Raw genomic sequence first — 72,089 nt, 5'->3', positions numbered from 1 at the left:
AGGGCGCTCTCCCTTGGCAGTCAGCGCTGACCCCAGTGCACAAGGATGACACTAGGGGGCGCTGTGCTGCAGGGAGCAGGGTGGGAGCTCGGCAGGGGCCCTATGGAATCAGTCCTGAACCTAGCGCCCCAAGGCCTGTGTGTTAGCCCTAATGTCCTCCAAATGCAGACTCTTATTCCCTGCTAAATTCCCCCTGCCGCTGCAACTTGATTGCAGGACTCTTCTTTGCTTCCTATCCTAAAGTGATGGGCAGTGTTACTGTGTTAATCAGCTGCCACGTTTCACCCCAGAGGGGGCTGCATTTCATTGCTGGGTGAACCGATCCACATCCCTCCTTGGCAAACACGTTGGGATCCTTCGAGAGGCCTGTGGGAATGTTTGATGCCATGGAGGGGGTCTCTACATGGGGTGAGAGAGGGATCCACTCGCCCGGCGAGAATCCTGCACCACGTCTCTGAAGCACCTCTTACCCACAATAACTCCACGCCCCTGCCCGGTGCCAAGCAGCTTTCCCCTTCAGCTCTGCACCACACCAGGCTCCCTTGGCATCCCTCTCTCCCCACTCACTGACTCAACCGCCCCTCTGCTCCGAGGAGAAGGCGGGAGGGGCATCGGCAGTCTCTTGCCGCCCGCTGCCTTCTTGGCGCCTGGCAGGCTGGGAATGGGCGGCCCAGCCTTAGCTATAAGGGATGGGCAGGGAGGCCTAGCGGGCACCTCCCTTTGAAGGCTGAGTCAGAGGGGTGGGACCGGTGCTAGCTGACCCCACCCCGAGCAGGTAGCTCTGGGCACTCAGTCAGGTTTCCATGGCGCCCTGGATCCACATCGAGGCTTCCCCAGACCGGGGGGCAGTGAGGGGGGGAAGATGTGGAGTTGGAGGGCGGGGTGACTGGAAGTAAAGAGGGGACTAGACGGGTGGGGAAAAGGGGGAGGGGGCACTTAGGAAGGGGTCGGGTCTGAATAGGGAAATGGGGGGGAGATTGGGATGGGGAGTTCTAACAGGGAATGGCAGAGGGGTGGAGGGGACTGAGTAGAGGGTGGGTTCGGAAGTGAAGCTGGAAGGGGAAGAGAAGGAAGGAGAATGGGGACATTGCAAGGGGCAGGAGTTAAGCGGGAGCTGGGCAGAGTAGGATGAGGGGGACTGGGGAGGCTTGAGGGCTGAGGATGCATGAAGGGGAACCAGGGATGGGGTACTGGGGCGGGGTCTGAGAATTGGAGAAGAGGGATCTAGGATAGGGGACATGGGAGACTGGGAGGGGGTTGTGGATGAGTGAGGGACAGGAGAGTGGGAGTCTGGGGTGGTTAATGATGGACAAAGGGGGAACCAGGGATGGGGAGTTTTGGGGGAGCAATTGGATTCCCCCATGCCACCCCTCCTAATCAGTGTATTCTCCCCAGCCTGCCTGGGCAGCGCAGCCCATGCCTGTCCATGGGCTGGCGTTCCCTGCCTGGAGAAGGTGGCGGGACGGGGAGCTCCCCAGGTGCCCCTCCTTGCTGCACACAATAGCGCTGTTTCCGGTGGAAAAAGCCCGGCCACTTGTTATTGTTGCCCAGCGCTTTTCCTGATGCACAAACACCTCACCAGTGAGTACAGGACAGCCTGGGGGCGGGGGGGCACAGCCCCCCAGGGACCCCGCTGCTGCCTGCATTGTGCCCTCATCCGGCTCAGTCAGCACTGTGTGTGTGCGGGGGTGTCTGTCCAGTTCACTCCCCCAGAGGCCCAGCAGAGGCTGGGAAAAGCCATTGGCTCTGGGGACGAGCCCTGGCCCGTGGGAACTGGATAGGCCCAACGGTCTCTGGGACATCTCCTGGGTGGGTAGGACTGGGGTGGAGGATGGCAGCCCATTTCCCAGGCATCTCTTCGGCACAGCCACTGCCCAGTCTCCGAGGCACTGCAGGTTAGACCAGGAGCTCTTTAAATGCAGGGGCCAGGACCACAAGGTGCGAACTGAGGATCTCCATGCGCCTGTGCAGCGGTAATGACTAGAGCCAGCAGCTCTCCTATGGATCAGCCACTAAAGGGGGCCAAAGACCCACACGCACCTAGTGGGCCCTGCATGGGCAGCCACCCAGCTCTCGCTAAGCCCAGGCCCAACGTGCACTGGGCTGAGACGTGGCCTGGACACCAGCACTCAGACTCTTGGCCTTGGTCCCACTGATTCCCTCCCCGCATGTGGGTCAGGGATCTGGAAGGGGACGGTTTAAGCTTCCGTCCCACTCCCCATAATCTAGGCCCGTGCCTGGTCCCCAGTGTAACTCAAAGCTGTCTTGGGGCTGCTCTAACACCCCGGGCTCTGGGAGGCAGAGAAAAGCCTGAGTATAGCACACTCCTTACAGGGGGAGCAGGCTGGGGACAGAGTGTTTATACACCAGCCCCCTATGCAGGGTGGGATACTCAGAGGGCTGTTTTCACCCCCTTTGCCCTATCAGAGTGCCCTGCCTGGGCGGATCCCTAGTGAGCCCATGTGCTTGGGGAGGAGATAATGGGGAGAGGGTCAGTGACCCCCACAGCAGCATGTCGGGGCACTGGTCTAAGGGGCAGAGAACCACTTTGTGAATCACCCGCATGGCTTCCCACAGTGCCTGGGTGTTCCCAGCCCAGCACTGGCCTGGCTTGACCTTGCTGAGCTGGTGAGAAATGACAGCATCGCAGCTCCAGGTGCGAGGAGTGCTGGCAGAGCTCATTCACAAAGCTCCTCACCTCTCCTCCCCACACAGCGCAGGTTGGAGCTGGTGAAAGGTACCTCTGCAGAGCGGGGGCTGGAGAGTGGCTGGTTTCAGTGGAGCTGCTCCAGCTTACACCAATTGGGGATCTGGCCCCTGTGACTCCGCTGGAGGGGCACGTTTACAACACTTGGGGATATGGTCCCATTCCCTCCAGTGGAGCGACGCCCTGGTACACCAGCAGGTGTTCTGGCCCTGAGGGTTTGTGTGTCTTCGCAGAACAAACACAGCCTGAGGAAGCGCGGAGTGAGCTTCCCCTGCCACCCAGCCCTGCACTGCAGGGACCCTCCGTAGGGATGAGCAGCGGGGGCGCCGTGTGCATGGCGTATCCAGTTCTCTGCCTCTCCGCAGACTGCCGAGGAGGGGTGGGGAGTTGGCGGCCAATGTGCAGGCAGCGTCTGTGACCTGGATGCCCGTCCCACTAGGAACAGACTGAGACCTGACAAACTCATCTCATGCCCGTGCCCCCAGACACCCATCGGACAGGAATGGCTTTATGTCGCCAACCGTCTTTTCCCCTCTGGCCCATGCTCCCTCCCGCACCTGCCCGAGTTATAAAACTCTCCTGAGGCCCGGGCCTTTTATCTATCCCTCTTTGTAACTCTCTTTCCTACCGAGAATAAAGCTAGAAGCTGGGGGGGCGGGGAGCGAGGAAGGAAACGATATCCTCCCCTTTGTTAGAAATCAAACAAGAATCCCTCCTGACTGGAGCTCTTGTAAAAATGCCACCGGGCCATAAAGCGGAGGCTTGGAGGGAGCTGGGGTGAGGTCTCGCTGTCTGGGAGGCAGTGGGGAAAGCCTGGCAGACGGAGGAAACGGGGGGTTAATGGGATGGGATATGCCCACCCCGTAGGAGAGCTCGGAAAGGCAGTCCAGTTCTCTGTCCCGGTGTTACCAGAACTCCAGCCAGGCTTCTGGGCCCAGAATCTCCTCTGGTGTAAATCAGAAGTATCCCTATTACAGTCAGTGGAGTCGCCTTGGTGTAAGATGCTGTAAGTGAGAGGAGGCCTTGGCCCAGGCTGCTTTCCAGTGGGCCTGATGCTCATCACTCCAGTCACTTCTAAGGGGATGCTTTACAACAGGGCGAATGAGTGGGGAGTCGGGCCCCAAGGAGTCACTTCGCATCTCCACTAGGCAAAGGAGGAAGGGGGGAGTAGTGGGTTTCTTCCTAGCTCTGCCTACAAAATAAGCTTCACCCACATGAGATACCACTTCCAGGAAATTCTGTAGACTTATGTTCCAAATGTGATAATAGTCCACTGGGCTTGACTTCGCTTTGGGGGGCGCTCATCATCTCTATCGATCTAGCTGACTTCAGTGGGAGTTTTGGATACGCAGGGAGTGCAGGCTCAGGCCTCAACTTGTCTTCTCACCCATCCCAGACACTCACAACGTCGGGAAAGAACGCGCCATGCTCCTACTCTGTCTGTTTGTTCTCAGGGCTGCTCGGAAAGACAGTTACGCAGCTAGAAACTCACTCTGCAAGAGCTTCGGCACCACAGACCTCCCACTTTCATGGGGCTCAAGTCACACGTGCCAAAGTGAGATCAGGATCGGGCCCAAAACACAGCCAGTTTTTGAAGCCTGGAGTTAGATCCCAGAAGCCGGGCGGCTATCCCTAATATGCACAGTGAGGACTCCAGTGCCCAACCGTTTGAGCTTAACAAAGAGAAGGTTAATATCAGTCAATGAGTACCTCCATGGGGAACAAAACTTTGATAATGAGTTCTTCACTCTAGCAGAAAAAGGTCTAACAAGATTCAAAGGCTCGAAGTTGAAACTAGACAAATTCAGACTAGAAATAGGTGCAAATTTTAAACAGGGAGGCTACTTAACCACTGGAACAAATTTGTCCAGGGTTGTGTAGATTCTCCAACACTGGCCATTTGAATCGAAACTGGATATTTTTCTAAAAGAACTGCTCTAGTTCCATCAAGAATTAAATCAGGGACGTGCTACGGCCTGGGTTACACAAGACGAGATGATCACAATGGTCCCTTCTGGCCTTAGAAGCGATGAAGAAACAACCCAATAACCACGGGGAGAAATGTTACACAAAGGCCTGCTGCAAAATGCATTGCAAAGGAAATGCACTGGAAAGAAAAAACGAGGCGAAATGGTGCAGAGGAGAGGAATAGGAGCGGAAAGCAGGTGTTAAACACTCAAGGAATGTTTCCAGTGAAAGTGCCAGACACTTCAAGCAAACACACTTTCCCACCCCCTTATTCTGCAGAGAAGAGGTGGAGATGTTTTTCTAAGGCATACAGGGATATTTTTGTTTCAGGAAAGTCATTCTCCTAATCTCCCAATTCCCCCCCCCCCCCCTTTTTATATTTTCCAGAGTTCTTTTCTAAACATTGATTCTCCGTCTTTTTATTATGGCATCTGACTGGGGGACGCTGGTTTGATTTGGGAATATTGTTATAGGAAAGGAAGAGAAATGATTATCAGTGCAGCTCTGCTGGTATCTCCGGGTTTCATGGACCTTTGCAGCCATCCCATCGATTGGTCTGCTTTTGTGTTATGCCCCTTTCTCCTAAGGGCATGTCTATGCAGCTTAAGCTATGCATGTGCTAGTGTACCCAAGCTAGCTTGAATCCGTCTAGTGTGGGTCACAATAGCAGTGAAGAGAGTCCACCGCAGGCTTCAGCATGGGTAGGAAAGCTTGGCACAGATCTGGGTACAGACTCACCTAGCTAGTCTGCTCTGAAGCCTGCGCTATGCTGTCTTCACTACTATCGTTACTTGCACTAGCTGTAACAATAGCTATTAGACTGTGCGCTCTTTGAGGCAGGGACTGTCTGCTACTCAGTGTTTGTACAGCATCTACCACAGCCCGATATTCATTGGCCCCGAGCCACTACCATAATAAACATGATGAATAATAATTTTCTTAAAGCCCCAGCTCCTGGAATCAGGTGATTACATGAGAGCCTCGTCTTGCTGATAAACAAATAAAGGTTCTAGTCCCTGTGGTTGCAGAGAACAGCTTGAGAACACGAGCCCTACAGGCTCAGAAATCAGAAAGCAAAGGGAAAAGACCCGAATTTGATTATTCTAAACAAAACTCAGGATTTTTAAGCCAATCTCATGATTTTTGAATGTTTTGGGTTGGCAACACTGGCATGCACGCACGCTCTTTCTCTTACACACCCCCCCCATACCCACTGCACATGCTCCTTCCCTAAACGCACAGGCCAATATTTGATCCCAAATCCATAGTCAGGCACCTCCATCTGAGCTTGATTTGGCCTAGTGCTGAGGGTTCTGCAAAGCATTAAGCACCCGTTTAACTTGAAGCACACGAGTGGTGCCAGAGCTGCTGAGAAGACGGCTCATGTACTGGGCTGCTTTGGCAAGTCGGGGCCGGAGGGCTCAGCCCCCTGCAGACCTGAGCCCCACGTGAGCTGATTCTGAAAGGTGCTGAGCTGTGACAGCTCCCTTTGAAGTGAGTGACAGCCCAGGGGGCTCAGCGCCCGTGACAGCCAGGCTACTTACTCAGGTGCCTTGGGGTGGATTCATTACAGGTCCCTCAGCTTGAATGTTCTGACACTCACAAGCGCACATCCATGCAATGAAAGGCACACTCAGCCAGTGTGTTAGACACCAACGCACAATCACTCATAGAGACAATCCCGCTGTCACAAGAACCCACACATAACCACACTCTCTCTTAATCTTCCCCCCTCCCACACACACATAAGAACATAAGAACGGTCATACGGGGTCAGACCGAATGGCCCATCTAGCCCAGTATCCTGTCTTCCAACAGTGGCCAGTGCCAGGTGCTTCAGAGGGAATGAACAAACCAGGGCAATTTATCGAATGATGCATCCCCTGTTGTCCAGTCCCAGCACCTGGCAGTCAGAGGTTTAGGGACACCCAGAGCATGGGGTTATGTGCCTGACCAGCTTGGCTAATAGCCATTGATGGACCATTGATTGGTGTGAGAGAGAGAGAGACAAATATGCCCCCCCTACACTTTAAAAAAGTTAATTTATTAATGATTTTTTTCCTACCAGCAGGAAGGGGAAGTCAGAGGTTACAGTAGAGGCCTCTGGGAGTTACAGGAGGGCAGATGGGGGTTCTAGGAGAGGGATCTGGAGGGTTCTAGGAGAGGGAGATGGGAGTTAAGGAGGGGGAGATGGGACTATATATAACCCCGACGTCTGCATCCATTTTGCGAAGCATGTGGACTTTCCATTGTCGGGAGCTGGGCAGGCTGGCAGCCTGCAGTGGAAATCCGAACGGTTGGCTAGCGAGAGCCGTTGCCTCTCAAAGGTGTCCATTGTGTGTCACTTTGGAGGGGTAGGAAAGAAATGGTGCTTTGAAGAAAAAAATAAACGGGAGTGAGTGCTAATTAGTTTCTCAGCTGGCAGAGTTCGGGCCAAGACTTCTCAGGGAAGCCTTGGTTAAGCGGCATCCAGAGCGAATCGCTGGGCTTTCCAGTCTACTACAGAGGATTCCTTGGGAAGCCAGTGGGGTCCCCCTCCACAAGGGCCTGATCCTGAGACGCCTCAAAGTCCATGAGTGCCGAGGGCGTTGAGTCCCTTTCAGGACCAGCCCCCGTACTTGGCAAAGTTTATTCTCATGGGGCTTTTGCAGGGGCATGACTTCAATGGGAGTTAGCTGCCTAACTTGCTTTGCTGCGTTTGAAAACCCCACGAGGCACCTAGCTGCACCTTTAGGCGCCTGAAGCCCTTTAACATCTGCCCTTAAGTCACTTTTGAAAACAGGACTTCGGCTCCTGAGTCACTTGGGTACTTTTGAAAATGTCACCCCAGTCCCATTCTCTCTTCTTTGCTCCACTGCTGTTGACAACGGATTGAATTCTGCTGCAAATGCTCTCAAACCTTTTACAAAAAATTCTCTCATCCTTCCTCTTATTCTGGGTTTTCTTCCCTTCTTTCTGACTTACTGGTTCCTTTTCCCCCTCATCCCCACATCCCACCCACATTACAAACAGGCCTAAAAGTCAAGAATAAAACATAGAAGACAGATGCTGAGAGCAAACCCCGATTTACATCTGTCTGTCTAGCTATCTACCCAAACCTAGAGCCTGTGTGTAGACCTGGCTTTCTAATCTAAACACATTGAAAAGTTCCCTAAATGGTCTCCTTTTCATGGCTCTTTCGACCCAATCCTACACACAGTACGATTCCTCCTGGCACCGGGTCCCTAGCTGCTCTAAACTGCCACCCTGCCTTTGAAGTCCAATTGACAGGAGTCAATGGGGCCAGATTCCCAACTACTGTAAGTCTGGTGGAGCTACACTGATTTACACACGCTAAGGATTTGACCCAGAATACGGGGGGGGGAGGACCCCCCATAAGTAAGCAGGAGGAGGCAGGTTCTCCCTCATTGCAGGAGTGGGAGCCCACAACTGTAAATCTTCATATTCCCCTGATGACCCGGGCCTCCGCTCCCCTCCACCCCAGGGCTGTGCCTTGGTGCTACCAATCAGCTCTTTACATCAGCTTGTGTATTTTAAGCCCTATGAAAATCCCTCCTAAAGACTCATTTCTCCTGCATTGCTCACAATACGTGAGTCATTAGTAAAACAACAAAAATAGTTCATGTTATTCCTCCTCTGGGCTTCCCGGCACATCCTGCCTTCTCCACGGCCGTCTTTTAAAAGTCCGATTCTGCAAAAGCTAACCACTGGGCGTGGTGCTTACTGAGCCACTGATATCCATGGGACTATTTTCTGAGTGAGGTCCCAGTCAATGGGTACAATGCGCCAGAATAAGGCCTAAGCACCCTTCAGCCCCTCTTTTGAGGTGCACAGACTTCACCGTTTGAAATTCCATCTCTGAGGTTTAAGGATAGCACAGTAGGCCTGTAAGAAATCAATAAGCAAAAAGAGGCCAGAGTCTGATCACAGTTATACTGGTAGAAATCCGGAGTCGCTCTCTTGGCTTCAGTAGAGCAACTGGAGCTTGACACGGAGCATCTGAGCTCAGGTCTGGCTCTATTCGATTTGACGCCCTAGGTCTCCTGTGCCACACCTCTCCAGGTGGTTGAATTTCACCCAGGATTAAAGTTGACGGGTGACTTGATCAGGCACAGCAGAGGAGATCTGATCCGAGAGAACTCTTCATTTAGTAGACGAAGTCTCAACAAGATACAACCGCTGGAAGAATTCAAAGTGGAAAGTCTTTTTAATAGTAGGGCTCATTAACCACTGGGCCATCTTACTGAGTGAGACAGTGCACTCTCTCTCCTGTAGTTACAGGGCCCATATTGCTGCAGTATCCGAGCACTGTAGGGTTTGAATAGTGCATAGGCCTTATGCTGAGCCCCTCACAGCCCCCCATGAGGTCGGGCAGGGCTATTACCTTCCTCGCACAGATGGGGAACTGATCCTTAGAATGAGGTAAGTGACTTGCCCACAGTCACATGAGAGCTTCTAGCAGAGCAGGGACTTGACCCAAGGTCTCCCAAAGTCCCAGGTTAATACAATAAGCACTGGGCGACCCTTCCCCTCTAGCCAGTGTTTGGAGTCTTTAAATCCCAGTGCATTCTGATAACATACTTTGTATCCTCATCTGGGCAAGGCCTGAAACACCTGCTGTAGTTCAACCACAAATTATCAGGCTTACCAGGACTCAATGGCCATGTCTACACTAGGAAACAAGGTTCATACAGCACAGTTTTACCAGTGTAGTGTAGACAGGGCAGTAGTAGTCTTAACACATGCTAACTGATCAGGGTAGCCTCCAGTTTACCTCGACCAGCTAACACATGTTAAAGCTACAACTTGCCTTATCTACACTAGGATTTGAACACATGCTAACAACGGGAAGACAAGACTATTGGGTGAATTCCTGCAACCTGTGTTCTGAAGCAGGACAAACTAGAGGATCATAATGGTCCTTCCTGGCCTGCACATCTATGAATCTTGCAGTGAGGGTGGCAGAATCTTGACTGGAAGTCCCTGGGAGCTCAGACCATCTTGACTGTAAGATCCAACGCTGCACTACTAAGTTCAACATGAGTTTTGCAGTTGACTTTGACGGGCTCATGACGAGGCTTTGCGTGTCTTACCCAGTGCTAAGTGCACTGGTATTAATCCTACTCACACCAGGCTAGCAATGCTTTCCATGCTGCTATGTATAACACACACATGGACAAAAAGGTGGTGATCATTTCTTTCCACTTGGAAAAAGAGCTTTCAAAAACTTTTATTGGGAGGCATAAGTTGAAAGCGGCTGAAGAAACTTTCCACATGCACAAAACACCCCAATAATCTTTGGGGTGAGACCAAGGCTAGAACAGCTCACGCCACAGAAAACAGATGACTCCAAATACTCCTCTTCTCTTCTCCCTCTTGGTGGCCCCATTGTGCTGGGTGCGGCACAGACACATGGTGAGAGACAGTTTCTGCCCTAAAGAGTTTACAATCTCAACAGGCAGGTCAGCTACAGGGAGGAAGATAGGAAGGATTATTACTAGAGTGGGGAAATTTTTTCTTTCATAAAGTTTTTTGTGACAAAAAATGGCTTTTTTAATAGAAATGAATATTTTCATGGAAAATGTCCATTTCCCTCTGAATTTTTCAGGTTTTTGGCCCCAAAAGATGACAACTTTATTTTATTCTTGGTACCCACACAACAGTAAAATTTCAGCTAAAAACTGAAAAATAAAATAAAAATTGGGGGTTGATATTTTTGACTTGTTGACAAAAACCTGAGAAATTTCAGTGAAAAACATTAACGCCTGTTTTCATCAACATTTTTCTTAGGGGAATAAAAAGTTGTTTGACTAGTGCTAATGATCGCCCCCTGGACACAGAGGGGAAACTAAGGCACAGATCAAGGCCTGGTCTAAAGCCATATATGCCAATTTCAGACCCAGGGACTTGCCCAAGGTCACATAGTGTATCCCTGGCAGAGGCAGGAATTGAAGCCAGAGTGTCTACGTCCCAGTGCAGGGTTGTAATCACAAGACCCTCTTTCTTTTCTCCGCTTGTACAAACAGGGGTTGTGATAGAAACTGGGCTGCAGCCCAGTAAAAGGCTGTACTGATGTAGCACCGTCTGAATACACACACAGGTGATTGAGAAGAGCCGTTAACATCAATCAGACTTCTCACGTGAGTACCTGCTCACCAGTGAAATCCATCTCTGTGCAAAGAGCCAGCACCAGGTCTATGCACCACTTCAATCCTAATCAGAAATCTTAAGTAACATGTAGTCATCTTCTGACCCCTCCACACGGTGGTAAAATTCCCCACTTTGAGTAAGGGGCCTGTAAACAGACAAAAAAACTGGTCCAGATTCTGATCACTACGATACTGGTGTATTAGCTTCAGTAGAGTGACTCCGGATTTACACGGCTGCATCTGAGATCATTCATTTTCCACCTCGCTCATTTGTTCCACTGCTTCCTTATTATTTCTGCCCTGCCTTATTATTTATTAGTACTATTAGCAAGAGTTGGAGCTGAGCCAGAAAGTACTGGATCCAGATCTCGGCTTCACCCGAGATTCAGGATTGGTTGGGATTTTGTGATTCGGCCCAATCCAGAGATCAGGGTTAGCTGTGATGTTTGGAATAGGATCAGAAGTTCCCGACATCGTGTTTGTTCAGTTCTGGGGCTTCCGTTCAGGGCCCAACCAGATAGAAACAGTTGTTATGAAACACCATAATATTTGATAGATGTTCTTTCTTCAGACTCTTAATTCAAACCATCCCTCCACAGAGCCTTTTAGCTGTATGTCTGTAGGGGGACCATATAGCTAGTGAGAGGGAGAGCACGCTTCCGTAGAAAAGACAGCTAGGACTGCTGGGTTCTAATTCCATGCTTTGCCACTCACTCACAGTGCGTCCTTGGGCAAGTTGTTTCCCTTTTCTGTGCCTCGGTTTCCCCACTCGTAAGAAGGGGGATCCTAGCACTCACTTATGTGCTTTGATGATTGTTTGGTGTTATCATTATATAACGAAAGAGCAAACTGGCACATGGGAGATGTTCGGTAGCATAGTGCCATGCTATACTTAAGAACAGTTTCTTGTGACTAGATGGAACGGACATCCCGAGCATGCCATGCCCCCTGCTGGAACGTTTTGACATAACCTGCGTCGCATTTCAGCTGTAGACTGTCCACACTGTTTCAAAAGAATGGATAATGTGACAAAGCTAAAGGACACACAGTCTTGTACACCAGTGTAAAGTGTAGGTAAAATGACGGGTGGAGGGCCAGTGATTGGATTTAGCTGATGCATGTTCATATGCTGTTCTGGCACCTCTCTCAAGCAGCTCTTTTGTTCCTCAAAATCTCAGCTGTTGTTTAAAAAAGAAACACCTTCTAGCGCTCATGATTGTGAAAAACAACCTCCGAAATGTGACGCGAAGTGAAGCAACATTGCCTGAGTCTGCAGAGAGCCTGGAAAGATAGCTTGGAGAGGTGTGAACCACCCCATTCACCTTAGGGAGGAGTTAACACGGTGCCCCAGTGCTGATCCGTTACATTTTGACATTAACTATTTCATCTGTCCTGTAAGAGAGAAGGGGATGAGTACGGATTGGCACAGTTCACTGTGAATGACGTCTCATTTTAGTGCCACAACCAGGGCCGGCTCCAGGCACCAGCTTAACAAGCAGGTGCTTGGGGCGGCCAAGGGAGAGGGGCGGCACCTGCGGCAATTCGGGGGCAGCAGGTCCCTCACTCCCTCTAGGAGCGAAGGACCTGCCGCTGAACTGCCGCCGCCGATCACGGCTTTTTTTTTTTCTCCAATTGCCGCTGCCGGTCGCGATTGCGATCGTGGCTTTTTTTTTTTGCTTGGGGCGGCAGAAATGCTGGAGCCGGCCCTGGCCACAAGTGGCTGGTTTATGGGAGATCCCCCCACTCATAGCTCTCCCTGATTAAGAAGCCAAGCCCAGCTGAGCCCCCAACACGTTCAAGCCACATCAAGGGGGAGCCAATTTCAAGCAGACCACTGGAGCACGACCATTTTGAACATCTGCACGTTTTACTGTGAGCAGCATCTCAATCTGGTGACTCAAATGGCAGAGCTTATTTAGTGGGCAGAATTTGGAGGAGACCCCCCACCGCACAGTCTCCCCAATTTGACCCCAGTGCAGGACAAACATGAATTGGTCCCAGTGTTCTCTGTCCTTTTTTACCATCTTCAGATCTCAAGCATCTTACAGACATCCCTGAATTCAATTTCACCATCCCACCAGGAGATAGGTCAATACTATCCCCACTTTGCAGTTAAGGAAACTGAGGCACAGAGCGGGGAAGTGACTTGGCCACGGCCACATGGGGACAACAGGACGGTGAGTATGGGATGGGGCAGGGAACAGAACCAGGAATCCTGCACCTTAACGAAAGGACAACCCTTCATCTCTAATAGCAAATTTCCTTGCCACCACCTGAAAACAAGCACTCAAAAATGTGGAACCAATAAGACGTGAATGAGTATCATGCCTGCTTTGGACATCCCCAGAATCGGTCTCTGTACTGCAGTCCTTGTCGTTTCCATCCCCCTCGTCTTTTGTCCAGCTCTGCTGGCTTCAGTGAGATTAGCTGCATCCCTCACCTGCTGAACCTCTTCAATTAAAGATCATGAGGTGCTAAGATCCTACAGTGGTGGGAGTGAGATAAGTACCTGGGCCCCATCGTCAGAAAAGCCTGAAGGAGGGTAAAAGATCTGCTCCGAATCCTCCAGTTACAGTCTCATTGTCCCCTTTAGGGGCAAGAGGCAGAAAGGGAACAGTTAGGGTGACCAGATGTCCCAATTTTATAGGGTCAGTCCCGATATTTGGGGCTTTTTTTAATATGGGCTCCTATTATCCCCCACCCCCATCCCAATTTTTCACACTTGCTGTCTGGTCACCTGAGGAACAGTTAAGGAAACCAGTGGATTCACTCCAAAACCCCCTGTGTGGTTCTCAGTTTCATATGCCTCCGTATGGAGTGGTTCTGTATCGTACCTACATCTTATTGTGCTCTCCGGGGGCAGTACAGAGCTGTCCACTCCACCAGGAGTGGTTCCTGCACAGACTGCACTCTGCAGAGAATAGTGTGACACATCCCTCAACCACCCTTCACACCCATGGAGCCTCAACCCCACGGATCTTGCATGGAGGGACTTCTGCAGCGTCTCAAGGCTGGGAGAAACACATCTTGCTCGATTCATAGATTCATAGATTCTAGGACTGGAAGGGACCTCGAGAGGTCATCGAGTCCAGTCCCCTGCCCGCATGGCAGGACCAAATTCTGTCTAGATTCAGTGGCCTTTCTGCCCCATTTACTCCCCTCTGCACCTGTGAGGACAGAGAAGCACGTAGCTCCTTAGTAGTTCATCAAATCAAGTGAAAGCCTTATATCCTTATACATACTTTTCACATAAAAGCTCCTTGCAAAGGCATGTCTCAAATTCCAAGGGAAACCTAAATAACCAGTTCCAGCAATTGCCACAAGGGGGCAGCCAGACATTGCAAAGAACACGGCTCGAGTGTAGATCCCAGTTACAAAGATTTCCCATTCCCAATTAATCAGCCCCCATTGATATTGGGAGATCACCTCGCAAGGGATAGGACCTCATCCGGAACTTCCGCCCTGGCTGAACCAAGCCAATGGAATATTTTAGATGGCAAATGGCATCAACAGATCTGAGTTATATGAAGGAATTGACAAGCTTCATTCAGCAGCGGTAGGACGTGCTTGGTTTCAACGGATGAGTCCTGCGAAACCCAGGCCGGTTGGGAGGTGTGTGATGTAGGGGGCTCTGTCCCCTCTGAGTCAGTGCTGGTCCCAGTGCAGTCCTAGGAGGTGGTGTGCTGCAGAAGGGGACTCAGTAGGGGGCACTCTCCCCTCGGAGTCGGTGCTGGCCCAGTGTGGTGCTAAGGGGAGCTATGCTGCAAGGACCAGTGTTGGGAGTTTCAGTAAAGGGGGACTCTCCTTGCAAAGTCAGTTTGAAACTAAATACCCTCCCGGCAGTTTCAAGCAGACATGGGATTCTTCTTCACTTCTGATCCCATGTTGTTGCTCGATGCCGCATTCCACCCAGAGCCAGTGGTTTTTCAGCAGCAAACGAGAACCCTGTACATAATTTATATAGCTTATGTGTTGTCAGTATATTGCCTTAAAACCCTTTGGGACAAAGGCTTCTGCTGTTGATAGAAGCCCTCATTATCGCAGGGCTGCCTTATATCAACCTGGAAAGTCACAACTCTTAATACATCTATTTGACATTTTCAAATAAAACTGTTTTTGGGGGACCCCATGGAAACAGACACCCTATAGAAGGTGGCGGTTTCAACTCCCCACCTTTGCCCTCTGGTAGTAACAACATCCCAAGCTGAGCAGTTTAATAAAGATTCCTCCGAGTGCTCCAGTAACATTGTCAAGCTCCAAGACACACAAACCCTGCGTTTAACTCGGACCGAAACTCACCTGAAGGGGCAGGAAAGTGAGCCCCCATCCTGTCCCAGCCTTGGAATGTCCTGACCTGGATTGGCTGCCCCTTGCCGTGCAGGTATGTCAACAGATTCCCCCGGCCCCTCCAACTCCCTGTTGTCGCTAAGGGCCATCTGCCTCCTGAGGAAGACACCCCACTGTTAGCCCTTATCCCAAAGGGTCCTGTCCAACTGGGCAATGAAGAGGTGGAGGAGCAGGGAGGAATCATCCCTGGTGGTTCCTTAATGAGCTTCCAAAAAATGCACTGTCGGTGCAGGTTGCCCTGAGGAAACGGTTTCACACGGCGGCAGAGACAGCAGAGTCCAATGGTTAGGGGGCTGGACTGAGTTCTAATCCTAACTTTACACAGAGTCGTACCTGATTTCATCAGCAGCCCCATTCATTTCAGTGGGACTTCTCCTGGAGTAAGGTCTTACTGCACATAAGGGGAGTGATGAGAAGCTGGCCCTGTGTGACCCTAAGGCTGTCTACACTACGGGCCTTACAGCGGCACAGCTGTACCGCGGCAGCTGTGCCGCTGTAAGGTCTCCTGTGTAGCCGCTCTGTGCCGACCGAGAGAGCTCTCCTGCTGGCGTAAGTAAACCACCCCCAACGAGCAGTGGTAGCTGTCAGTGGAAGACGCCGTCCCAGCGACCTAGCGCTGTCACACCAGTGCTTTTGTCGGTGAAACTTATGTCAATCAGGGGGGTGGTTTTTTCACAGCCCTCACTGACAAACGTTTTGCTGACAAACGTGCTAATGTAGACAAAGCCTAAGCAACTCACTTCCCCTTCCAGAGCCTCAGCTGTAAAAGGGAATAATGCTCTTGACCCCCCTTTGTAAAGTGCTTTGAGATCTGCTGTTGACAAGTACTGTGTGAGTCAGTGGGACCATTAGTTTAGGATCCTTTATGCCATATTTATACCTAGAGACATACTCAGGAGAGGCACAACAGGTATTGCCTCAATGTTACCGTGTGCTCCCTCATCTTAGACTCACACTGCAAGCTCTTTAGGGCATGGGCTTACCTTGGGTGGCTTCCGGTCAGCAGCGCAGCAGGGGGGCTAAGGCAGGCTTCCTGCCTGTCCTGGCATCGCGGACTGCACTGTGTCCCGGAAGCAGCCAGCAACAGGTCTGGCTCCCAGGCGGAAGCGTGCATGCAGCTCCGCGCAGCTCTCGTCCACAGGCACTGCCCCCACCCCAGCTCCCATTGACCGGGAACCAGACAATGGGAGTGTGGAGCCGGTGCTCAGGGTGGGAGCAACGTGCAGAGCCCCGTGGCCCCCTCACCTGGGAGCCAGACCTGCTCCTCGCCCTTCCGGGGCGCAGCGAGGTGTCAGAACAGGTAGGGACTAGCCTGCCTTAGCTGGGCAGCACTGCCGACGGGATCTTAAATGGCCCGGTCAGCGGTGCTGACCAGAGCCGCCGTGACCCCGTGCCTTAGATTCCGTAACCCAGTACTGGGTCGTGACCCTCAGTTTGAAAACCACTGCACTAGGTAGACCAGCCACTAGATAGCGGGGGAGTCCACAGCCAGTGTGTGGCACTGGCCCTGTGGATAAACAGAGGCCTTCAGTCTCTGGCACATTTTGCCAGTGTGAAATATTATTCCTAATAAACTTGCTCTCACAGCAGCTGATGGCTAGGAGAGGGTCCCTAGTTTTGGTGGTGCAGCGTGTATGTATGTGTGTGGGTATGTGTGTTCTTCCGCTGGTGGGGCAGTGTGTGTGGTGTGTGTGTGTGTAACCTTCCACTACCAGTTCTGATCATAAACAGAGTCCTTTAGTCTCTAGAATTGTCGATCTGGCACCTTTCATCAGTGTAAAAATAACTCACTGTGTGATGATTGAGAGACTTGGCTTCCATTGACAATCTCCTTCCGATCAGCTGGGGTGGAGGTGGTTAAGTCCTGAGCCTGAAGCGTAGTGGTAGTGCTTTGTTCGGCCCATCCCAATGCGTTAATGGGTACTGCACTGCCTCTTTATCGATCTGTTTCCATCTCTCTCTCCTCTGCCCTGACCACAATCTAACGGTTTCCTGCCCGCACCAGGATGCAGCAGCCTGGAGAGAAGGCTTGTTTTTAACATACCTAAGCACAGCTGTGCCATGGGGCTGCTGCTTCTCCCTCCTGACTCTGCAAAGGGTTGTAAGTTCTGGATTGTGTCAGTGTCATTATTATTATTATTTATATCATTGTAGCACCAAGCAGCCCCAGTCATGAACAGGACCCCATTGTGCTAGGGGCTGGACATTATTTATTAAGCGTATAACGGTAGCGCCAAGGACCCCAGCCCTGGATCAGTATCCCATTGTGGTAGGCACTGTACATTGTTTATTAGTTGTATTATGGTAGCACCTAGGAGCCCCGGTCGTAGACCGGGACCCTATTGTGCTAAGTGCGGTACATTTTTATTGGGTGTATTACGGTAGTGCCAAGAAGCCCTCGCTCTGGACCAGGACCAGGATTACACTAGGTGCTGTACAGACACAGAACAAAACACAGTCCCTGCCCCAAAGAGCTTCCAGTCGAATTAGGCTGAAGTTCAGGTTTGCAGGGTTGCCAACTCCCACCGTTTTATTGTAAGCCGCCTTGGAATATTTGGTGTTTTTCTTCAAGTCGCAGGTCCTGGAGGCAGGTGACTAGGTGAGAATTTCACCTTTTATTTAAAAATAAAATATAAGTTTCTCGCCCTCCTGGTTGCAGAGGAAAGTTCGAACTCATGACCCAAGTGTAATCGAAAGACTCAAAAAACAGAAGGCAAATAAAAAGAATTTTTAAAACGATGATGTTTTAAAAATCTCTCTGTTTAATCCAGTCTTGTGATTTTTGCTGGCCTGGCCCGTGATTTTTGAACGCTTAGCATTGGTGATACTGGGTATGAGACAGAATGAGAATGAAGCTTCGGGTTCAATGGTGCAGGAAAATTGTGAGCTGTTGCTGCACCTGGATGGAAAAAGTCTTGTGAGATTAGTTGATATTGTGCAAGATTTCTGCCATCTTGAATCACTGAAATCTGGTCAAATGAGCTGATATTGTGAGATTTCCAGCTGCTTGCATCTAGTGAAATCAGCTGGTGTCACACAAGATTTCCACCATCTTGAATCACTGAAGTCTGGTGAGAGAGTCTCATATGTAACACTGGGAGAAATGACTTGTCCAAGATTGCAAAGAAAGACACATCAGCAGAACCAGGAATAGAACCCATGAATCCTATTTTCCACATCTCAGAGTACTAGATCCACTCCCCATCTGCAGTGCTAGAGCTTAAAGCCAGGAGCCCTGCAGCCAAGACCCCTCCTCTCACCACTAGATTGCACTGATACTATCCTCAAAGAATCTTGACTCCTGGTCCTGGATTTTGTCCAAACCCCCTCTCAGAACTGGGAAGGGAACCCAGAGGTCATGAATCACAGTCACTTGCTCTAAGCCAGAGGTGGGCAAACTGTGGCCCGCAGGACCCTCCTGCTTGGCCCCTGAGCTCCTGGCCCTGGAGGCTAGCTCCCAGCCCTCCCCGCTGTTCCCCCTCCCCTGCAGCCTCAGCTCACTGCGCCGCCAGTACAATGCTCTGGGCAGCCGGGCAGCACAGCTGCAGAGCCGCGGCCTGAGCCGCGGCTATGGGTGGCGCGGCTGTAGCGCTGCCAGCCACCGGTGCTCCAGGCAGCGCAGTAAGGGGGCAGGGAGCAGGGGGGTTGGATAGAGAGCAGGGGAGTTTGGGATGGTGGTCAGGGGGTGGATAGGGGTCGGGGCTGTCAGGGGACAGGGAACAGGAGTGGTTGAATGGGGGCAGGAGTCGCGGGGGGCAGTCAGGAAGGAGAAGAGGGGTTGGATGGGTGGCGGGGGGCAGTCAGGGGTGGGGAGTCCAGGAGTGGTCAGGGACAGGGAGCAGGGGGTGGTGGATGGGGCAGGAGTTCCGGGGGGGCTGTCAGGAGACGGGGAGGGGGGGGGGCGGATGGGGCAGGAGTCCCCGGGGGCACTGTCAGGGGGCGAGAAGCAGGCGGGGATCGGATAGGGGTCAGGGACCAGGCCACGCCTGGCTGTTGGGGAGGTACAACCTCCCCTAACTGGCCCTCCATTCAATTTTGGAAACCCGATGTGACCCTCAGGCCAAAAAGTTGCCCGCCTCTGCTCTAAGCACTTGGCCAGAAATGCCAGTTGTTAGTCACTGGAACAAATGACCAAGGAAGGTTGTGGCGGTTTTTAAGAATGGGTTAGACAAACACCTCTCAGGAGCGGTCTAGAATACTTAGTCCTGCCTCGATGCAGGGGACTGGACTAGACAACCTCTGGAAGTCCTTTCCAGCCCTGCGTTTCTATGATTCATGTGTGCAAATGCTGCATTATTAACCTGACTCTTCTTCACACAATCTGCAGCCTCTTGCAGGGGGAAGCAGTTTCTTGTGACCGATTCTGCCAGGAAGATAACACTGTCCCCTTTAAGAGACAGCCCCGGTTCTTGCAGTGCTCGATGCAACAGTAACAGCTGCTGTCTGCCACCTGCACGGGGTTATGGGAGATCACAGGAGCTGAGCTGGCCCCATGGGCCCTGGAGCTCAGCATCCGGATGCCAGAGCTCTCTCTGCTGCAGCAGGGCGGCCCCTTCCTCTCCCGGCCCAGCTCTTTAGCGAGTCCCCCACACACAACATAAAATCTGCACGCCCACACACTCCCTTACACGTACTCCCTTGTGTGCCCAAACACACACTCGGTCTATGCACACATACTCTACCTTACATGTACACACATGCACAAGCATACACAGACAGGATACATTAGCTATATACACAGGGGGAGTCACACAATCTAGACACATACACACACAAACTGTACACACTCATGCACAATATATGTACACACATATACCTGCACAATCTATGCACACATTTTCTACCCCCCCACACACCTTTTCTTATACATACACACATTAGCTGTTCACACACAAAGTCATATACAATCTATATATGCACATCCTTCCTTACATGTACATACATTAGCTGCACACACATACTCCCATAATAAATTTAGACAAAAGAAGTTTGTAAAAAAACGTCAAAAACAAACATATTGAAACAAAAACATTTCAATTGACCCAAGTTGATTTTTTTTCTAGTTCATCAGTTCACAAATTTTTTTCAGGTTTTGACTTTTCGTCTTGATTCAGGATGGGAACATTTTCTAAATCTCAAAAATTCTTGGGGATGGGAAACATTAAACGTTCAATATCTGTCTATCCCCATTCACCCCATCTATCTATCTATCTATCTATCTATCTATCTATCTATCTATCTATCTATCTATCCCCATACACCCCATCTCTCTCTCTCTCTCTCTATCTATCCCCACATACCCCATCTATCTATCTATCTATCTATCTATCTATCTATCTATCTATCTATCTATCTATCCCCATACACCCCATCTATCTATCTATCTATCTATCTATCTATCTATCTATCTATCTATCTATCTATCCCCATATACCTCATCTATCTATCTATCTATCTATCTATCTATCTATCTATCTATCTATCCCCATACACCCCAACTATCTATCTATCTATCCCCATACACCTCCATCTATCTATCTATCTATCTATCTATCTATCTATCTATCTATCCCCATACACCCCAACTATCTATCTATCCCCATACACCCCATCTATCTATCTATCTATCCCCACACACCCCATCTATCTATTTATCTATCGCTCTATGGATGGCCTTGTACTGCTACCCATAACCCTCTGAGCATCTTCTGTAGAAAACAGATTGGGCAAAAGCAAAGTCATGACTCCCTGGCCCTGAAGAAGCTCATGCCACAAGTTCTGCCCCGCTTGGATCCATCCATCTGCCTGAGGATCCCCCATTCACATTCCCAACAGCCTCAGGGGAAAACAGCTGCTATTTGCTTCAATTCTTTAATAACGTTTAAATCCAAGGCTTCTCTGGCAGGGAACCAAACGACCCAAAGCCCTTTTGAACGTGGTTGGTTCCCACCTCGAAGTGAGACACGCACAGGAGAAACCTCCCTCCCCTTGTCCAAGGAGTGGCTCGGGGCTGTGGTTAGGAGACTCGAGGGAGAGGTGCTGTCGGTTTAACTGATGCACATAGCAACCAGCACGGTCCAGGGCTTTGGTCAGAACGTGTGCAGGCTTTGGGCTCTCTCGAGGCTAACCACACAGTGAATGTTAGAGATGAGGAACTGTTATTGGGCTAAAACGTATTGCAGACATATATAGCATTGCTCTACCCAAGCCTCTCCATTCTGCCTCCTGGGGTTAGTTTGTAACAAGAATAGTTTGATCTTCCTTAGCCCTTTTCACACGAGATCACAAAGCTCTACAGGTGTTAGCTAAACTGAGCCTTATTACTTCCAGGCCAGTGAGTCAATATTGTTCGAATCTATTTTACACATGGGGAAGCTGCGGCACAGAGCGATGAATTGACTGAATGGCACCAAGGCACATACAGAGATGACCAAAAAAACCCCAAACAAAAGTAGACCTAGAACCCAGGAGTCCTGATTTCCAGTTCCCTGCTCTAATCACTCTTACACAAGGCTAAGAACAGAATGCTGGCTTTCAGCTGCCACTGCTCCAACACCTAGACCACACTTCCCTTCTACAGATGTGAACAAAAGAACGCAGAAGCCCTGTACTCTAATCACTACCCTCAAAGCTAGAACCCAAGAGTCCTGATGTCTACTCACCTTCCTTCAGTGCTAGCTCACACTCTCACCTGATGCTAGGAATAGAAACAGGGAGTCTGGATTCCCCGTCCCTTGCCCTAGCTGCCAGAGAACACTCCCCCAAGCGAGGAACAGAATTTAGGATGCTCATTATTCTCCTGCAAGTTACAAGTCACTCCAAGCAGATCTATGCTAGTGCTGTCCAGCTGACCTACAGCATCTGCACTGTTCTTCTGTAATATGAAATAAATCACGACTCCAGAAAAACTGGCTGCTGCTAAAACTTTCCATCCATCCCCAGTGGGGCTCCTGTTCTTTAATGCCAGGCTTACTGGACCAAAGCATTAGTGTCCCAGTTGTTCACTGGTGCATCAAATTCAGCTTTCAGCTGAAATGTGTTTACTGCATACGACTGAAAAGGAGGCAATGTGGCCTGGTGGTTGGGGCTGGCGACTGGTGATCGGTGATCAGAGCTACTGTATTCTAGGCCTACCTCGGGAAGGGAATTCGAGATCTTGGAGCTACAATAGCAGTTTAGGTGTCAACACAGTATACTTTAAGGTTCTTAGATTCTAGACTCACTTGTGGAGGACAGGCCAGAGGAGCTACCAGCGTAGAAGATGAGGATACTGAGTCCCCGTTTTCCCTTCCCTCAGCAGGATATGAAGAGCAACCACTAAAATCAGAGAATAAAAATTACAAACAACAATTTTATTATCTAATGCTTCCATGCTTCTGCTGCTCTCAGTAGCTCCTGCATCCCAGCTGGCTTTGTGGCCGGCAGTGGCCCAAGAAGACAGACACCGAGTCTGCCTGCAGGCATCCGGGAGCTGTCAGGAGTATAAACCCAGCAGAGGGCAGTGTTGGGCAGGACAAGTATGGCTCTGGAGTTGTAGGATGTACCCATCCCTGACATGACTTTTTGTCTGGCTCTCCAGTGGCATTGTCCATGGGGAATCTCCTTCATGGGGGAGGGGGGAATAATCCACTGTATAAAGGTCTAAGAGGGAGAGACCAGAGATGAGCCCTCTGGAGGGATTTGCTTGGTGTTTAAACACAATCACAACCATAGAAAAGATGGAAAAGGCCTAGTCTCTATTACTATGCATATTACAGCAGTGCCCATGGCCTCCCAGCTTAGATCAGAGCTCCATTGTGCTGGGTGCTGTACACAAAGAGAGAGACAGTCCCTGCCCTGAAGAGCTTATTGTCAGGGAAACAATGGGAGAGGAAACTGAGGCATGGAGAGAAGTGACTTGGCCAAGGCCACAGACAGAGCCAAAAACAGGACCTAGGTCTCCTGGGTCCTAGTCCAGTGCTTTATATACTAGACTATGTTAGCCTAACGACTAGATAGCAGCCAGAATAGGGTTATCTATACAATCTACTCCCCATGGCGCTGGTTTGAAATGTCCCAAGCAGTAGAGCTTTCATTCCTTCCCTGAGGGAAGCAGTTCTCACTGATGGGAAATATTTCCTGTCTGTCCGTTCATACTAAATATTCCGTCTAGTTATATCACCACTCAAAATTCCTCACCCTCCATTACCAGAGGGGTAGCCGTGTTAGTCTGGATCTGTAAAAAGCGACAGAGAGTCCTGTGACACCTTATAGACTAACAGACGTATTGGAGAATGAGCTTTCGTGGGTGAATACCCACTTCGTCAGATGCATGTAGTGGAAATTTCCAGTGGCTGCACTACATGCATCTGACGAAGTGGGTATTCACCCACAAAAGCTTATGCTCCAATACATCTCTTAGTCTATAAGGTGTCACAGGACTCTTTGTCGCTTTTCACCCTCCATTGTGTTCGGGGAGAGTCCCGGACTCATGGACTCTATTCCCAGTGGAGGAGTGTAGGTTCTAGTGGTTAGAGCGGGGTCAGGAATTGGAACTCCTGGGTTCTACTGGTAGGTCTGCATGAATTAATGGTTAGAGCACGGGGGGACTCAAGATGGCAGAAATCTTGCATGATAATCTCATGAGATTTCTTTCGCCCATTTCATCCGCTGGGACACAAGAACACTGCTCCACTGTCCCTCATAGACTCTGCCATACTGAGTCAGGACTTGTAGGTTCTGTTCTGAGCTCCAGGTGTGGAGCGGGATCCAATCGTTAAAGCAGTGGAGCTGAGAATCAGAACTCCTGGATGGAGTGTGGTCTAGTAATTAGAGCAGCAGGGACTGGGAATCCTGATGTCTATTCCAAGGTCCTGCACAAACTTTTTGTGGGATCTTAGATAAATTGTTTCCTCTCTCAGTGCCTCAGAGTCAGATAATGATTCTTCACGACTTGATTGTGAAGTTAATTTAATTAATGTTTGTAAAGCCCTTTGAGATCTTTGGATGGAAAGTGCTAGGGAAAGGAAAACGATTATCTTCAATGCATAGCTCAGTCCTGAGCTAATTCAACTTCCCAATGCCCCGATGAACATAGAGAAGTAATTTGCTCCAAAGTTATTGTCCTCTGCTTGGATGTTGGAAGGTAGACAACCAATACACCACATTATAGCTTTGGTCCTAGTACTCAGCCCCACTCTGAGACATTACTGTCAGCACTGACCCCATGGAGAGAGTGCCCCCTACTCAGTCACTTCACAATTCTCCTGGCAGTACAGTGCCCCTAATTTCTTGCTAAGGCTTTTGGGCAATGCTGACTCAGAAGCAGTACTGCTCCTTTCAGGGTCCTGGGTTTTCCTGGCAGTTTTCAATGCAAGAGTTAACCTGATTTGAGTTTGTTCAGTTTTTGAGATCCCAGACTAAGGTGGTATGGAGGCAGGCTGTCTGGCTTGTCAGGAAGTCACAGGGGCCACCAATCCCCTGGGTAGCTGGTAAGATCCCAAGACTGCTTCATTCTCTAGTCCTGCTCCCCAGGAGACCTGACCAGGAAATAAGAGGGTGAGAGGGGGCAGAGTGTGGGGGATAACAGCCTGGAAAGGGTATAATTATTATTTACTCTGTCTTGCTGGCACTGGAGACCCAGGAGGTGGGTCATTAGGTAGTAAATAATTAAAGACTCATGGAATAATGTGCAGGTTTCCAGGTCCAGGGGAGGCTCTATGTAGGGGGGAGGGGATGTAACTGTTTCTATAAACATGCAAGGATTCAGTTGGAACCCTGCCCATCCCATACTCACCAAAGCAGCCTCCTTCATTATAGCTTGTAGGTACCCCTTCCTTCAAGGGCCTCGGCACCCCTCCTTTCTCCCCCTGTATACGTTCACCACACACACATGCTTTTCTCCAGGTCTGGGAAAGGCCGTTGTACCAGTGCAAAGTGGGTTTAGAATGGTAGCAGTTTTCTTTGACTCTGCCCTGGTGTCATGACTGCACAAGGGGCAGGGCAATGGAGAATCAGGCCCCTTGCCTGTGTCCTGTCTGGTTCTAGCAACGCCTGACCCGGCTCTAGGCGGGGAGCAGTAGGCATCTGTCCAGCACCAAGTGCAGACGGTTTCCCATCCTCACTGGGGCATCTATGTGCTGCCATAACACAATGATAAACCATCTTCTATCCCGATTTCATATAAACATATTCATAGACGTTAGAGATGGAAAGCCCCCGACCCCCGCTCCCGTTCCTCTGTTTCAGCTGGTAGAAGATTATTGACTATTGAACATTCACTAGCATTCTTGCCCAGTCTAGTTCTGATGTCGCAAGGGAAGGAGCAGGTCAGGCAGGGCAGGGTACATGGTCTGTCTGTGGTTCGGAAGCACACACCTCCCTTTTCACTACTGGTAGGACCAGATGAACTAGGGAGTGAATTCGGGTGGGGGCTTGATTTTACTGGAGTAGCTGCACCAGTGCAGGGCCAGACTCTGATCTCAGTGACTGCGGTGTAAAGCCGGGCGATCCCATTGACTTTGCTGGAGTTATTCCCAATGTACACTGTCATTGCCACTGACACAGAAGTTGGCCCTTGCTATTGCCGCAGATCCCAGCACAGCAGGGTGAGCCCCGGGAGGGGTGGCAAGCTGCAGACAGGAATTTCCTGATTGTCATCTGCATAGAATCAAGCAGAACAGTCCATCTGCCCAGGGCAGGCTTGTTATTCCCGGGGGCTTTGCCCAGCCTAGGGTTAAACATCCCAGTGGATGGTGGTCCCACCCCTTCCTTTAGGAGCCAGCTCCACTATCCAACGGATTGTTCAATCACTTCTTCTTTTCCAATTCATCCACAAGTTCTCTTTGCTCATTTCACCCCATTACACTTCATTCAACCCCCCGGTTCCACCCTAAACACCCCCCCGCCTTCTTAGGGCCAGATCCTGAGCTGGTGTAAGTCAGTGGAGCTCCATGGGCTCCAGTGGACCTGTGTCCATTTACACCAGCCGAGGCGCTAGCCCAGACAGACCAGTTTGCTCCCATCGTGACAAGGGAGCCAGTGCGGGATCATTCTCTACAGGACATTTTCTAGCCTTTTGTCCAGTTTTGAATTCAAATGCCTGCAGGCAGGGGGGCCTGGCAAGACTACTGCCCAGTAGAGCTGTCACACTCCAGCACCCTGACTCGGACAAGACGGGGTCCCTTTGCACAGAGCCATGTCCCAAATTCATGCACCGCGGGGTCCAGGGGGTGGTGAGGAGAGGGTCCTTGGCAAAGATGGAATAAAATCACACGCCCCGGGGGGGGGAAAGGAAAGAGGAGGGGGGACAAATCGCTCCGCTTTCAGTATCCTCAATGGTTTCTTCTTGCGCGTTGCAGCCTGGCAGGCTGAGGGTTAAAGTCTGCTACTTGGCAGCTTGTCTGCAACCCCCCCTTAGATATCCAAGAAGTGAATGTTCTAAAAAAAATATCAGTCTTTAGGGCCCGTGGCCAATGAGAAAAGCCCTCGGCTTTCCAAGCGGCCAATCCTGTGACACCATCTGCCCTGATATGACCCCCCTCCACCACCACATCCCCCCCCCTTTTCCTGGCTGCCCACATATGGGATGTATGTATATATTTATATATATATAAATATATATTCATATAGAGAGAGAGAGATTTGACTGGGGCTTAGGGGAGGGAAGGCGAGAATGCGAGAGCGACAGAGAGAAGGAGCGTGTGTGTCTGGATGCCCCCAAATAACCTCCCTGAAACTGTAACAGACAAGAAGAGACAACTTCATCTTCAGCCCTCCCCCTCCCAGTCCAATTTACAGTAGGAGCACAATAAGGAGATCTCATTAGAAAGCACTCCATTTCTTTTTCTTCCTTCCTTCTGTGTTACACAGCTGGCTACCACACACACACACACTCCTTTACAACAGCAGCACCCTCAACGCCAGCTGGGGGTATCTTGCGGGGGGGGGGGGGGGAGATGTTGCATGTGGGGTGGTGGAAGGGCAGCTAAGATTTGCCTGCTTTGCTCCTTCAGCTCTACCCAAAGCAGCTCTTTGGGAATCGAGCTCGGGAAGACTCGAAGAGTATTCAAGGATTTTTTTAGCCCCCCCCCCCCTTTTTTCCAAACCCTCCCCCAGATTCCTGCCCCCCCCCCCCTTTGCTCCAATTAACCGAGAAATGCAACAACAACATCAATGAAAAGCGATGGGGGAACTATAGCAAAGAGCGGAGAGAGACAGACAGCATCGGGGGGAGCCCTGGAAATGCACAACAGAAAGATGTTTCCGTCCAGATCCCCACATTCACACACGCACCCCGCCGGGAAAACGGCCCGTGTCCACTCCGCTTTCTTGACTCTTATTGTTATTAATTTTGCAGCTACCGAAATTGCAGCCCGACAGCCGGCGAGCCCCAGGCTCCGAGCAGCTAGACCCGGTAAGTGGCGGGTTTGTTTTACTTTACAAAGCTTTGTGTGGCTGTCCCACCGTGCAGGGAAGAGTGGCTTCAGACTGCAAGGTCCCCAATGCCTCCAACGCCCCCCGGCCTCACCCCACCGCTCCTGAGTCCCTGGCTGATTTGAAGCTGGTAGGAGACATTCCTCTTGCTTTGGGCTCCCCTCAGCGAGCCCTTTCCTACTGATCCGTTCAGACACTCCGATGAGAGCAGAGAGAGCGAGACAGCTCCTCCTTGTCTCTACAGCCATCAGCGCCTCGGAAGTCTCCCTGCGATCTTAGAGAGGTCAAGAGCGATACTCCCCTCTTTGCAGCAGTCCTTGGGCTTCCCTCGCCACTCTTCTTTCCAGCCTGGAGGGTGGGGCAGGAGGGGAAAGCGAAGATCTTTCCCCTCGTCTGGCTCCGGCGGGAGCCGGCCTGTGATGCCGGGAAGGTGCAGGAGCTAGGGGTGGGCACACACCCCCTTGACTGCTGGGGAGAGAGAGCCTTTCCTTTGATCTCACGCTAATATATTGCAGGCTGTGTCTCTCTCATGCTGTGTAGGTATTAACTGATGTTTCTGATGGATGGTAAAGTTGGTGGGAGCCCTTTGGAATGAAAGGGGTGAGACATGGCCGCGGTTTGGTTTTTTTATTTTACTGATCAAATGGGAAGGGGATGCAAAAAGGCAAATCCTTAAAGGGTCTAAACTGCCAGAGCTCCATGGCCTATGCTGCTTTATCCCAACTGAGGGTCTGGGCCAGTCTTTATAGGGAAAATCAAGGGGAAATTGACTGTCTTTGGTCCAGCCTGGTACATTCCAGAAGTCAAATGGGAAAAAACAGGGTTCTTCAGAAGTCGGTTTATGAGGCAGTGATAAAAACCATCCCTGAGCAGAGATGGTTTAGTGCTAGCCACCTCCAGGGGTGGGGGAGGAAAAGGGGAATGAACTCCAGCTAGGGAAGTCCTCTCATCAATTCCACAGCTGATAGCTTGGACCATCAGTCATCTGGAGGGTCCTTTTGCACATCTCAGTTAGAGAGGCTTCACATACAGTGAGGATCAGATATAAAGGGTGGCAGGTCAGTGAACTGGGGAGGATTTCAAGGCATCATTTATTTTTGTCATAGGTAGATACAGGGGTAAGGTTGTAATACTACACTTATGGGGATTGTATATGTAACCTAGACAGATAGACAGGGCCTGGTTCTGACCTCAGTCATGCCAGTGTCAATCAGGAGTAACTCTAGTAACCAATGCAAAACTGGTGTAAGATCAGAACCAGCCCCATAATCTATCATGTAATCAATTTCTATTATGACCATTACTGATAATATTATCTATATTGTGGAACCTCAGTCAGGGACCAGAAACCCAACATGATAGGCACTGTACAAACACAGAACAAAAAGACAAAAAGCCCTGAAAAGTTTACAATCCACAGATAGATCGTAGCGATAGTAATCTATATCATTTCATCTGTAGCTATGTCAGAGACAGCTATGGCCAAATGATGGGTCTGATCCTCAGCTCTTTCTTATACCAGGGTAAATCAGAAGTAACTACAATGAAGTCAGTGTGTAGTTACACCAGCGTAAAATGCCATGAGAGAAGCATCGGACCCTCTGATCTTAGTGACACCAGTATAAAACAGGAGTAACTCTGCTGACTTCAGAGGAGTCACTCTGGATTTGCACTGGTATAAGTGAGATCAGAATCTGGCCTCTAGTCTACTGAACATTTTGGGATCCTGCAGCATGGAAGAGCATACAAGTATGGAGCCTCGTTTATGCATGGAGTAAGGGATAGGTCTCGCCTGTGCTTATTGTGCTACCACCGTTTCAATACCTGTCCCTGCTGATGTAGCTTCCATTGCAGGGTGCTATTTGCCCATACAGACTGGCGCTGCGATGTGCCGGGGTGCTGCTAGGTCTTACGTTTTGCTTGGCTTTGTAAGGAGACATGCTTGAGAGCGGCTGCACTGCCAGGCAGCTGTGGAGAAGAGGGAGGCAGAAGGGAGGGGCGGGAGAGGCTGATCCTGGAGAAAGGGAGGCTCTGAATCTGCAAATGACGTGGGAGTCTAAGGCTACGTCTACACTAGAAACTTCAAAGCGCTCCCATGGCAGCCCTTTGAAGTGTGAGTGTGGTCACGTGCGAGCGCTGGGAGAGAGCTCTCCCAGTGCTCCTGGTAATCCACCTCCACGAGGGGAATAGCTCCGAGCGCTGCCTGGCAGCGCGGCTCCCAGCGCTCGGAGCCTGTCCACACGAGCGCTTTAAAGCGCTCAAACTTGCTGCGCTCCAGGGGGTGATTTATGTATAAAATGTAAGTGTAGACAAGCCTTAATGGTGTTAATGAATGGGAAACAATGAGCACGTTTACAGAGTGAAGGAGAAGATCTGGAAGAGGAAGGACAGAGCGTCTGGAGGAGACCAAGAGCCCATTCTTAATAGATGCCAGCCCCTCATCCCCTTCTCTGGAATCCTTAAGGGCAGGAAGGTCTCATTCTGGATCAATACTGTCTGCCTGTTTCAGTCTGGAGGTCAGGGGTCAAGTCCATTTCTCTGCAAAGGCAGAATATGGCCTCCCCAATAAAGATGTCCTAGCCCTCCCCCGGAGCGTCTCAATGAGCTTCACCAACATTAAACCACTAAGGCTCACCCCACAGCACACATGATGTGGGAATCATTATTCCCCATTTCACAGAAAGGTAAACAGAATCAATTACCTAAGGTAGCACAGCAAGTCAGTGGGCAAGGCAAGAACAGACTGCTAGTCTCTGTTCTCCCTGACCAATAGATCACACTGCCCTCCCAGAACTGGGAATAGAACCCAGTTATCCTGACTTCCAACTCCAATTGCTCTAACCACTGGACTCCATTCCTCTCCAAGAGCTGGGAATAGACCCGAGTCCTAATTCTCAGGCCTAGGATTGACCTGAATTCCATGCTCTCACTAGGTCAAAATGCAGGGCTGTGAAACTAAAAGAGGGATGAATCATACCATCATTAGAGCCACATAGGACCAAAGATTCAAATAGTCTCCTATTTTTATTTCCTGCCTGTTGGATTTCCAAGCATGTCTGTATCCAAACTGGTTAGCTGCAGGTACAGTTGGATAGCTGAGCATGCCCCCATGTGATTAGCATGTGCAAAGGACTGCAGTGGCAAATATATTGCAGGCACCATTAAGAAGGCCCTTTGGGAATGTGGCCCTTAAAACTCAACTAGACAAAGCACTGAGGAACAGACTGTGCAACAGGACATGCTCTATTCATCTGTGTTAATCTCGTTAGCTTGATTTATATCCCTCCCTTCTGAGTCGCTCCCAGCTAGAGAGGTTTCCTTTGTGTGCTGGTGGGGGAACAATCCTCCAACAGACAGGGAGATGGGCCCTAACAGTTCTTTTTTCTATGGGAGGCAGTATGGTCTAGGGACGAGATCTGGGTTCTATTCCGCCGCCTGACCTTGGGCAAGCCACTTCACCCCGTGCACATTGCCCCCATCTATAAAACGGAGATAACGATACTGACCTCCTTTCATGAGCTTTGAGATCTAGGAATGAAAAAGTACTCTGTAAAGAGCTATGTATTGTTATTGTCCGTCTTGAACTCCCATGAGTCTGTCACACCCGCCCAAGGAGCACAGGGCCAAGTTCAGCCCTGGTCTAAGCAGGTGTAACCGCACAGACTCTAGCAGAGTTACAACTGTCGTTAACACCCCACTGGGATTTAGCCAATCATTTCTACAGGCTCCCTCCCTTGGCTGCTACCCGCTAAATGTGTGTTGCTCCCCTAGTCAAAGGCACCATTTCATGCTGAGAGAAGCAGTTTGGCTTAGTGGATACAATACTGGACGGTGACTCAGTAGGCCTGAATTCTCTTTCCTGCTCTGCCAATGGCCTGTTGGGTGACATTGGGCAAGTCACTTCACCTCTCTGTGCCTCAATTCCCCCATCTGTAAAATGGGAATAATGATACTGACCTTTGCCCTGCACAAAGTATATTGATTTACACCAGTGCAAAATGGGTGTCAAAACACCCCTGTTCTGATCTGGACCTTGCACTCACTTTTGCCCTGATGTAAATGACTGCACGAGGTGAAGGGCAAATGGAGACTCAGTCCCAATGCAACTGAGGACACTGCCTTTATCCTTTATTTAAACACAACTTTCTTCCAAGGAGATGACACACTGATGGCGCTTCTCCCCATCAATTACAGCATCGCAACTCCCAACACTATAATTACGGTGGTGTCAGCTTGTCGCCAGACCTTGCTTTAAGGGGATCAGAAAGTTGGCTTGCAAAGTCCTTTCTCCTGGTGTCGGGCTTGTTCATACAGATGAAAGGGGGGATGGGGAGAAAATCTTTTTGGATGTTTATGAAATTGTTTGAGTCAGGCAGGTCTGCCTGCCTCTGGGCTATAGGGCCTTGTATCCTCTTGTATTGCTTTTGTTCCAGCCTAAGTTGGGAGTGACAGAAATCTGAAGGCTGGTTGGCAGCTGGTGTGATGTAGATTTGGTGGCTCTCAGTTCTGCTCGGTGTAGAAAGGTTACAACCCACCATGCAGTTGTCCCTAAGAGGCCCCCACATTGACTGAATTATCCTCTCCCCCAGTAGTATACCCAGCAGTCTATTCCCTAGGAAGCCTCGTGTGCTGATACCAGGCAGTACAGGCTGGGAGCCAGAGAGAACCACAGGGTCTGTCTGTATCCCACAGTCTGAATAAAGAATCTCTTTTATACTCATCCCAGATGACTCTAGTTCTTCTTTACCAGGAGGAACATTACTCCACTGAGAGGTGGGCCCCAGATCAGGCTTGAGGCACCCTCAGGTAGCAGCATGTGATGGGTGCTGCCCAGGCTGTCCCTAAGCCTGCAGGGTGGTAAATCTGGCGCCTTTCGGCAGCTCAAAATTCACACAATTAAAAAGAAACAAGACTGAGTGTTGCAAAAAAAACCCCAAGAACTTTGCCATCAATGACAGATTTGCTTTGCTAATCTATTCAGAGATTCCAAAGCCAGAAGGGACCATTGGGATCATCGTCTGACCTTCTGTATAACACAGACTAGAGACCTGCCCCAAAATAATTCCCAGAACAGATCTTTTAGAAAAAACAAACCATCTTGATTTAATAATTATCAGTGATGAATCCACCATGACCCTTGGTCAATTGTTCCAGTGGTTAATTACCCTCAGTGTTAAAAACGTGCACCTTATTTCCAGTCTGAGTTGGTCTAGCTTCAACTGCCAGCCATAGGCTCGTGTTAGACCTTTGTTTGCTAGACTGAAGAGCCCATCATTAAATATTTGTGCCCCATGTAGATACTTATAGACTGTGATCGAGTCACCCCTTCACCTTCTCCTTGTTAACATGAATAGATTGAGCTCCTGGAGTCTATCACTATCAGGCAGGTTTTCTAACCCTTCAATCATTCTCATGGCTCTTCTCTGACCCCTCTCCAATTTATCAACCCCCTTCTTGAATTGTGGGCAGCAGAACAGGGCACAGGATTCCAGCAGCAGTTGCACCTGTGCCAAATACAGAGGTAAAATATCCTCTCTGCTCCTCCTACTCAAGATTCTCCTGCTTGTGCATCCCAGGATGGCATTAGCTCTTTTGGCCACAGCATTGCACTGGGAGCTCATGTTCAGCTGATGATCTACCCATGACCCCAAATCTTTACCAGAGTCCCAGGATAGAGTCACCCAGCCTTTAAATATGGCCTACCTCCTTCGTTCCTAGATGTATAGATTTACATTTGTCTGTATTAAAACATATATTATTTGCTGGCGCCCAGCTTACCAAGCAATCCAGATCACTGTATCTGTGACTTGTCCTCTTCATTATTTACCACTCCCCAAATTTTTGTGTAACTTCGAAGATTCAATTTAAAAAAACAAAACTGAACTGGCGAGTGATTGCTCATATCATGTAATCTGAGAGGGTGTGGAGTCTAATGGTTAGAGCATATGAGTGGGAGTCAAAACCTCTGTTTTCTATTCCCAGCTCTAAAAGGGAGTGTGGCCTAGTGGTTAGAGGGTCTGCTCCTCGGTATCCCTTTGTTCTATTCCCAGGAATGGGAGAGAATATGGATCTGGGGAAAGGAGGGAAGGCACAAATGGGAGTGAGGTGTCCAGTGACTTTCAGTGAGATATGGGCTCCTAATTGCCTTTTGTGCAATAGAGCTTGTGATTCGGATTCAGGATACCTGGCTATTTCTATTCCTAGTCCCTGGAGGGCGCGTGGATTTAGTGGTTAGCGCATGTACTGGGAGCCAGAACTCTTGCAACCTATTCCAAGCCCTGGGATAGGAGGGGGGGTCTAGTGGTTAGATGAAGAGCCACAGTTTGTTCCTGGCTCCACCACTGACTGGCTTTGTGAACTTGGGCAAGTCACTGCATCCTACACCTTTAGGAGCTCTCCTACGCCTGGGGATGGCAGTGAAGGAGGCACGCAATGTGGCACATAGAGCCTCTGAAGGTCCTCATCACACTGGGGCCAATTAAGGAGACCTGAAAACTGAGGGGCTGCCAGATGTTCTACCTGAGGCTATGCCCAAAGGCCACTTGGAAGCTAGTGCAGAATCATAGACTCCTAGGACTGGAAAGGACCTCAAAAGAGGCGTCTAGTCCAGTCCCCTGCACTCGTGGCAGGACTAAGAACGTGCTGCTCCCTTTCTGCCCATGGGGAATACTTGTATTCCAGGCTCAGCCCATGATCTTCCAGGTGCTATTCAAGGTGGTCTAGACCCTCGTTATCTTAGGGCCACCGAGGCTGCTAGCATTGCTCTGACGGCCTCTAGCGTGGAGCTTGTGGAAGTCTGGCAGGAAGGTTTCCCTAGCCTCTGTTTGCCAGAAGCTGGGAATGGGCAACAGGGGATGGATCACTTGATGATTCCCTGTTCTGTTCATTCCCTCTGGGGCACCTGGCACTGGTCATTGTCAGCAGACAGGATACTGGGCTACATGGACCTTTGGTCTGACCCAGTCTGGGTGGTTCTTATGTTCTTAAGATGTGCTTGGTAGCAGACCCTCGCCTCTGGAATTTGCTCCCATCAGAAGTAAAGTTAAACTGTGACATGGCTGTATTGAAGTGCATGCATTAGCCGAGGCCAGGCTTCCCACTGAGTGCAGGCTGTGAAATCAAGAAGGTTTAGGCTACCGGCTGGTATCTCCTGTCTCTGGACTTTTCAAGGGGAATTGGGTAGGTGTGAAGGATGGATCAGAGAGTACATGCTCCGCATTTGGGGGTGGGGGAATTTCTAAAGGGTCTGTGTTCAGATCTGGTTTGAAATTTTCAAAAGCACCTAAGTGACTTAGGCGCCTAAGTCCCATTTTCAAAAGTCACTTAGGCACCTAAGAGCCTAAGTCTCATTGTGAATCAATAGTGCATAGAGACCACAACTCCATTTTGCTGGACCTGCACAGACATATCGTAAGGGACAATCCCTGCCTCAAAGAGCTTACCACCTATGTAGATGACAGACAACAACAACAAAAGACCATTGTCTCCATTTTACAGATGGGGAAGTGAGGCCCAGAAAGATAAAGTGACTTGCCCAAAGTCACACAGGGTGTCCGTGGTAGATGCAGGAACTGAACACATATCTTCTGAGTCATACTGCAGTGCCTTAACCAGAAGACCATGGTCCCTTTCTAAAAGTCAGCTGTGGGTTTTCTAAGAGTTTATGCTGTGTCCCTGTACAGAGCTTTTTTCCTTAGAGGTTGTTTAGATGGCTGCATGGAATGAGGGTTAATATTGTGATGAACTGACTTCTGTGCCCTTCTCTGGATGGAATCAGAACTGCTCAGCTGTGAGTCATGGACCCTGCACTGCTGACAGCTAGCAGTGATTCTCCTTTCGTTCAAGTGATAGTCCAGCTGTGCTGTTTGGAGCATGATGTCCTGAGATTTACCTCCACTGTTGCTGTGAAGTTCTGAGTAGCCCAGCTGTGCAGCACAGTGGTGACTGTAAAATCCTAGGTGGTCATGGAATTGTTATATTGCTACCGGATCTTCTTCTGATCTTTCAGATAATTATAGGGCTTGCTACTGTTCTTTAAAAACGAGGGTGAAAGTGGCATTTGCAGTGTCAGCAGCAGCAAAATGTTGTGGTTCCACTGATGTGCTTTGCAGGATCTTGTGTTTTCTATCTAAATTAGTGCAGGGGATGGTTATTTTAATAACCCAGGAAACATCCCTGAATAACTCTCCAAATTTATTCATTCCACTGGCTTCACTTGCACCAAAGATGAATTCAGTCCCTTGTGTTTTGAATCAGGCTGGGTGGGAAAGAAAATTCTTCTTCCTTCCCTGTCCTACACACTAAACAAATATGGACATTGCTGTAAAAAACTGCTGCATTTCAGTGAGGTAGTGATCTCTCTGTATGTGTATGTATAAACGCACACACAAACACAGACACACACATGTTAGTGATTAGAAGAGGACTGTGTGAGGATAGACAGATAGATAGGTAGGCAAGCAGTATGTATGGGGATGGACAGCTAGCTAGCTGGCTAGTTGGCGGTATGAGTGGGGATAGACAGATCAATAGAAGGGGGTTTGTATGGGGATGGATGTATGGATAGATAAGATTTTGTAAAGTGCTTTGGGATTCTTTAGAATAAAAAGCACTAGAGAAATTTAATCTATCATTATTACTCTTTTAATGCCATGATGATGTTAATCTAATTCCAGGTTACTTTTAGAACAGTTAAATAGTCTTTCAAATAATGTTCATATTCTGGGGAGGCTAGAGAGCCCCAAATAATGTAGTTAGAGAGTGCTGAGAAAGCCTGGGATTGCCCCAGTATAAATGGAACGAGCCATCAAAATTCAGAATGGGCATCGACTCTATTCCCAACCAAAAAGAAAGAACCAAGCGAGAGTATTCCTTCTGAATTTGGAGGAAAGTTGCTGGATGGTGACAAAGTCTCTATTCTGTCTGAAGATAAAGTGACCCTGTTGCTCCCGCTTTTCTATAGGATACATGTTGATCCAGCGCTTAGGGAAGGAAAGATTCTGTTCACAAATAGAACACAAGACCAGCCTTCTCCCCTGGGGGTTTAAATAAAAGACAACACAAGGAAAGAAAGTTCAGGGTAAAATTTACCCTGTCCACAAAGAATAAACCCAAGAGAAATGGGAAGGAATTGTTGATCCGTTACTTCTGCCTGGCTCAGAAACAATTAGCTGCAGCAGAAAGGGGTAGGGGAGACCAAAGGTCCCATCCATTATCCCACTGCACTATGGGAAATCGCCACAACCTCCAGAATCGGTTTCATCAGCTCTGCGTAGGCTTTGATTTGTTGGGGATGGTTATGATGACCAGAGGAAGTGTCAGTGTGTGTATTCCCATGAGAAACTAAATGGAAGCCAGGGAGGTGACACTATTATTATTTAACCTTTATGCAGTAGTAGCGCCTAGAGGCTAACCAAGTTGGGGCTCCCATCAGGCTACATGCTGTACAAACAGAGAAAATGACAGTCCTTGTCTAGCTAGGTAGGTCTCCATATCTGGGCTGGTTCAGTCAGCTCCCACCCTCTCTGACAGACCCCAGCCCGACTGCAGATCGATGAAGAAATCATTAATTCATTTATCAAGGAACCATGTGGTCCAAATTCATCCCTCCTGTAACTCCACTGACTCTGAGGGAGCGACAGCAGGGATGAATTTTCCCAGCCTGCCTCCAAGCACAAGCAACACCAGAAACTCCTCTGGGTCTTCCCTTTTATGGGGCCCCCTGGGAAGACATGCAGCTCATGGTCAAGCCCATTCTTCTGAAAGTCAGAGACAGTGGGGCGCTCCCAGCCTGATTCCCCGGCCCCTCACATCTTGGGGCTCTGCAAATCATGGATGTCAGCGAGAAAACGTTCTTTTCCCCTCCCAGCAGCAAGGATACTTTGTGTCCTGTTTGCAGAAATTCAGCCAGCGTTTAAAGCAGGAGGGGCCAAGATCCTTTTAGTGTATCAGGGAGACAGGCTGTGCGCCATGTTTGTGCGGGGTCATATATTGTCAGAGAAGTCTCCCTTTTAGCACCTATCTTCCCCCTCCCACACCATCCTGTGCTACCCCCACTCAAGAAAATCAAACCAGGGTTTGTGCCACCAATTTTTGCCTTCTCTAACATGGAGAGGGGTCCCCACCCCCACCCAACCCCACTTACAGGCCAGAAGAGATGAGAAACCTCCTCGTTCAATGTCAAATCCAAGCTGAGCCTGGATTCTTTTGGTAACTTCCAGTAACTGGGAGGAGTCTAATTTGGCGGGGGGGAGGGAGTGGGGGGATGGAGAATTTGGCTGCCTCCAAATTGATTTTTTTGTCTTTTTGGTGCCTTTTAATTGAGCCCCTGCCCAGTGCTCCGGGTTTTATTTTGAGCAGGGAGCCTGCCATGGTGAATTAATCTCAGCGAGGGGAACTGAAATTGGGGTCTGGAGCTCAGCCTCTCCACAGACCTACAATTACTGCTCCTTTGAGTTTTATTTATAGCTCCAAGAGGTTTACTTAAAGGAACACGCCCACTGAAATTCACTATAAAAAGGAAAAATGGCCCCTTATTGGAGGCCCACAGAGCACTGTTAAAGAGACAGGGTTTTCTTTTTTCTGGTGGCTGACTCTGCCAGTTTCAGAAGTTGTCTGATACCTCACACACACTCACACATTCAGGCACTCGACAAGCAGACACACACACATTACATAGTCTCATACACACACAGACATACTCATACAGTCTGACAGGCACACAGTCACCCACCCACATGTACAGACACACGGTAACAGAGATATGCAGGCACACACACACTATCACACCCACACTGATACACTATCATTGACACACAGAAACACAAATACAGTTTGACATATAGACACTTACACAAATACACATACAGGCATGCATGTAGACCCACACTCACTGATAGCACTTGACATAACACGTACACTCAGGAATACACAGTTGCACACACATACACAAATACACATATACAGGGAAACACAGTGGAATCTGAACACAATGGTGGTAACATACAATCATTTTACTTCTGATATTTTTTGACATTGGTTTTGCATTTGAAATGAATTCTTTCAGACTAGATAAGCATAGATTGGCATTTATTTATCCTCCAGCCTGGCTCTGACCATAGATCCTGTATCCCAAGGACTTTTTCACTGCGCAGAGAGTCAGCAATAAGAATGCTGGAATCCAAATGTCTTTCAACACTCCCAAAAGGCTCCCACCTCAGAGTGGAGATTCAGAGTGATTGGTTTGAGTGGGGGGAGGGGGTGACGGCTGAGAGGAGTTGTTTTGGATTTCCAGGTGAAGATTCAGGGGTTCAGGATTTTGGGGTCAAGGTTTAGAAGAAGGTTTCTAACCACCAGAGCAATGGGGGCAAACAACCTAAGTGGTTTGAAGATGGAGCTTGATAAGTTTATGAATGGGATGATATGATGGAGTTGCCGGTGATATAGCCGGGGACTGGACTCAATGACCCAAAAGGCCCCTTCCAGTCCTATGTTCCGAGGATTTGGGTTGAGAGGTCATATGAAGGCCAGAAGGGACCATTATGATTATCTAGGCTGAGCGCCTCCCTAACACAGCCAGAGAACCTCACCCAGTAATTTCTACATCAAACCCATAACGTCTGTTTGAGCTAGAGCATCTCTTGTAGACAGACATCCTGGCTTGATTTTAAAACTTCAAGTGATGGAGAACCCACCACATGATTGTTCAAGATTTGGACCTAAGTTAAGCTTGATCCCTATTGTATCCTCATTAGGTCGCTCCCAAGTTGAAATCTGTTGTTAGTTAATTATTTTATTACAGTAGCCTGCCCAGGGTCCCCAGCTGAAATCTGGGCCTCATCAGACTAGGCACTGTACGTAATATGAGAAAGCCCCTCCCCCCCAGAGTTTGGAAACTAATTAAACAGCATTCTCCTTATGTTGTAGACGTTCTGTGCTGGGGATTTGTTTCCTTGCTGGATGGCTTCACATAAGAGAGGAAATGGGGAAAGAGGCCAAAAAAATCGATGCCTATAAATAACTTTTCATGAGATTAGATGGGGTGGGGGAGAGGCTGAGGCTCACGCTGGAAAGCAGTACATGCCTCCTATTTCACTACTGAAAAAAGCAGAACAATGTGTCTAACAGCCAGGAGGAGAAGAGCCAATAAAACACTCTGCAAAACGTGCAACTGTCCAGAGCACGTCGTAACACGGCCAAGATAAAAAGACCTTGTGCTCCATGAAATACGAGCTGCTTTCTCTTGTGACAAGGAGAGCAAGTGAGTCTGTAGGGTCAGAGCCGTGGAGCGCTCCTCTGTGCTGTATGGAGAGAATGAAGGGAGCTAGTCCAAGACAGGGAAGGGAAGAGAGGCAGAAAAAGAAGGAGGGAATGTGCAGAGAGACAGAGCTAGATAGACACAGAGACCCAGGGAAGAGAGGAGGGAGACACAAGACAGGGAAGAGGCTGACAGTGTGAAGTGCATGTGTGTGACAGACACAGGGATGGAATGTGTGTGACAGAGAAAGAAGGAAAGGGAGTGGAGTGTGGAGGAGACAGAGCAAGACAGGGAGCGGTGCCTGACTGAAGGTGTGTCTGATAGAAAGAGACAGTGTGAGGGGGAGGGAGACTTAGATGGGAGTGTTTGCGATGAGAGAGACAGAAAAAGGGAGGGAGTGTGTGAGGGAAAGAGGAGACAGGGAACACCCTAGAGATGGGTCTGTTCAAAATGCATATAATGATGGCGTTACAGGACAAGGGAGGAGCTGGGATGGGGCTGGAGGGAGAACAGCTATAACAGGTGTCAAAGCAAGGAGATGCATCCCAAAGCTATAATAGCCCGTGACCTCCCTCCCCTCAGTGCAGGTGCTGGGAGCTGACATGTGAGTAGCTCGGGGTGCTAAGAGATGCAAGCAGTACCACTCAATCCCCTGTCACTCCAGCCACAATGGGGGCCTTTGTCTGCCTGGCAGCTCCCAGTGCTGCTAACTAGGCTGGGACACAGAGGGAGAGCAACACAGCTCTGTTTATCCCACAGCTGCAGGGCATGGCTCGTGGGCCTTTCTCCCGCGAAATCCCGCCTCTCTCATTTTTTCCTGGCAATACCTAGCCATGCAAAAGAATGGCCATGTACTCCAAGGAGTGACCATCTGCAACACCCCGAAGTGACCGACTATAGCACCAAAGGGTCACTTGGCCCAGAGGACCAAAGAATTACTTTCCAGATCAACCCGGTGTGAGAGCACCCAGAGCTGCAAAGAATGGCAGCAATCGTCTATGCTAAGAAGATCAATCCAGGACAGGGGGGAACCGACCATGCAAAGCAATGACTATTCACCCTGGGGTAGTGTCTTGCTATTCTGTGCGATGACTCAAGGCTGATCAGCCATGATTGACCCTTGAGAATAACCATCTTCACTGCAGGGGTGGCTTACACACTGGAGAACCTCTTGTCTGTGCCTGGCTATGTATCTAATGCCACCATCATCATGGACTAGGTATCATATATACAAAACTGCATGACGTTCCAGCTACAATCTGACTTAAACTCTCCGCCTCTGTGTCCAAGGGGGATCACACAGATGGTTGTGTTCCTTCCAGCAGACTGTTGCTGAGTTGTGCCGCAGTTCCATTACTGTGAGAAGGCCTGTGCAAAGAGGTGGCCCTTGCACCATAAAAAGACTGGCCTTCCCAGCAATATTCTTTTGTATTGCAATAAAGCCCAGAGACCTAATCGGAGATTACAGCCCCATTGGGCACTGAGAAATACAGAGCAAGAAACTGTGCCCCAAACTGCTTCCAACCTAAGCACTTGTCTACCCAGGAATTTTTTCCAGTAATACGGCTATAGTCAAACTGCTGTAGTACTACCAGTAACACTCCCCATATGGACTCGCTCATTCCAGAATAAGAGTGGCAGGGAGTTTATACTGACAGAACTATAGTGGTTTAAATTCATATCCTATCTTATACCGGTATAACTTTGCTGTGTGGACAAGTCCTAGTTAGACAAAGGTTGGGAGGGGAAACTGAAGCACAGGGAAGCAAGTTTACCCAGCAGGTCTGATACTGGTTCTGACGTGTTTAAACCTCATGCTCTCGCACCATTTGCACTAAAGCCGCCGGAAACGTGCCTGTATCTCTTCAGAACACACCCTTGCTAGCTTCTTTGGAGGAGGCTTCGGTACAAGCTGGCAGATATAGAACCCCACTGCACTAGTCACTGGTCCATGCTAGCCCTCTAGCATGCCCTAAATGTGACAGCACTTGGGCTCCTCCTGATTGCCAGGGGGAGGAGCAAGGAGTGGTTGGGAGCCTAGCACTCCATCCTATGCTTTTGTATTTGATTGACTATTTTAAAAAAAGTGATGGAGGCCGAATGAAGGGAGGGCTACTTTGTGGCACCAGGGAATCTAGGAATTCAAAGTGGGAGGGGCTTGGTGTGGCTCATTTCCATAGGATTACCCAGCAGGCTTGGTTGGCTCAGAGCTGTTTCACAGCAGCCTAAGCCCTGGGAACGAACGGAAAGGTCTGGGCTTTGCTTATGGCTGCACTGAGCTTGTTTCAGTTGTAGGGTTTTTTTTGCATTAAATGACTTTAATTTCTGTTTTCCTAGGAAGGCTTTTTAGCTTCGCAATGGGATATCAATAACTTTTCTGTGGGAGGGGGTGATGCTGCTGTGGTCTCTCCAGCTACTGACAAACAAAGTGGCCATTATTTGCCTTTCTGAGACTTTTTTTCTTGGGGGCCCCTTTAAGGTTTATTGCTTAACTATAAACACCATTATGTCACCATGAGCCAATCAGACGGCAGGGTAAGAGTGGGCTTTGCTGCAGGTCCTGGTAGCTTCAGCTTGCTGAACTCCTGCCTAAAGGCATTAAAAATGAGTTGGTCCCAGAATGGAGTAAGGAGAAACACTGATTTGTAAAACTGGATTAAACGGGGGTGGATCTTGCTTTATACTGTTTGGGGTGAAAGGACGGTGTGGCAGCGGGATCAAGGTTTATTTTCATTAGGGATTGTCATCTAGTGATTGGAGCAGGGGTGGGTGGGAGCTGAGACTCCTCAAATCTATTTTCCTGTTCTTGGAAAACATGTTCCCAAGTGGTTAGAGCAGGGGTTGATGAGTGGGTTCTGTTCCTGGCTCTGGAAAGGAATTTGCTATAGTGGTTAGGGGATGGGGGAGACAGGGCTCCTTGGGTTCCATTCCCAGCTTGAAGCAGCATTGTAGGCTGGTTGTCAGAGCAGAGGAGTGGGAGTCAGAAAACCTGGGCTCTGGTACACCTTGGGCAAGTCACTTTTGTTTCATTGCCCTTAGTTAATTGCACATGGCAGAGTTCTGGCTGGCATAGATGGGGCACTGTTGTGAAGGAGTTCACAACACTGCAGTTGGTTGGCTTCGGCTAGGGACTTCTGTGAAGAAGTCTGCCCTACCTGGAGCTGCTATCGAAAAGCTCACACTGTTGGGTAGAAGCCACCTTTTGCAGAGTAGAGCTGTACAAGGGAGCACGGCCACCACCAGCAGGAGATTGCTGGTGTACCTTCAGCATGGCACTGAGTAGCAGAAACAGACGCCAAGTCCTGGGGAAGAACACACTGGGGGTTGGGGGAGGTCCAGGAGCATGGCTGGAGGTGGGGGGAATGGGGAGAAGGTTACTCATGGAAATTAACAGCATAAAAAGCAGCCAGACCTTGGGACAGGAAACGCAGTGATTTCTGCAGACTCTGTCCTGTTCTGGCCCTACACATCTGAAAAACACAAGAGGTTCAAAAAGCTCGGCATTAATGTTTAAGGAGCTTGGTTTGAAGTACGTGCAGCAGTGAGGCCTGGCGGAATGAAGCTGGGCACAATATGTATCTGATTTATAATTAATAAAGGAGATTTATTTCCCCTGTGTCTCTCTCCCTTGCTCTGATTTTGATCTCCAAGTTTAAAGAGGCAGATTGTGTGTTGTTGGTTTTTTAATGCACTCTTTGTCCATTAATACTGCACGGCTAGCCTTGCATAGCTGGGCACACCCTTCCGGCTTTACCCTTTTACCCTGCGTATTCAATCTGCTTCAATTATTGGTCCGGCTTTCTCAGTGCTGCAGTTGCTTGATTTCGTTAGTGCAGAAAGCAGAGAGGCACAGCAGTGGGTAGATTAGATACAGCCCAGAGCGTCTGGGGAGGGGTTGGACACTGTGGGTTTATTCTCAGGGTCTTAAGCACAAACAACTGGTCATCTGGTTTCCTCTGCCCATCTCCAGACAAGAAGGGAAAGCAACTTGCATCACAAAGAGGCAGCCAGGATGGTCCATTCACTTCCTCTTGCAGCAGGAAAGGCAACATGCCCTCAGCCCTCCCTTCTAGTATTATTAGCCCTGTTTCACATATGGGGAAGCTGAGGCACATAGAGGGGAAGTGACTTACTCAAGGCCATGCAGTGGTAGAGTCACGATCAGAACCCCAGATGTTCCTGGTTCCTAATACCATGCACAAGTCACTAGACCATACCGTAGTTCTCACTGCAAATTGGATACTGGCGGCCACAAGGTAAGAATTTCAAGGGCACAATCTTGCACCCCTTAAGTGGGGAGAGGAAGAATGGGATGTATAGGACCCAGTTTCTTCTTTCTCTCCCATCACTCTAGTGGGTGAAGGGAGAATGGATTAGTATGTACTAGATTTAGTTACAATGGTGCATCATGGTCGAGATCAGAGTGGATAAAAGCACAGGGTGGTATAAACGATATATGCCACATTGGACGGTGTTTTATTCCCTGGTAGCTAGATTTTAACTGACAGGCTTGGGGATGGGCGGAGGGGGGAGAGATGTTTTCTTAACAGCCTCACTGTCTCTCTCCCTCTATGTGCGGTGTTCACATTTGACCGTGGCAGGCTGGCTTCTCAGTCGTGCCAGTTTTAGTGGAATAAAGATTAAATATTAATAAATAAAGCAAAAAGCCAAGTATCCTGTGAGCTCCAGCCAATGGAGATTACAGTGAGGAAGAGGCTTTCTGGACAGGTTATTTCAGCATTGTGACAGCAGGGATCCTCGCATCTCCCCCTGAACAGCCAGTCAGAGACAAGCTTCTGGCCTAGATGAACCTCTGGTTTGATCCAGTCCGGCAATTCCTGTGTTCCTGTGGGTTACTCCTGATTTACACCATCGTCAGTGAGGTCAGAGTCATACTCGTTACGTGCAACGAGAGGAGGGTGGCTTTGTGGTTCAGTTACAGGAGCAGGGGTCAAGAGATCTGGGCTTTACTTCTGGTTCTGGGAGGGTGTGTGGTCTGGTGGCTAGAGCACTGGCTGGGTGATAGGACTCCTGGATTCTAGTCCCTGCTCTGGGAGGCAGTGGTAAAGTGGTTAGAGCAGAAAACTGGGAGTCAAGACTCCCAGGTTGTACTCTTGGTTTCGGGAGGGAGTGTGATCTAATGTTTAGAGTACAGACTGGGAGACAGGACTCCTGGGTTCTATTCCCAGCTCTGCCACCTACTTCCCATGTGATGCGGGACAAGCCACCTCAGTTTCCCTTCTGTAAATGGAAATAATAATATTGACCTGCTTCCCGGGGGAACTGTGTAGCTTCATCCATGAATGTTTGTAAAGTGCTTTGAGATGCTTATTTGGGAGATGTGAGAGAAGGGAACAGTCCTATTACTTTTATACCTTGGCCAGCATTTCTTGCCAGAGAAGTGAAAGCATTCTTTCATGGCAGCTCCACCTCGGGAGGCTGTGAAGATAGGGCCTGATTCAAAGCCCACTGAAGTCAATGAAAGTCTTTCCACTGACTCCTATGGGCTCTGGATCAGGTCCACACGGTGGGGGAGAGTGTGATGGCTGGGGCAGCGGGTGTTCATGTTGCAGATTGCTAGTTCCACCCCTAGGGTGCTCTGCTTAATGGCTCCATTGATCAAGATGTCCCTTTTCTTTTCTTTTCCGCCCCCCGCCCTGAGCTGTTCCTTGTGCTTGTTGTGGCCGAGCACAGCATGGCCAGAGCAGACAAGACGTCATTGAGATGCTCCAGTTGGCCTGATAGAACAGAGCCGAGCGGGAGGAAACATCATATAAAATAAAGATGACATCTTGTGAAATGCAGGGATGCTGTCTAAAAATAATCAACCCTTCCCCCCCCCCCCCCCCCCCCCAAAAAAAAAACCCCCCCCCCCCCCCCCCCCCGGCTCTGCAAAGAAACCACAGCTGCAGTGCAGATCCAGCCACAGCCATGCCAGAGGAATGGGGGCGTTGGGGAAGTTGCCCTGTCTGCGGGCAGGGCCGGCTTTAGGCCAATTCCACCAATTCCCCTGAATCGGGCCCCGCGCCCAGTGGCAGGGCCGCCGGGGTGGGGGCAAGTGGCCGAGAATCCCTTCCCTGGCTAGAGGCTCCTTTTTAATTTTTACTCCCCCGGCAGCGCTCCGGGTCTTCGGCGGCACTTCAGCTGCGGGTCCTTCACTCGCTCTGGGTCTTCGGCAGCACTTCGGCAGCAGGTCCTTCAGTGCCACCAAAGACCCGGAGCGAGTGAAGGACAAACCGCCGAAGACTACGAGTGCCGCCCGGTGAGAACAAGCCCCACATGTTTTTTTACGTGTTTTTTTTTTTTTTTTCAGTCATCCCTGCCAGGGCCCCGTCAAAACTGTTCGAATCGGGCCCCGCACTTCCTAAAGCCGTCTCTGTCTGCGGGAAGGGCTCTCTCTCCAGAAGGGTTAATAATCCCCGAGGTAATACGTTAGCATTCATGAAGAAGACTCAAAGCTGCATCTAGGGGAGCGATGGGCGCAGCCCGGGCATGTCTGATGCACTCAGCCCGTGCGGCTGATAGATTCACAGGAGTGTGTACACAGCCAGGGAAAGCTTCCAGGACAAAGATACGAGACAGTAATGGCTCTGACAGTCCCCATTACAAGCAGGAGCTGCCGAGGTCAAGCTCAGGAAAAAACATTGTCGTTCCAATAATCTCTGTTCTTTCCTTCCCCTTGTTTCACCCATTCCTCATTTCCCCACTGTGCATTTGGTGCCCATCCCCCAGACTCCCAGAGGGCAAATCAGCTGATGCTTTTAATTCTTAAGCTAGACAGCTCTTGACTTCCTGCTTGCAACTGTGAGAACTATAATTTCTCTTGAGTCACAGAAGTTTCCAAAAAGCAGATGGAAAGAAGATTGAGGATAGAGAAATGAAGTGTGGAAATCAGATGATGAATGGGAAACAGAAGCTATTTGTTCAGAATGCAGACACAAATCACACACAGTAACATGGACCTATGCCCAAACACAAGCACACAGACATACAGTAACACAATCACTGAGACACTCACAAACACAACACAGCATAGATACAAAACACACAAACACAAAGTCACAACAATGTAGATGCACACACCAAGGTCTGCACATAGATATTACTACAGATATGTACACTGAGATGCTCCAACAAAATAACAGTGATGTACAAATGAAGACACAACCACACCATAACAGCAACACACAAACTGACACACACACAATAATACAGAGGCATAAACTGAGATAAACTCACATGCTTATAATCAGGGTAATACATCCAGTAACAGGGACATGAAAGTTGAGAGCATCTCACAACACACACACCTGCATGCACACAATATCAGGGATACACAAACTCTCACAATAACAGACACATAAACTGAGACAAACAACCCACAGTAACAAAGATAAGTAACTTGAGATGTTCTCACCATAGCACACACACGTACATCTAGATAGCTTGACACATATAATAACAAAACTCACACAATAACAAAGACACATGCTGAGTCACATACACACAAACAGACTAGTGCTGGTTTTCCTAGCAGGGTCCATAAATCCAAGGAACCTGGCTGTGGTCTGTTTGTTTTTTGGCTAAGCAGTTTGGATCCAGTCCCTCACTAGACTCCCCAGGGACCAGTGCAGTGGCTACAGGGGGAATCTCAGATATCCTAGTCCTCCAAACTCGAAGGAACTGTACTCTCTATTCATCAATTCTTCCCTCCCCACGGAGTCCACCAGACACACAAAAGGCTCGGTCTCTTCTGCATTAGGCCATTAAAAGCAATCTTTATGTGCTTAATTGGAGGATATAAACCTTATTTGACCTTTGGAAGTCAAATCCTACTGAGGAAAATAGAAAGGAGCATAAACACCGGCAAGTCAAGTGTAAAAGTATAATTAGGCAGGCCAAAAAAGAATTTGAAGAGTAACTAGCAAAAGACTCGAAAACTAACAGCAAAAAATGTTGTAAGTACATCAGAAGCAGGAAGCCTGCCAAACAATCAGGGGGCCACTGGATGATCAAGGTGCTAAAGGAGCACTCAGGGAAGACAAGACTGTTGCAGAGAAGCTAAATGAATTCTCTGCATTGGTCTTCACTGCAGAGGATGTGAGGGAGATTCCCACACCTCAACTATTCTTTTTAGGTGACAGATATGAGGAACTGCCCCTGATTGAGGTGTCAGTAGAGGAGGTTTTGGAATAAATCGATAAATTAAATGGTAATAAGTCGCCTGGACCAGGTGTACTCACTCAACTGTTCTGAAGGAACTCAAATATGAAACTGCAGAACTACTAACTGTGGTATGTAATCTATCACTTCCTTGCTGATGACTGGAGGATAGCTAATGTGATGCCAATTTTTAAAAAAGGCTTCAGAGGTGATCCTTGCAATTACAGGCTGGTGAGCCTAACTTCAGTACCAGACAATTGATTGAAACTATTGTAAAGAACAGAATTGTCAGACACATAGATTAACATGATATATGGGGAAGAGTCAACACAGCTTTTGTAAAGAAAAATCATGTCTCATCGCACTATTAGAATTCTTTGAGGGGGGCAACAAATGTGGACTAAGGTGATCCATTGGGTATAATTTACTTGGACTTTCAGGGGTCACCTAAAGAAATTAACAGGCAGCAGGTTTAAAACAAACAAAAGGAAGTATTTCTTCACACAACACAGTCAACCTGTGGAACTCATTGCCAGGGGATGTTGTGAAGACCAAAACTTAACTGGATCATTCATGAAGGACAGGTTCATCCATGGCTATTGGCCAAGATGGTTGGGGATGCAGCCCCATCCTCTGGGTGTCCCTGAGCCTCTGAATGCCAGATGCTGGGACTGGACAACAGAGGATTGATCACTTGATGATTGCCTTGTTCTGTTCATTCCCTTGGAAGCATCTAGCACTGGCCACTGTCGGAAGAGAGGATACTGGGCTAGATGGACCATTTGTCTGACCCGGTATGACCATTCTTATGTTCTTACAACAGGGGCCTGGCAGGGATTAAGGAAACAGAGAGTGAAACAAGGAACTAGAATTAATTGTCCTGTGGATGGAGCAACTAATTGCAGCATAGGTGCATTGTACCTTTAGCTCTGCTCAATAATAGAAAGAGCAGTTTGTACATTGAAGGCCAAATTCTGCTCTTTGTTACACCTGTGCGATGACACTGACTACCATGGTGGAACTGAAAGAAGAATCAAGCCCAATGGGTCCAATTGTCAAATCTGAGCACATCATTCAAGACACCCAGTTCTACTCATGATACTAGGCACCCAAGTACCCACATTACATGCCCAGTAATTAAAAACAGCCAATGCATTTGGCACTCCACAGAACACACAAGGAGACATAGGCACTGGCCCCTAGTATCTTAGCACAGACACAGATAAGAAACATAATCCCCTGTATGACAGTTCAGACACAGAGTGGAGCAGATCAACATGGAAATGCTTCTGGTGCCTTTCTTGATTGCCACTGACTCACTGTGTCTCTTTCTATGCTGCAGTTTTCCCACCTGTAAAACTAGAGTGGAGAAAATGGGAGATCTGAGATATCAGTGGGAACTGAGTTATAAAGGAAACTGTTGCAGTTGCGGATCAGAGCAGTGAGAGGGGAAACTGATTTTGCTGGGAGCATTTTGGATGGGTTGAAGGGGGAAGTTTGCAGTAGATAACTATGACATGGCAGCAGTTCAGGGCAGCTTCCCGGGGTGAGGCGGGAGGGTCTGATTTTAGAGTTACTGAAACAGGACAATAGGGCAGCATTCTGGGATGTGAAGGGACAAGAAAAGCGCTGGGGGATGCAAGCCTACATGACGAGACGAATGTCAGCATTGTCTTTCTACATCCAGCTATACCCATTCCCTAACGTGGAACCAGACATGACTTCCTCCATCTCCATATCTTTTCTCACCATGTCAGTGCTGGCTGGAATAGGGACCTGTATGTAATTGGGGCACCGAGCCGGATGCCTTCCCTAAGCTCCTTACTTTCTTTCTAATTTGCTGTCAGAGCTGAATAAATTAATGGGGATGGCTATCAGCATGATAGGCAAATCCCAGCAGGGCCCCGGGCCTCCCTGCAGATTAATCTGCCTGTCTCGCAATAACCTGTCTCCCAAATCACCACCTCTTAATTCAGATGGTGCTCTGAAAAAACCTGCCATAATGCCGTGCCCTTGCCCCTCCCGTCACTGCCAGGGAGAAGATCACAGGGATGGGGGAGTAAATCATCATGGAGGTATTAAAAGGAAACAGACAGTACAGTGAGCTTCAAAGCTGTGGCTCAAAAAGTCAGTGGCTGGGGAATTGATTGCATCTTTGCATTATCAAAGCAGAGAAGAAGGGGTGGGGGAGTTTGATTTTAAAATGGCGGCTTGCCCAACCAAAATGTAGTTTGTTGTTTAGGTTTTTGAAATCAATATCAAGTGGATTTTAGATTGTCTTTAATCCTAGTTTAAATTACTGCACAGGTGGTGTCATTCCCAATCACCTTATACATTCAGGAGACACAATCGGGAGGGAGGGAGAGACTGGGCCCTGACAAGGAGGTTTCTTTTTGCCTCCATCTTATTTGGAGGAGAGGGTGTGCAATGTATTGTCATTGCTGGAGAGAAGGCGTTACGTTGTTTCCTGCAATTAGTTCCCCCCAGTCTTCGATCCACTATCATGAGACCAAGATTCAGAGCCTGTGATAGCAGGGCTGGGGAGTAGGAATCATAGCGAGGGTAGCTTGCCTGTCCCTCTCATGCATGCATACATGTTTAGTATGTTTATGTGTAGTGTGGTAGTGCCCATTGTGCTAGGTGCCACACAAACATAAATAAAAGATGTCTCTGAGCTGAATATCTTACAATCTAAAGCCTTGTCTTCTCTAGGAAGAAAGATGTTTTCTAGGTTCCCATGGAGTCTTCACCTTGACCTCGTGTGAGAACGGCAAACTACTTTGTCTTCCCTTGGATTTTACCTCGTTAGTTACTGTGTGTTAGCTAACACGTGGTCAGAAAACAGCTTTTTTCCTAGTGAAAACATACGGGAGGACAGGAGACAACAGATGGAGACAACAAAAAGGCAGAGAGATCCCAACCTAACAATGAGACGCTGATAAGCTATGTAATAAGCGACAGTTATGCCTCCGCATGCATAGCCCCCATTCCCACATATTCACACACATGCACAGACCCATCTGCAAAAATAACAAAGACCTAAGTCTAGGTTATCTGAATATGATGCTGGCTTTTCTTCCCTTGGTATTAATTTGCCAGTGCCAGGCCGAGGCAACGTCTTTGTATTTCAACAGCACCTTCTATCCAAAGATCTCACAGCACATTATGAACATTCTTTAATTAAGTTTCCCTGTGAGGTCGGCAAGTAAAATATTAACATCCGCATTTTGAAGACACAGAAACAGAGGTTTGCCTCAAGATCACACAACAAGTCAGCAGCAGGATCAGGAACAAAACTCAACAGTCCTGATTCCCTGTCCTCCCTTGCTGTAACCACTAGACCACATACCCTACCAGAGTATATAGAACAGTAGCGTTTAAGGCCAGAGGGGTCCATGAGCTCATCTAGTATAATGCCGGCCACAGAATTTCATCCAGTTACTTCTGTATTAAACCCGGTAACTTGTGTTTGGCTAAAACATATCTTCCAGGAAGGCATCGAGTCTTGATCTGAAGACTTCAAGACCTGAAGAATCTGCCACTATCCTGGTACTTTGTTTCAATGGTTAATCCCCTTCCTTGTTACAAATGTGCACCTTCTTTCTAAGGCTATGTCTACACTAGCACTTTTGTTGGAAAAACTTTTGTCTCTGAGGGGTGTGAAAAAACGCTCTCTCACTGACATAGCTGCCGCTATGTCTGTAGTGTGGACATAGCCTAATATGAATTTGACTGATTACATTCCAGCTATAAAGTGTTCAAACTCCCAGCTCCCTGCCCTCTCCACTTCCTCTCAAATCTGGGTTTATAATACAGGTCCCCAGTTGTCTATCTTGTCCCTTTTAACCACTGGACACCAATGCCTATGAAACTATAAAAGAAGGATTATTTTTGTAATGGGGGTGTACATTTTTTTTGTTGTTGTTGTTGGTTGCCGAGACAAATCCTTTTATCAGTTACACTTTGCACAACCCTACTGGCTTCCATGGAACTGCATGGGTCTGAAAGGAGAATCTGGCCCAAGGCCATATGAAACTTTTAGGACATTTAAAAAAAAAATCATTGAAAACTGTTAGTATTATCAGTTTAAATTGTCCCCTGAATTGCTGAGATCCAAAACTCAGTGATATACTGATGTATAGTGTAGTAGGAGAAACAGAGTGAAACTGACAAGAAAGTGAAACCAACTAACCTATTAGCACCATCTCCAGCTGAGTGAAGTGCAAACAAGTAAACAAACAGCCAAAAGGAAAAAAGGTAAATTTAAATGTTCTTTAAAATCCTTTGAGTAATCTCAGGTGTTAAAGAAACTGGGGCTCTCAGTTACACCAATGTAAATTCAGGGTAACGCTGCAGGATTTACATTGTTATCACCATGGGCAGAACTGAGCACATGAGTTTTATTTTGACATTGTTCCTTCCTCTGCAGACCTCATCTGCCGGGGGCCAAATTATTTCTGGCCCCACAGGCTCAGGGATTTCTTTTCTCTCTTTTGTCAGCTGAGGGAGGGTGGATCAGAAAGGATGCACGCCCTTAATTCTCTAAGCCCCTCATGAATTTAATATGATGCTTGAATTAGCACCCCCATACCGTCTCACACAATGTATATGAAGAACCTACTGACAATATCTGCAATGGGGGAATAATGTGGGTCTCACTGTATAATCCCTCCTCTGCAAGAAAATCTCCCAAGGTTATTGGATTTATTCAGTCTGCACTCCCTTGGCTCAAGAAGAGAGCTGCTGAGGGGTGTGTGAGTGTGTGTGTGTGTGAAGGGTGCATGGTGGGGATCGGGGGGGGGGGGAGGAAATCCTATAGAAGAGCATTTAAAAACGAGCAACATGAAAAGGTTGCTGGATGTTTAAATGCAGTGACTCACTGCAGCAGGCAGGCTGTGTCTAGACAAACTCCTGCAAATCTCCCAGGCACTTATCCCTTCTCATTCATTTCTGATGGACTGTCTAGTGTGAAGTGAACACAGCTGTCTATTGAGGAATGGAGCCCTTGCATGAAAGGCCACGGGCATCCCTTTTATCTTCCTTTTGATTTTTCTTTGACATACCTTTGTCTCCCTTCTGGACCTCTCCTGCCTTCCATCTCCATAATCTCCTTTATAGAAAGACATATACAGGTACATAAGGAACTTTAACTGGAGCATTAGGACTTGAATACATCCATAGAATGTGCTTAACTGAATAAATAGTTAAGCAACTCTTGTCCACAATACTCTCAAACAAAAGGCCTCTATCCCCCTTACAGCCTGGTGGGATATTCATTGCAGCGCATGGAACAGGGGTGCTGTCTCCGTGATCACAGCAATTTGAGACCCAGCCACTCCCAGCAGCAGGTAATAGTTGAATGATGGCTGTAAGGGGTGCTCCTGGCTACCGCAATCCCAGCCTCTCCCAACAGAGGCACTAAAGTGGACAGTGCAGCAGGGGGCTGGCTGTGGGGAGCTGGCACTTAGATGCTACCGTGATGAGCACAGCACAAACACCTACATAAAACTCACAGCTCCTCCATTCCCAGGAGGCGGTGCTGTAGAGAATAATGTCGGAGCGCCAGCTCTGAGGGGAGGTCCCTGCTACTCCACTTCCATCTTCTCCCAGCAGGAAGTACTGTAGGGAATGGTGCAGGAATGCTGGCCATGGGAGGAGCTCACAGCTAGTCCAGAGGCCATGGCCCTCAGCTAGAATCCCTCTGGCAATGATATGAAGCTGCTCCGTTGTCTCTGAGTGTATGTCTACACTGCAGTTCAAAACCCGCGGCCGGCCTGTGCCAGGTGACTCGGGCTCGGGCTGCGGGGCTCTTTAAATGCAGTGTAAACTTCCAGCTTCAGGCTGCAGCCCGGGCTCTAGACCCCTGCAAGGTAGGAGGATCCCAGAGCTCGGGCTGCGGCCCAGGCTGGGAAGTTCACATTGCAATTAAACAGTCCTGCAGCCCGAGTCAGCACAAGCCAGCCGCGGGTGGCTAACTGCAGTGCAGACATGCCCTAAAGCCAGGTCTCTACCGCACACTTACGGCACTCAGGGGTGTGAAAAATCCACGGAGTTAGACCGACCTAACCCCCGCTGTGTCGATGGGAAGCTGCTCCTGTTGGCATAGCTCCTGCCTCTCACGGAGGTGGATTAACTACGCAGACAGGAGAAGCTCTCCCGTTGGCGTAGTACAGTCTTCACTAAAGCGCTGCAGCTTTTGAAGTGTCGACCTGCCCTAAGGGACCTCCCAGTTCCTTCAGAGCCCACATTTCTGAGATGGATGTACTGTGAATGACAAAAGAGCACTAACGTTTCACCCAATGGAATTAATAGGCAGCAAGTATCAAACAAACACAAGGAAGTATTTCTTCACACAATGCACAGTCAACCGGTGGAACTCCTTGCCAGAGGATGTTGTGAAGGCCAAGACTATAACAGGGTTCAAAAAAGAACTAGATAAATTCATGGAGGATAGGTCCATCAATGGCTATCAGCCGGGATGGTGTCCCTAGCTTCTGTTAGTCAAAACTGGGAATGGGCGACAGGGGATGGATCACTTGATGATTCCCTGTTCTGTTCATTCCCTCTGGGGCACCTGGCACTGGCCACTGTCGGTAGACAGGATACTGGGCTGGATGGACCTTTGGTCTGACCCAGTCTGGCCATTCTTATGTGGCTACTCCTCCCCATGCCTGTCTGAGGACATTCTCTCAAACTGCACCTTGACAGATACTTTATCTACTTTGTGTGTCCATTGTTCCTTTCCTATGAGGATCTCAAAGCCTTTTACAAAAATGAATGAACACGCACTGACCCGCCTCCAGAGGTAGATCAGTCTTACCACCCCCATTTTATAGAGTGGGGGAACTGTGGCACAGAGAGGAGGAGGGACTTGTCCACAGGTTGGCAATGGTAGAGCCAGGTACAGAATCTACAAGAACTAACTCAGAGTTCCTTGCTCTAATCACTGGAGCAGGCTCCTCCCTAAGCCAACACTCCTGGAAAGATACGGGTACTTGATAGGATACTGTGGAGGAAGAGAGGGGGAGAATGCCAGCAGTAACTGGAATGCTTATTACATAGATATTGTTGTTTCTTTATTGCAGTGATACTTTTTCTTTGCCTTCTAAAAGAGACATGACGCAAGTTCATTTGGACATGTAGAGGCTGCTGTTTCACTTTGGGCCTCTACCATCTCATCACTGCAGCCCCTCAGGAAGGTAAGAAGGTTACTTCCACTGCCCTACCCAAACTGGTTAGGAATCCAGGTAGCTCATACGCTGGCTTGACAGGGGCTGGGATCACCGTGAGCTGACACAGTCTCTGCTGAGGTGAGGCCCTGCATTGTTCCCTGTCCTGCGTCCCTTAATCTCCAGCTGACTCAGAAGCAGTACTGAGCAGTTTCTGAGCCAGCTACATCCACCTGTCATGGAAGACAGGATGGATGTGACTCAGGCTTTTTAGTCTGATGATGGGACAGTAAATGGAGGAGAATCTGGAAAGACACTCATCCCTTTCCCCCCCAGATTAGCCACGGGAACATATATTTGCAGAGACTTGTTTCTCTTCAATCCCAAGCCCAGCCATCAGCACTTGGCATCAGTTGTGATTACTGGAAAGTTCAGAGCAGCAGCAGTGGGCGTGGACGAAGGATGGGCCAGGGAGCAACAGATCAATTGATCAGAGCTAAGTGCTACCCCTAAATCAATGGAGACAGCAATTTCTGGCCAACCCAGGATTAGGGTGACCAGACAGCAAATGTGAAAAATCGGGACGGGGTGGGGGGTGATAGGAACCTATATAAGAAAAAGACCCCAAAATCGGGACTGTCCCTATAAAATCGGGACATCTGGTCACCCTACCCAGGATCCAATGAATCTCTGCCAGTGACACACCCCCTTAACCAGCGCCCTGCTTCCCCCACCCTCCACATACCCCCTTTCCCTGTATGACTGGGGCCTGGTATCTGCAGTCAGTCAAATCCATCATGAGCTTGCTGCTGGCCCCTAAATATTTCTAGACATGAGGGGAAAGGTTTGTCAGCACAAGGGAGTTGAAAGAGCACGATAATTCCAGTGGGATTGAAAAGAGGTGATGCTGTGGAGGGAACAGCCATCTCTGGCTCCTCTCTTCTAAGCTACACTCCACCCTGAACCGTAAAGCTCCATATAGATGGAGGGTGGTGGGGAGAGTATCTATCTATCTATCTATCATTTGTATATAAACCCTTTTGTGGATTTATTATCTATCACTTTTATGTAAAGCCTATCAACGCGGGGTGAAATACTGACCCTACTGAAGTCAGTGGCAAAACTCCCATTGACTCTGATGGGGCCAGGCTTTCATCAATGGCATTTTGAGAATGATGCTCCTACTCCCTTTCCTGTGGGATTCTGGAGGGGACATAGTGGGGCCTGAGTTTGCACTGGATCCAGGGGCCACAGCTCCCCATAATCCACCCCTGCATGAGGCAACAAAGTGGTCTGAAAAGAAACCCCTAAAACAGCCTGAAATGGAAGGGCTTATCCCACACCATGCACGTACACACCACGTTTGACTCATGGAAGGGAAGCTGAAGGCTGTGTCAGTGTTGCTGGGTAATACTTGGAGGGTCTTATGTAAAGAGATTGCAAGAGGCAGGCAAGAGCTGCATTAAATATGCAACACACTGGGTCTGGTTGAAATTTATGGAACTGGTTGCACAGAACCTGTCACGTGGCTTGAAGGGGAGGGGGAAGAAGATGTCTGTGCCGGCAAAGAAAAGAGAAAGAGACTTTTTGAACATCTTTGCATACTGTTAATATAAAGCCATGGTTTTCTCGGACATACTGTACCCAAGACATCTCCACAGTAAGAGGGAATGGAAAGAGCAGAGCTAGAATTGTGAAAGAAATCAGAGTGTGCAACAAAATTCAAAAGAAAAAAAAACAGCTGCTGGATTTATTCGAAATGGTCAGAGTCCATTTAATCCCACTCACTCCAAGGAAGATACCCAAGTGAACGTGAGGGCAGAATGTGACCTGTTTCCACTTTACAAGGGTATTTGAAGGGCTAGATCCTCAGCATAGCTCCTCTGTTGACTTCAATGGAGTTTTACCAGAGCTGCGGATCAGGTCCAGGGTTTTAGGTTCTGTGTAAAGACACAGATTCAGACTCCCCATCTACAAGCGGGATGCAGGGAGCATGGTTCCTACTGTGGCCATACTCCTGGGGCTTGCGCTCCATGAATGCAAGTGTCCATTGCATGGCGTCTGGCATCTGCTGCAATATGGTGCCCTGCTATACCATCCCACCCGTCAACTTGGCTACAGCTCCTAAAGAACGTGGTCCTAAAAGCATGCACAGGTATTTGGTGCAGCATTGTCTAGTTCTACCAGCAGCTGGAGCAACATTCACTCCTGGGTAGATTTCCCCTGGGAAATTTGCTATGCTCTGGGAGCATGCCATGTCAAGTAGCTGCTGCCCATCCCCCTCGTCACATACTCCCTCCTGACCCACAGTACCCCAACTCTGCAGTACGTCTGGGAAGGGGCTTCCGAAGGCTGAGAGAAGCATATTGCTTAACTGCGGCTTCTAGCTAATGTAATCTATTCTATCTAACCTACGTTTTTATACCCTGCTCATCAGTGGTATCTGAACTTATCCTTAGCCAATTCCACTGGCTTTTTTGTTCCTGTGTAGGTCAGAACAGTATGGGGCCTTCAGTTTGTAAAGCATACTGGAATTTTTCAAGATGAAAGGGTCTCTCTCCATATATATTTAATATTAAATAAAAAGTTGTTTAAAACTCTCAACCCTGCACACCTACTGGCTGCACAGAGTAATTTCTAGTCCTTTTAAATTCTCTTAATCAGGTACATTTTTCTGAATGGATACAAAAATATGGCAAGAGACAGATTTCCCCTGATAGGTTCATCCTGATCTGCTGCTACTACCAATAGGAAGGGATGGCTGGGCTGCACTGCCACCTGCTGGTACTGATAAAGTAATGCACAAACAAATTCTTTTAGGGTCATACGTTGCCTGATGTTGTTGAGTGGCCCTCAGCTCTCAATGACTTCAGCAGGAGCTGAGCGACCTCAGGAGTGTGCAGGATTGGATCCTTAAACAGCATACGTTTCTACCCTGCAAATAAGTTGAGCAAGGAAAATAGGATAATACTCCTCTAGTCTGGCATCTTTCATCGGTGGATCTCAAAGAGTGTAACAGATGTCAGTTAAATTAATCTCATACTGTAACCCTTCTATGAGCTAGGTATGGATAATAACAGCTGTTTCACAGATGGCACAGATGTGTGGGTTAACAGATCAAGGTAAAGATTATGGGGATGCCAACGGTTTACTTTGACCTTGTGTTAAAACTACACATTGCCTGTCTTCACTAGGATTTTATCTCATGTTAGTTACCATGTGTTATTTTACACTAATTAAGAACACACTTTTTCCCTAGTGAAGAAGCACCCTATAGCTATGGGGAAGACTAGGTTTTTCCTTGACCAGATAGCACTTGTTCAAACTACAACTTGCCTTGTGTTCACTAGGATTTTAACATGTATAAGGTGTCATGTTAAAGTATATCATTTCTTAGTGAAGCCAAGACCTTTAATGTGAGTCGTTACAGTCGTTTTATCTAGTTCTGTCTAATTTCCACTTTAAAAACTCTAATCTTGGCTTGACTAGTGTTTTGGGCCTTAGTTAGGGGTATGTCTACATGGGGAAATTGACTTGCATAGCTATAGTGGCATAATTATGCCGCTATAACTATGCCAGTATAACGCCACATAGCTATAGTCAGTGGTATAATTATTCTGCTATAGCTACACCGGTCAGTTTCCTCGTGCAGATCAATGATTCAGCCCCTAGACTAGGAAAAAAGGTACTTTTTTTCAACAGAGCTGGCTCAGCTGAGATTGAGAGTTTAGTTTAATTCAACTGAATACCCCACATAACACCAATGTACACAGTTTAACACATTTAACTTGATTGTAGCAGGTTGTCTACATGCTTGCCTGTGGCTATAGTATTTCTGCAAAATTGACCAGCAGTGAAATAATTAAATGACTTTAATGGCCTCTAAAATTGTTCTTTAAATCCTCCGCATTAAGCTTTGTCATCAACACCTCATTGAGATGAATGGGACATTTCAGACTTCCGTCAGCACGCTGTTACCCGCTGTAGATTCAGACAAGTTGGCATGTGTTTGTGTTTGGAAGATTTTCTGCACAACCACAGTGCTGGAAATGTGATTTTTTTTTCCCTTATAGGAAATCATAAACTCTTCAGAAATAGATGTGAGCTTCCAGAGAAGGAAATTCATCAGAGTGATTAAGGCAGGAAGGCCTTTTCTCACTAGGGACATGTTGCTCTGTCTTGTATTAGCCTTTCTCATCAGACTTCTCTTGTGTGCAGGGAATGGAACAGCATGGAATGCCATCTGCTGAGGTGTTGATGTGAGGAGCTTGAAGCCTAGCATTGCTGGAATTCCCAAGAAGAAACCCAAGATCTACTGTACAGAGAGGGCCAGCCAGAGACAACATGTGTGTGTGTGTGTGGGGGGGGGAGTGTGATGCAGGGTCACATGCCTCCCCCCCCTCTGATTTGCTGCTTGGCTTGTACTGAGCATGCTCAGTAACAGTGCTGAAGCCAGCTGCCCTCATTCTGCTCCCCCCCTTATCGACAGACACGGGTTGTCTGTGCCCAGCAGTCAGTTTCATATCTGCAAGCTCCTCAATCATCCTTCTCTTTGTAGAAGGGGAACACAAAGCCAGATGCAGTCAGTATGAATAAGGTGTTGAATTGGTGCTGAAACCTCTACCCACTATGGTATGCACTTCAGATCTGTCTCTCTCAAGTTGGCCCCTCACCACAGTATCTAAGGGGCAAATATGAGCATTATAAAATAATATCATTGCTGTCTGGTTACAGAGGGCTTGTCTACACTACAAAATTAGGTCAACTAATTTAGGTAGACCTAAAGCCACAGCAGTAATTCAATTGGCTGTTCGTGTCCACACTACCCTCCTTCTGCCAATGGTGCATGCCCTCACAGGAGAAGTTGCAGGGCACCAACTGAACTGGGGCACTGACAGCTGCACAGGGCTCACAGCTGGAGCCCCCCACCTGCCACGGGGTGACAGCTCAAGCTGTGAGCCTGGTGCAGGGCTCAATTTCATAGCAGGGAGCCTACCAGCCTTTCTTGTCAATTTCATGGTGGCCTCAGGTTCAGAACAGCAGCCAGGGGCTCACAGCTGGAGTCCTGAAATTGACAAGAAGAGTTGGTAGACTGCTGTGAAATTGAGTCCTGTCCAGGGCTCACAGCTGGGGCTGTCACCCCAGTGTAAGGGGCAGGAGCTCCAGCTGTGACCTTTGTGCCTGGCTGACCACTGGGGGTAGGGGACAGCTGTTGTAGACACAGCCTGAGTTCGTTTCTCTGTGCTTGTCTATACTGTATATTGGGGCACAATTCTTTGAGTCAGAGGAAGTCACCATGCAATGGTACTGAGGTGAGGGCTATGTAAAGAGGTGCCTTCCGCTATGCTCTAATGCAGGGGTTCTCAACCTTTTTCTTTCTGAGCCCCCCCGCAACATGCTATAAAAACTCCAGGGCCCAGCGGGGGACGGGGGGGACTCGGGGCTCTGGGCGGGGGGAAGGGTGGGGCTCGGGCATAGATGTAGTTTGACCTCTATTTTGGCTGGGCAGGAGCCGGCAGGGCTCGAGCCACCTCCGCATGGTGGGGTCTGGGGAGGGAGCACCACCTCCACCCCGACTCACTTCAGCAGGCCACCCAGCCTGGGTTGTGGGGGGGGCAGGGGCACAACCAAAAATGATAACGCAAAGGTGGAGGGCTCATCTCAAAATGTTTGAAAACAGCTCAGGGTGCAGGGAGGGGGGTAGCTAGGGGCTGTGTGCTGGGAGGGCTGCCCTGCGGGTCCCTGTTCCCCAAGGGCTCTGCCAGCCACAGAGCTGGGTCCCCCGCCCAGGCGGCTCTTACCGGCTGCGTGAGCAAAGGGGCCTGGGAGCTAAGGAGCAGCTTCAACCCCCTGGAGCAGCAGGGGCCAAGGGAACAAGGCTGCCTGCTCTGTCCGGCTCTTGCTTCCCGTCTCCGACCTGGCTAAAGGTGGGGAGAGAAGGAGGTGGAGCTGCCCTGGGACTACCCTGCTCTTGCACTGTAGTTTCAGGGAGGGGGCAACATCCCCGTGTCCCCCCAGCTCTGCCCATGGGCTCAGGGTTTCTGCCCCGTGGGGAGTACCGGGGCTCTGGAATTCAGCCCTGCTGCTCCCGGCTTCAGCCCTGCAGGGGGCACCAGAGATTGGGGCGTCAACCCCACGGCTCCTGGCTTCAGCCCCACGAAGGGAGGTGCTGAGACTAGGGCTCTGGGTCTTAGCCGCAGGGCCCTGTAGTCCCCCGAAAGGGTTTGCGGACCCCCAGGGGGCCATGGCCCCCCCTGTTGAGAACCGCTGCTCTAATGTAAGCAAGACACAAACTCCTCTCCACTAGGGAAGTCCACAGGCAAGAGTCCTCTCCTGAAAATTCCTGGCCCCGATCTCTTAAAAGCTTTGTGCTGGATCTGTCCCCGTTGTTCATATCAGATATCAAGGCAGAGGGTTCCAGGAGGGCTACTAACATTAATTGTTGCAGTCATGCCACCTCAACTCGAGATCTTGTCACATCTGCCAAGCTAAGAATGACTGGGCAGGCAGGGTCATTGGGGGGCTGGGGGAGATCTCTAGGGCTGCAAAGTGATGACAACTTGCTCATGTGTTTTCATGCAGTGTTGTAATACAAGTGTGGCCTACTGGACATGCTCACAAAGGTGGCAAACCTGGGGAGTTCCCTTCTGTAAGTACACCTTCCCCTGTCTGGGGTGACTTCTGCGCTGTTTTGTTCGGACTAGTTCTAAAGAAGAATTGATATCAGTTTCCACCGGCCTATCCTAAATGACTAGCCTAGAAGAGCTTTCAGGCAAATAAATAGGGGCTTGCAATATTATGCCACATCAGGCCCCATGCACATCATCATGTGGTGGCAAATCTGTGCAATAGATTAGTATTGCAATCTAGTCTGTTAATCTAATCTCTCTTTCTCTTTCTATTCTAATCTAGTTGATCTCTTTCTCTATGCTTTTCTAGTGCATCCATCAGCATTGACTCACACAAGAAAGAACCCCCTAATAGAGAGAGGATGGGGAACTTGGGATGAATGAGCTAAATTGAACTATTATTATTAACCATGTATGTAGCGTTGTAAACGCTTATGGCTCTATAGAGTCAAGTCAGGGGATAATAAATAATAAATCCATGCTCCAAAAGGACTTGTCCCTCCCTACAAATAATTACTACTGTGGGTAGCCTTGACTTCAATGGGGCTGCTCACGGTGGTAAGTTCTATGTGCAATAAGTGTTTATGAGAGCAGGCCCCAAAATCAAACTGAGCAGCACAAGACAGAACATAAGTGGACATACTTGGCTACTATGTTTCATAAACTCAGTGGGGCTTAACGGAGAGCTTGGTGTATATTAGTGGGAAGGCTACTCTAGGTATATGGGTGGAATAGAGGAAGTTGTCAAAGGAGACCAGGTCCAAGGGTATATTTAAACAGCAAAGAAAAACTCACAGCTGGCCTGTGCTGACTCGGGTTCACAGGGATCAGACTGTGGGGCTGTTTCATTACCATGTAGACTTCTGGGCTTGGGCTGGAGCCTGGGCTTCAGGGCTGAGCCTAGATGTCTACACAGCAATGAAACAGGCCCACAGCCTGAGCCCTGCGAACCCAAGTCAGTTGGCATGGGCAAGCCATGGATTTTTCTTTGCTCTGTGGACATACCAAAAAGGAGCAGTGAGAAGGGTACCTTGAATGGAATGTAAGGAGTGGGGAGGAATATAGGATGAGACGAGGGCAGAAATATACTTGGAATAGAGCAGTCCTGCAGGTGAGGAGAGGCAAATGAGAGATATGGAAGCTACATGTGTATTTAAGGAGTCAGGAGACATGGTCGGAGCAGAATGAACAAAGAATGACGATGGCAGCTGTATTTGGGATTGGATCGGGCATAGGAAGTGGGGGGAAATAACAGAAGGAGGGCAAAGCTGTCTGTTGTGAGCCAAGACTCAAAATGTCCAGCAATGCATGTGGCCTAAACTACAAAGATGCAAAGGTTTCAGTGAACATTCAACGCTGTCGGTGAGTTTTCTCAATAAGGTTAAACCATCGACCGTTGAGTGTACCCTGCGGCCGGATTAGCAGCAGCTGAATTGAAGGATTTGGGTTTAAAACCAGGTCTCTCCCAAGGTCTTCACTCAAACAGTTTAGCACATTCTAAAATACAATTCCTTTGTCTTGGTTAGAAGGTGTTAATTACATTGAGTTAGCTATCTTAATCTAATATCAGACTTTTAACTCCTAGGGCTTGTCTATAAGGGAAAATGAGTAGACTAGCTATTGCGGAATAGCTCAGGACTCCTTATTCAAAATCCCCTTCCGCAATCATAAATCCACAATGCCTTTCCCAAAGGGTACTTTAGTACAGGGGGGGCCAACCTGAGCCCGAGAAGGAGCCAGAATTTACCAATGTACATTGCCAAAAAGCCACAGTAATACGTTCCCCCAGCAGTCCTCCATCAGCTCCCCCCAGCCCCACTCCCAGCACCTCCCGCCCACCGGCAGCCCCGCTCCCCCTCCCTCCCCGCACCTCCTGTCATGATGTGAGGAGGCTGGGAGGGGGGAGGAGCGAGGGCACTGCAGGGTCAGGGGAGGGGGCGGGAAGGGGTGGAGTGGGGGCAGGGCCTGTGGTAGAGCCAGGGGTTGAGCAGTGAGCACCCCCTGGCCCATTGGAAAGTTGGCGCCTGTACCGCCAGCCCCGGAGTCGGTGCCTAGACAAGGAGCCGCATATTAACTTCTGAAGAGCTGCAAGTGGCTCCGGAGCCACCGGTTGGCCACCCCGGTAAAGTATCTGCCCCTGAAGACAGTTCCTGTTCTAAACTGCACAGTTGCTACAACTTGTGTGGATATCACAGCTCAGCTAATGCGAGGCATTTCAGAACACACATTCTTGGGTAAAGTCAAACAGAGTTGACTAATCCTCTTGCTCATATGTCTGCCAGGAAGGCCTTGTCTAGACAAGGGGCTTGTCTACACAGGGAAATTGACCAGAATAGCTATTGTGAAATAAGATATTCTGCAATGATTATTGCAGAGTAGCTCCCTGTATGGACACTCTGTTCCAGAATAAAAGTAATTTTATGCTAGAATATTTAGTGTACTTCTAAAGCAGAATAAATTATTCTGGGATAAAATCAGTGAGTAGTGTCTCAGTTTCCCTAGCTTTAAAATAGGAATAATACTGCCTTTCCTGTACAGGAGGTTGTGAGGTTTAATTAATTAATTAATGTTTTTAAAGTTCTTTGAGAACTTCCTGCTATATAAGCATGAAGATGTTATATATGCTTAATCTCAGTGCCCCAACTCCGTTCCTGTGGTGCTTGCGGACAGATTCTTACAAGCCCGAAAAGTCACAATCAACATTCATTGCTGTCGGTGGGTTGTGTTGTTGAAGGAAAAACTCACTGATCAATGAATGCAACTGTGATTGGAATGGACACATCACATGGGAATGACCTTGTCTTCTGACCTTTTGCTGACAAAGGGATGGGACATCACTTCATTGGGAATGGAAATGACCATCTAAATGCAATATAGGAATGCAAGACAAAGGCTGGAGAATTTCAAAGTCCTTGTGAAGTAAATAATACTTTTAAAAAACAAAGAATAGTGGACTGATTTTCATAGGTGCTTGCCTCTCCCATTAACTTCAATCATCATAGAATTTAAATATAAAAGACTATTAGGGCTTTATCCTCAGGTAGTCTATATCTCAATTAGTGTATGCCTGTTCTCTGCAGGCTATTGTCAAGTGCTTTGTGTAGTTTTAAAAGACTTGAGCAACAGGGCTTAGATAGGCACTCAGAAACTACAGTGATGAGCATGGTAAAACAGGATAGATAGATACTTCCTCTTTTCTTGGGGAGATTATTCCACTAATTTTACCATTAGGACTTGTATTTTCAGATATTTATCTTAAATTTCCTTTTATTATTTATGTCACAGCTCCTCGGGCTATCCGAAATAATCCTTTTCTCTCCTTGGTGTTTCAGATACTTGTAGACAGCATTGCATATCTTACAAAGATCTTCATTTACAAGAATGAACTGAAACACATTAAAACAGTGAGACTGGAGATGGCAGATGTTTTGTGAAGCATTGGCTGAAAAGTTAATATTATTCTTGAGATTTTGAATAACAATCCTAGCAGAATTGGCTGCAGTTTCGTCAATCCTGTCAGTCAGACCATAAATTTGAAACCAAAAATGGCGAATCACAGTTTAATGGCAGGGAGCATGTCTAGTGGTTAGAGCAGAAAACTGAGTTCTGTCTGTGGTCAGGATTTCACCCTATATGTCTGTTATTTAGTTATTTTGCAAAGGGGACCTGAGCATACTGAAAAGTATTTCAGTTGTTCCCTGAAAAGCAATTTTTATAGCCAGGTCTCCTGGAGATTGAAAATCAATTCTAATAAGATGGAAATCTGCTGTGGTTCCCTCATTGTTGCAGTGGGTAGATTTCAACTGATGAATTCTACTACCTGGATGTTTGGGTATGAAAAGCCAAGAGAACATTATGGGCCCAATCACACATGTCCTTCCTCAGCAAAAATCCTGTTGTTTGAGTAAGGACTGCAAGATGAGGCCCTGTAAAATTTGATAATGGGAATGCAAGTTTACAAAGACTGTCCAAAATAGTTAGGCCCAAAATTCAAGTCTTGCTAAAATGGAGTGGGGGGTGGGAGGCAAACCTGGCATACATTGGCTTAGCTCCTATAACTGACTGTAATGACAGTTTACACCAGCTGAGGACAGGGCCGAGATTTTTTTTTTTTAAATCTCAGATCAATAGAAATATTTACATGAATTACCAAAACATGAAATCATAACAGCTTTTTGTTCGCAGGTACAAAAGTTCGGCAGCCTTGGAGGCAATTTTTAATTGGATCTTGATATAAATAGAGAGCCAGGGAAGTTGATTTATTATTATTTGTGCTATCATAGCATCTAAGAGCCCTAGTTATTGTGGTAGGTGTTGTACAAACACAGAACCAAAAGATGGTGCCTGCCCCAAGGAGATTGCAATCCAAGTATGAGACAAGAGATAGATTAAGGGCTCGTCTATATTTAAGACGCTGCAGCAGTGCCGCTGTAGCACTTCAATGAAGATACAACCCACACCAACAGGAGGGGTTCTCCTGTCAGCATAGGTACTCTGCCTCCCCATGAGGTGGTAGTTAGGTCAACAGGAGAATTTCCCATCGGCTGAGCCCTGTCTATACTGGGGGTTAGGTCAGTTTAATTGCCTTGCTTAGAAAGTGGATTTTTTACATCACTGAGGCTACGTCTACACTATGGGGGGGGGGATCGATTTCAGATACGCAAATTCAGCTACGGGAATAGCGTAGCTGAATTCGACGTATCTGATACGACTTACCCCGCTGTGAGGACGGCGGCAAATCGACCGCTGTGGCTCCCCCGTCGACGGCGCTTACTCCTACCTGGGCTGTTGAGTACGCCCGACGAGACGCGATAAATCGATCCCCGAGAGATCGATTTTCTACCGCCGATCTGGGCGGGTAGTGAAGACCAGCCCTGAGTGATGTAGTGCCCAATTTCCTAGTGTAGACCAGGCCACAGACAGATAGGGGAGTACAAGTGAACAATGGACAATATTGGTCAGCATGTGTTCAAAGTTGCAGTTGGTGGTGTAGCTGATCCACTTTTTGTATATATGAAGGAGTCTAGAGAGCTGGGACTGGGAAAGGCCTTAAAGAAGGGTATTGCAAAAGCCAAGGTAATAATAGAAGAAGAACTTGATGAGAAATTCAGCAGAAATGGAGTTTAAGCAGCAGCATTTACAATCAAATGTTTAGCCCATGTCCAATTTGCCATTAAAAAATCTCTTTGAAATACTACTTGCAATTTCAGCATTGTTACATAGCTATATAATTCTTAATACTTGGTCTAAAAGTCACAGATTTTTGTGACTTTAAACCCCAGGTTTTCTGACAAGGTAATGTTGCAGGACAGTTATCTTTTAGAACTTTTCTTTGAGATACCCTTTAAAATGAAAAAGGATAAAGACAAAAAGCAACCAGACTCATTGGCTCCAGGCTGACTGATGGGGGAGGGGGCTGACTATATGTGTCAGGTAGGATTCCAAAGATGTGATTGGCTCCTTTGGAGAGACCTCTGATGGCCCTTTTAGAAAATAAAAGCACATTTTGCTATTTGCTCCCCAAACACATTCAGGGGAGGGACTGGGAGCCAGCTGAGAGTTACAAGATGCAGGATTTTCAGATCTTTGACACGTGGAAGGACTATCTGGGGCTGGCAAAAGTGGTGGAAGAGATACAAAAACAGCAGAATAAAGGGGACAACTTGCAGGTGACTGCTGTCTCTGAAGATGAGGCAGACAGTCCCACATTCAGAACAGACCCTTCCCCAGTGACTCTGACAGGAAATTCTCTCTGTGTTTTTTGCAAGCACAATGGAGAGTCAAGGAATATTTATACGACGCACAATTTAAAAGACAAGAAGGGACGGGTGGAATGTCCAATCCTGCGTAATTACATCTGCCCCCAGTGTGGGGCCACACAGGATGAGGCTCATACCAAACGATTCTGTCCCCTGACCCAGAAGGGATACACCTCAGTGTACAACTGCTGCTCCAGGAATTCAGTGGGAAAGCGGGTGAGTTGGCCTCCCAATGCCCCTTCTGAAAGGAACAAGGACGAAGTCACCCCTGCCAAATGACTTTTAAAATGGAAAGGCTTCAATTCCTGGACTCCATGCTCAGGTAACGTTTTATTTTACATATTTTTTGCTGAGAACCTAGCTATTCCACTTAAATTTGGAAGTAGTCCTGCTGCTGAACTCTCAGAAGTAAAAAATGTTGAATGTCAATAACCTCAGCATTGTCAACCCCATGAATATATGTGGGAAGTTCATGACTCAGGCATGCATTCCAGTGATAACAGCTCCCTGACTGAAATTTCCAGAAGAAAGAGGGGATTGCACTGTGACTAGCGCACAGGACTGAGAGAGGCTGTAGACTTCAATTTTATTCCTAGCTTTAGCCCAATTATGACTCTGTCTACAAAACAGATTTTAATGGCATTGCAGCCAAATCAGGGATCAACTGTCCTGTAATTGTCCCCCTGACTTGGGTTATAGTTGCAGTGTAGACAGGATCTAATTTGCTCTGGGATCTTGTTGGGCAAACCACTTCACCTCTCTGCCTCAATTCACACTTCAATAAAACTAGGATAAGACAACAACTTCACCGAGGGTTGTCAGGCTAATTTTGCTATACCATAAACCACAAATGATACTCATTGGGTTTTTGTCCTCTCTACCTAGGAGGAGGGGATGTTTTGGGACATGGTTACAATATCATGGAAATGTGTTACTACCCACATATCCATGAATTAAATATTTAGAACCAGATTTGGCATTCAGTTCCACCAATGTAAATCCTGAGTAACTTTAGTTGACTTTTTCTTCCCTACTGCAAAATAAAACACTTGTTAGTTAATCCCTTTCATTTCTGGGTCCTGGGCTTCTCTGTGAATTTTCTGGGAAAAAGTTTTCCAGGTGTTTAATGTAATAATACTTTACACTTCTATTGCTCTTTTCATCTGAGGAATCCTCACAATCCCCTTCTGAAATGGATAAATATTATCTCCGTTTTAAAGATGGGGAATCTCAGGCACACAGAGATACTGTGAAAGTGAACTGTTCAAGTTTATCCAGTGAATCAGTAGCAGAGCTGGGAAGAGAGAGTAGGACAGAGTCTCCTACTTTCTTCCTGCTTTAACTACTAAACCACACTTGGCCCCATAGCTGGGAATATCACCCAGGAATCCTGATGCCTTGTCTCCAGGTTTAACCACTGGGAGAAAATAAACCTAGAATTCATAGAGCCACACATTTTATGACAAGGGAAATGCTTTTAACACTAGTGAGAAAGGGTAGGCTTGGAATTTTTTTTTTTTCAGTTGCTGTAACTTTAAAGAAATGGCCACAGGATGATGGGTGGTAGTGTTGACTAAGAGAGGGCTGCTATAATTTATAATGACTGAGGCCAGAGCTACACAGTTGCACCAATTTAAATACTGAAGGTATGATTTTAAATTAAACTGATTTATTTAAACTGGGGCAACTCTGTGTGTGGCTACTCCTATATCAGTTTAAACTTGTCTTATAGAAGTTTAGTTTGCACCTACGAGGGCTTGTCCACATGCAAAATTGTAGATACAGCTATGTCAACAGGGGCTTCCCTCAAAGGTCATGTAACTAACTTTGGGGAGGTGGTGCTCCTATGATGTAACTATGCTGGTATAGTCTCTGTAGTGTAGACACAGCCTTATGTTGGTTTAAACAAGGTTTGTTTTGGTTTAGCTTAAGTCAGTTAGGACAGGTTTAAGCTGAATCCAAATAAGCCATTCTTAAACCAAAATAAAGTGGTTTCCATCAGGTTAAATCAGTTCAAGTCTGCATTAACTGGTGCAAGCTAAATCAGTATTTACTATGTCTAAATCGTTATGAGTGACGCCATGGGGGTTATATAGTATTAACTACATTGTTTTTGTTAACTGACTTAAAGTGATGCAACTTCTGTGTGTCACAAGCTTTGACTCTGAGATTTTGCTCCAGGTCACTGATATTTACGATACATTTTTCAACTGTAGCACGCAAAGCAACTTTTTTTTATAAAGCTGTCATGAAAGGATTAAAACTCCCAAATAGAGGACCAAATTCAGAAATCCTTACTCAAACTTTTACTATGGCAGGATTCTGGGGTTTGCCTAAGTAAAAACTGAATAAGGCCTTGTATATGCAAGGAAGTTTCAACTGTTTAAAAAGTGGTTTTTAGTTAGGCTTAGGAATTGGTTTAATTCAAAACAAGCTGATAGTCTATAGGATGCTTTGGGTTAAGAAATAAGTATAAGGTAGATTTTGGGCCTAAGCTAGGCTAAGTGTCGAAGAGAAGTGAACATGCTAGTGTGAGAAAGTTAGAGGTAAGTTGGAGACAGAGTGTTATGTGAAAGTAAGAGTTAGCAGGATGTGACCCATTATGTTTTGGTTATAACTGATTTAAGCAAGGTTTTTAATTAATGTTTTATTAAAATATTACCTATATTGATAGAATGGGAAGGACATTGGTGCAGATGTTAATTTAAATAATAGGTAATGTAAAGAGCCAATAAGAAGGTGGTAAATGGCAGTTTAATGCTAATTAGTATTATAATTGAGTATAAAAGGAGTAGTTTTGCTAACTTGCAAAGGAGCTCCAATTAACATCAGAAGGGTATCATTAGGTTCCAGGATCATAAGGCTCTCCTTCACTCTGTTGTCTGTGGACTGATCACTCGTTGATACACAATCTCATCCTTGAGGTGAAGTATAACTGTCATATTGTGTAAATAGTAATTGCATTCTGCTTGCTTATCATTTTCCTTTGGTTGTATCATTCCAAGTGTCTCCTTGTGGTCCTCTACTAAATACATTTTCTGTAACCAACCTAGAGGCTCAAACCTGAAAACTAAGTTTGGTTTTATTGCATCCTCATTTTTAACCACTTAATATTAATTGAGAACATTTCAACATAAAGGTTACATACCCTTAAACCAAAATCAGTGTCCAAACAGGGGTTTGCACCAGTTTAAAATAGAAACTTTAGTTCAACTGATGCAACTTTCTCATGTAGATAAGTCCTAAATTGGTCAGGATTTAGCCCAATAATTACACGTTGTCCTCTGAGGAAAAAAGGGATTACATTTGCTTAATTTTTTTCAGGTCCCAAAGAATGAGGCATCTTTTTTCTCATCTTCCCAACTCTGCCTCAGGTGATGTTCCTTCTCTGGCATCTGCTGTTCCATCTGCATCAATACTAGAGGAGGATGGCATGGAGGAAGCCAAAGAGATATCATGAGTAATGCAGGCAATGTGGAGAGAGAGGTCTGGGAGCCATCTGGCTCTTGGAGTAAAGTGGCAAATAAGGGGAGAGAGTATGGAGGTGAATTCTCCCAGCATCATTAACTTGCCTACCATTCTACAGGACCATTTTACCTTTCTATTCCAGACAGATACCTGCCTTGGCTTCCATTGGATGTTCCAGTTCATGGAGGGGTAAGACTTATACCTGGGAAGCTGATGGCAGATGCCTCAGTCTTCATGCAATTATGTCATTCAGTTGAAGAGAGAGAAAGAATATCAACAAAATAGTACTGATCTGAAGACTCCGACAGAGCACTCTGGCCATTTGTGAAAGCTCACACAGCAATCAAATAGCTCTTAAAAGCTAGGTGTTCCCATATTTGAGTTTGAGGGGGCATTATGTAACATGGTTAATAATTTACCAGCTAATGTTAAGTGGGTGAGTGTTTAAGTAATGATTGTATTGGGAGCATAAGCTTTCGTGGGTAAGAACCTCACTTCTTCAGATGCAAGACATTGCTGTTCATTGGGGACCTCGGGTGCAGTTTACCTGGCTACTTACATGTAACTTGTAATTTTGTGTTTGTCTTGCCTTCGGTTTAGGATAGGAGAGTGCTTATAAAATATGATTTGTGAAGTGTAAAAATGATGTCTTGGAAAGTCACCCAATGCCAAGATATACAAAATGCCACTTTAATACCTCAGCCAGTGCAGGGCCATCCAACTTTTCTGATGTTACTAAGTTCTCCCAAAGAAAAAATAACATTATTTAACCACAGGCAGGAGTGTTTAAAGTGGCTGGGTTTTGTGTCCTTGTTCTGTTCCTGGAAGCCTGAGCCTGTCACTTTAAATTCAGAATAGAGCTTGAGAGTAGAGTGTATTTCTGTATATTCAAAGCATTGCTAATGGCAGCTGTGGATGTGTAACACAGTGCTCCGGAATAGACAGCAGTAGTGGGATTCAGTCCAGCACTCCTGCATTTAAAAACAGGAGGCTCTACTGCCTGAGCCATGAGACCTCCGCATAGTAGCTCATAGCCAGGAGATTCAAGTTCTTATGAGTG

The 72,089-nt window shown here is 47.9% G+C and overlaps 1 long non-coding RNA gene across 3 annotated transcripts; it reads left to right on the top strand.

Annotated features, from left to right (window-relative positions):
- The first annotated feature begins 27,270 nt into the window (after positions 1 to 27,270).
- Positions 27,271 to 62,280, top strand: LOC117888830. Of its 3 annotated transcripts, none has more exons than XR_004648379.1 (5): positions 27,271 to 27,565; positions 55,090 to 55,203; positions 59,392 to 59,519; positions 61,756 to 61,822; positions 62,113 to 62,280. It is a non-coding gene; the product is annotated as an uncharacterized LOC117888830 (long non-coding RNA). The 3 variants fall into 3 exon arrangements; XR_004648380.1 differs by lacking the exon at positions 27,271 to 27,565 and adding exons at positions 48,758 to 51,553; positions 53,265 to 53,352 and having other exon boundaries at positions 61,756 to 62,280; XR_004648378.1 differs by having other exon boundaries at positions 61,756 to 62,280.
- Positions 62,281 to 72,089: the final 9,809 nt, after the last annotated feature.

The sequence above is a fragment of the Trachemys scripta genome, chromosome 16, assembly GCF_013100865.1.
Source record: "Trachemys scripta elegans isolate TJP31775 chromosome 16, CAS_Tse_1.0, whole genome shotgun sequence".
NCBI classification, from domain to species: Eukaryota; Metazoa; Chordata; order Testudines; family Emydidae; genus Trachemys; species Trachemys scripta.
Note: the sequence above shows the minus strand (reverse complement) of the source record. Positions and strands in the feature narration are given on the sequence as shown.